The sequence below is a fragment of the Rhipicephalus microplus genome, chromosome 9, assembly GCF_043290135.1.
Source record: "Rhipicephalus microplus isolate Deutch F79 chromosome 9, USDA_Rmic, whole genome shotgun sequence".
NCBI lineage: Eukaryota > Metazoa > Arthropoda > Arachnida > Ixodida > Ixodidae > Rhipicephalus > Rhipicephalus microplus.
The window spans coordinates 85,450,157-85,522,245 of record NC_134708.1 but is presented as its reverse complement, the minus strand read 5'-3'; positions in this window follow the sequence as shown (position 1 = coordinate 85,522,245).

The window sequence follows — 72,089 nt, the reverse complement described above, 5'->3', positions numbered from 1 at the left end:
CACTCGTGCCATGACTTTAGCCACCAATCAGATAACCTCCTTTTAGTTAAGTCTACCCGCTTAAAGTCTATTTTGCCCTCCCGGTCCCTAAACCCCAGTGCCTAAACCCAAACGCAGAGGGCGCGCCCGCGCCATCTAGTGGCGGGATCTTGTACTAGTAATTTGATCTCCATCTAGTGAACACATCGCGTACTAGTAGTGGCTACGATAGACACCACAGTGGTCACGGAGGAAGCAAAGCTAGGAGAGGCCTGACGTCACTCGTGGTGAAGCCGCGAGGAAGCCGGAAGTCAGCCATATTGACCGGCCAAATTCTCCTCTCTTGTTTACATCCGAATGTAAAGCAGAAGGCGCGACTCTCTCTCTGGTTCGAAAAGCACGTGGGCTGCGCAGCGCGTGTGTCGTGACGATCCGAAACTAAGAAAACGGGGCTCATCACTCTGAGCTAGCGGGACACCTTCGGCGAATTCCTTTCGTCCGAGTAATAACAGGGAGTAACGGCTCGCCGACAACGAAGCAACTACAAGAGAACACGCGCTAGATGCACTGACAATGGCGAGTGTTTTCACGTCATGTATTCAGCAACTGTACAGACAACACGATCGGTCGTGCGCCTTCTACGGTTGCATTCCGCCACGCGACCGACGCAGCGTTCGGCCACTGTGTCCGTGTTCCACGTGAAACTCACCGGCGTCAGCATTCCGCGACCATGGTAACTTTGAGCATGGTGCAAGTGGCACTTGAACGCGGTTGCTGTTACGTTGAGACTACATGCAATGCTGGTGGAGAGTGTACGAAGCGGAACAGAAACGGTGTTTTAATACGCACATGCAAGTTGTTACTGCACACAAACACAAAACTACGTATGTGCGCAAGGTCCTCATTACGTCTTGCTGGGCTCAACAGCGTCGTCTGTTGTCGCAAGCAGGAGTAGTGCTCAACCGTCACTGACCTGCAAGGCGTTCGTCGTCGTTCAGGTTCGTCATGGTGCCCAACGCGATTTCGCTGATCACTAACTGCTTCATCCGCGTCATCCGCCGCACGACACATGAATATGCACTCGTTCTACGCACTGTTGAAACTCCGTGATGGACAAAGAGTTTGTAGACGTTGCTAAGAGTACAGTAACTGCGAGGAGAACACTGCGTAACCAATAACTGGCGCAGAGTACGGATATTGTCCACCACTGCTCAAAACGAAACCTGAAGAGGCACACATGCCGCCGCCAGCCGTGGCCGCTCACTGCTAGACCAGCTCCACTGCGCAACACATAACCATAGCAACGCCGCCATTGTGCCCAGTGAATATGGGCGCCGTGATGTCAATTCTGCCACACTTTGCACGCCGCGCGCCGGCTGGGCATGCCCTCTTCTACCTTTCCTTCCTCCGTGACAGTGGTAGACAAGCTTGTGCCTTAAAGAGCTTCGTCCTTAAAAAACAAGCCATTGTTGAAGTCACCTATTACGTCACCTCGCCATGACGTAATAGACATTAGGGCTCTCTCGAGGCGTACATAATTATTGCATGGTGAAAATGAAGCTTATTTATCCTCTTCTTTGAATAGACACTGCCGAGATTAAAGAAATCTTGTGGGGCTGTAGTTCGGATCAGTCGTTCTCAGCCATGGATGCGTCGGGGACCCCTTATCGACTGGTGAAAGTGATGGGGGACACCTTGCAGCAGAGAAGTGGAAGGAGGGTAGGAAGGTAAATTAACACACCTGGAGCGTAAACAGGTACCTTTTATGCTTTCAAAAACATAAATCAAATGTGCCACATCACTTCATTTTGGGCAGTTCAGTACGTGATTCAGTCGGCGTTAAACAAAGTTTAAGCACGACATAATAAAAAAAAAAGCGGGTGAGGATTTCACGTAACCTCTATAGTCAGCGGACCCTCAACAGAATTACCGGTCAGGAAAAACCACAAAAAAACTCTTCTAATAAAAAAATTCACTGTAAGCCCTCCATTTTTCTTTCGCACAGATCCTATAGTTGTAAAATTAACGAGAATAAAGCGCTCAAGAACAATGTATCACTCAAAAGCAGGGGTCGACAACTTTCGCAGCCAGAGGTCCACTTCGCATAAAAGACGATTCAGCGGAGGCTGGACGGAAAAGCGGGCGGTGTTGGAGGTGCGCTCGCGTCTAAGGACAAAAAAAAGTATTGTCAGCAGCCCACAGACTCGGAATAAAAGTTATGTTTATTTTCTCACGCATTTAACAAGATTGCAATGTACAAACATAGGTTAAACGTGCAAACCTCATTTCTGATGAAACATTTGTTTGGGGCAGTGATGAGGCGGGTGTGGTGCAGGTGTCCTGGCGCGGGGGGGGGGGGGGGAAGGTGAATATATACCGCATTTATACACATTCTGCGGCACCTTTTTTTTTGGGGGGGGGGGGTGTTGGGGGGGTCATCTCAGCAAGGACTCGCGTTATAGTCAGGGGCGCGTTGAAATTGGGTAAATACAGTAATACCATAGGCTGTGACCCCTGCTATGTGGTGTTTCATTGATTAGTGACTGTTTCAAGCTCACTCTACGCCGGTGGCCAAAGAGCGTGCTCCACGTTATAATTGCGAAGCATACTTCTTAGCGAGCTTCGGCCACTATGAGCGTATCTATCTATCTATCTATCTATCTATCTATCTATCTATCTATCTATCTATCTATCTATCTATCTATCTATCTATCTATCTATCTATCTATCTATCTATTTAGCCGCTTACGGTTGGGTGCTCTCGTGGTCACCCCCATAAGTTGGCGTTACACGTTAGGGGGCTACCAGTTTTTACTTCGGCGAACTCTTCTTGACATGCTGTTCAGACTAGGAAAAGCGCCATTGTGATGTTTTCATCAGCTTTCCTATTTATATTCACTATCATTTGAAAGAGATAGTGAAGAATGTTTCGCCCACCGTGATTTCCAGCCAAAACTAAAGATTGAGTGCCGCATTCACTGGACGTATACAAAGCCTTCTTTTCAGGCCTACGCTATACAGGAGAATGAAGAGAGCAGACTGCTGCGCGTGTGCTATTGCGGGGATGACTAAAGTTCCCAGATATTTCCCTGTTGTTTCTTAAGTATCCACAGCCATTCAAGCTCCATTGTCGAATCTCATTAGGTATCGCTCGTTTTCAGCAGCCGTGTTCTTCTTAACGATTGGCCAGCACCCGATGAAACTAGATCGCTCACTAACGAGAGTGCTCTGACCGGAGGAGAAAGGCACGTCACGTCTGCTGAAAGATGTGTGGATAATGTGCTTAGACATGCGTGGCGTTGTTTCTTTTTCAATTTGAAAAAAAAAACAGTGGCACATGCCATTCACTTCTCAAAGAGGGCCGGAGAAAAGGCCGTCGCTGGTACCTAGGTAAAAAGAAAAAAAAAATCTAGAGGCTTTAGGGTGACATTTGGCAGAATTCCAGGGTTCTGGACAGAAGCATCCCCGAAAGAAATGTTTCCAGAAATTACGCGCCCTTCATAAATGTACACAAAAATTGTCCCCATTCGCGTTCTCAAAAAAGAAAACGTCTTCTTAAAAAAGCCTTGCAACAGTTTTTGAGCATAGTCAGAAAACGCTGCCTCTCGGTAGTAGAGGCTTCAGACAATTCGCGAGCCAAATATTATAGCACAGACCGCGGCCTGTAATTCACAATAAATTATCAAAATCAGCTAAAAATTGCTTTGTATTTTCTCGACGAATGGCGGAATATGGCGAAAAATTATAAGTGAATTACCCATTTATGAGCTATTGCCTGATTTGAACATGGCGCGCTCGCTCATTACAGAGATCACCGCGGGAGGCCGTGACTTGTTCACGCGTTCGCGCGTGATCACTCGGACACAGCGGCGCATTTGAAAAAAAAAAGAAAAAAAGTGCTCAAGGCCACGAGGCGCGTGTGACGTTTTTCTGTGGTCTTGCCGTCCCTCCCTGCTTAGCCTCCAGCGCCTTCGTCGGGACGAGAGAAGACAGAATGCAGTTGCAGCATGCGACAAACCATTGTAACTCTACTCGCACTGGACGGATACTTAAATTTTTTTTTGGTGTTGAATTCATGAGGCAATAAATTTTTCCAGTGAATTCATTCCGTTGTTACTTGAAAAACCGTTTCAGGGCCCCTTTAACAAGGGGCACCACCTCACGTTGCGCCTTCAAGTCACTAATTCTTTATATCTGAATTAAAAAAAAAAGATGTTCGCAAAGAAAGTGGTTTACTGAAAGGTTCTAGACGAAGCGCCACAATGAAATACCAACTTTCCCTACTAATCTGTACAAGTGTAAATTCAGATGGAATATCACATACAATGCGCATGTCAAATACATGTCATCCAGCTATGCACACGCATGAAAAAGACACAAAGGGGGCGGAAGTTCCGCGCCCATACATTCCATCTGAAGGCAGCAGCTTGGTCACTCCAGCACTGTGCAGTTAGGTGGACGCTTTCGGGAGCTCAATCGATGCTTGCCGTGTGGTTGAGTGAACGGTACTTGTTTGCGGAACTGAGATAATGCATGAAATCGAGTAAAGGAGGCAAAATCTGTGCCTGGGTGGTCATGTAAAAACAAAAACGTACTGCCTCGGGTATCTGCTGGCATTGTGCTAAACGTAAAGAATGCAAAGCCCTTTTGAGTACGGAGATGTTCTCAATCCACGGACTGCCACTTGAACATTCACCCCAAGCATCCTGAAGGTAATTTGATTATTATCGTAAGAGCGAGGGAGAAAATTGAAGGGACTGCACTTGTCTCGAGAGAAAAAATGCGCTACTATTGTCACAGTTGCTCTCAGAAACTGCAATAGCGAAAAAAAAAAGAAATGCCGCATAGGCAGCGAGCAGAGCCTCAAGCGCTGCACTCGCCAGAAGCGGAGCAGGAGCACCCACCGAGTACAGTCAGCCTCGGGGACCTTGTTAATTCTGCACCTCGAACTATCGCTGTGGGCGACCGTCAAGAGCGCTTCATGTGCTGCCGTACTGAGCCCAAAACACTAAAAAAGACTACTTGTATTTGCCAGCGCAACGTGATTAAAGTTATTATCAGAGAGCAGCACTTGGTTTATGGACAGAAGCTTCTACCTCGCTGAAGGCTGTTGGACACACAATCTTATTTTAACTTCTTTCGTTTTCCAGCGCACTTTGAAAGTTCGCGAAGTGTCGAATAAAGGCAGCATGTTTATTCCTCTCGCAGTTAAATTTCACCTGGCGACCTTTGCATCTAGACAGCCATGCCAAAGGGTCCGTTTTTTCCGGGGACGTTCTTTTCTGCACACGTTTTAAATTAAGGTAATTTATTAGATCGGCATTTGGTTTCCGGCATTTTTAATGCCACCCAGGCACCACAGTACTCATTATAAGGTTCTCGGAACGCGTGTTTCTGTTTCGGGCAACAATTCAAAATACTGTAAAAGTGTGTCAGTACTTCTTGAAATCATGTCTGGAGAACAGGGATATATCAGTGAGGATGTTTCAATCTAGCAAGCACGCGTAATGGATGTAATGTACCATACCATAATATTAGGCCGGGTTTCACGTGACAAAATCATCATATGATTATGAGAGATGCCGTGGCGGAAAGCTCCGGAAATTCGGATCATCTTGTGTTCTTCGACGTACACTGACATGGCACAGTACACGTGCCTCTACCATTTCACCTCCATCGAAATTTGACTTAAACGACCAGTATCGAATTGACCGAGGCGGACGAGCGTGGGTGTTCTGTGTTCAGTTTGTGTTTTCTAGGGTGTGAGCACCTGCACTGTGGCTCAGATCTGCTGACAGTTTATCACGGAACGCTAGACTGTGCATATTGCTCTGGAAGAAACGGGACGTCTTTTTGTCGAGAAACCTGTTTTGTGCACTGCAAGGCAAACAAAAGCCTCCCCCCCTCCCACCCGTTTCAAGGGTGCGTGTTGGCAGGGCCGGCACAATAGGCACTTGTATCTGAATTGACCGAGCTAGGCTACCATGTGCGGACGCTGCATGGAATGTGGAGATGTGCGCCCAGCTGCACCTTTGGGCCTGAGCATACATCAGGCCTTGAGTTTTAGGGAGAACTACGCAAGGAAAAAAAACACGCCTGGGAAAAAAAAGGAATGATAAAAGTATCCGTGGCAAAAAAAATCCTAGAGAGAAATGACAAAGTTAGTGAGAAAAATAAGCGCAGAACGCCTTGAGTGCCAATAAACTAACCCTGAACTTACATTTTTTAAATATATAGCAAGAGTAATTTATTTGACGTGGACAGGGCATTAGGCCGACTTAAAAAAAAGAACAGAAGTTTTTTTTTTCTCCAGCACGTCATCGAGCCACTATGAAGGAACGTTTGCTGGTGATGGCATCGATAAATCCTCTGCAAATAATAAACCTCAAAAGTGGTGCACACTTCTACCGCTAAAGAGGAAGTGCTTCCTTTCTGTACCCTTCCGTGTAAAACCACGAGGGAAGCAGCTGTGCAGTGCTGTCTATGGAAGTCCGGGAAAGAGGGGGAGTGCGCAGGAAATCTTCAGTAGTTTTTCCCCTTTGAATTAGCACGATGCCTTTCAAACACGTTTAACGGCCGGCCAGCCATGGAGACGACTAAGCGAGCATTCCTTCATCACATTACAATTTACAGCATTCTGACATGCGCCCGGTTATCTATTGTAACCGGATTAGGAAGCGCGTTTCGTCTTGGAGATCAATTCGTTGCGGTTAGCACCTCGTGCCTTGGATAGCCACTGCAGATTCACCTTTCATAGTTCACCTCGCTCTGCAGAAAAAAAGAACCTTTCTCTTTTTGGCGTCTTGTCCCACTCATCAAAGAAGGGAAAAAGACACCAGATATACCGCAGTGTGCTGAAGCCCTACGTCAGTTAATCTTGTGCGTGAACTCACATTCGTCGTTGGCAACGGCGTCGGAGGTGTCAACCCTGAAAGCCCCGAACAAACCTGCGATGACGCGACGTGCTATTTGACAGAGGTTTTTCTGTGCCGGTGTGTTACCGCTTCCCGAACATGAACCGTGGTCCAAGACGAGACTTCGACTGGGACTATATGGATCAGCTCTTCCCTCCCCGTCTGAGGTGAGGTTTTTCATTTATTGCAATCGCCCATGCTATGTCAGTTCACGAACTGTAACAGGTTTTTAAAGTAATAACGTCGGCCGGCGGTTAATTATCGATCTTATTGGCAATGCATTTCAACTATTCTAAGGTAAATGGTGCTTTTAAGATTTCTTCCAGAAAGAGGTAATGAACGTGTTATTTTCTCGATGGCCACTTCTATTGGCGCTGTTATTGCCACGCTGCTCACTCAGACACTGCCACGTACGTTAACTCTTGCTACGAGTTTTTTTTTTTTTTAACGATGGCGCGAGCCATGAGGGCTGGCCTCTTCAGGTCGGCACACCCAGAAACAAGGTGCCGAAATTAACTATAACGTTTGATGTTTAACTTGTGAAAACCACGATATAATTACGACAGACACGGTGGCTGGACTCTATCAATTTGCACATTCTGGCGTTCTTTAACGTGCACTGTAATCGCAATGGCTTCTGAATATTCTCCTCCATTAAAATGCGACCGCCGCCGCGGCGATCGAACCCGCGACCTTCAACTAGCGGCCAAGAACCATTATCACTGCTCCATAATGGCTGACGAGTAACTGCGCCGCACAATGGTTCACGGCGTGAGTTCCTCGACTCGCATCTTCGTGAAATGTCGGCCTAACGCAGTCCTTGCGCAAGGTCCGTGTATCAAAACTCGATGCTGCATCTTATAGTTCTGTAGGTTTTCGTCTCTTGCTTTTGAACGAGCATGTACTATAGAGTTTACCCTTGAAAAAAAAAAACTAGACAATTTCTCTGGGTTTACATGACAAAAATGGGATTACATCATGCGGCCCGCCGTACGGGGGCTTCGGATTCAAGTCGGCGACGGCCTCACTCTGGTGGCACGAACAGACAGTTTTTGATACCTTTACAACTGATGGGTCAGCTGTTGTCCTTCTTCTACATAGTTAACTTATATTGGCCTCGAGGACATGCCGTGGCGCTTCCAACGTGATGACGTCTCTCATAGAATACCGGGTTGACTTTGTCCGCTAGAACTGTGCATTTTCTGCGCTTTTGCTGTGGGCACCATGCGTGCTTCTCTGTGTTTTGAAGCTCAGTGCCTCAAACAACGTTAAGACCTGATATTACGGGCGAGCAAATTATGAATCAGTGCTCCCGGTGCCTCTCCCTTGTCTAACTTGTATCGTAAAATGGCGACTAAGAACCACTGCAACCATGGGGGACGATCTAAGTGGTGTCGCCACAGCAAAGCTGCATGCCGTATTCCACAACTACGAATACTATCTGTGACGCCAAAACGATTGCAGCGCTGGCCTCTCAAGGGAGGCCCTCGCGGCCTATATAAGCTTGATCTAAAAACATTATCTCTGTATATTTGCAATATGTCTAATAAAAAAACTCAGCCATAGCTATTTGGGATGGACAGGTTAGAATAGGTGCTAGTTACACGGTTTACGCTGACGGTTCCTCAGCTGTGACCATGTTCTTCAAAATCTGCCACAGTTACAACTGTTTTTCTGACTGCACATTACACATATTTGATTTTTGCTAAACGTGGCAACTAGGACTTTTACTTATTGTAGCTCATCTTTCAGAAAACAGCCAACTTCAGCTATTTTATTTCTATACTGTGCTCTTACTAATCCAACGAGCCAGTTCAGTTTCGGAGACCATATAGAAGATGACCCCTTCGGAGTGCTTCATTTCATCAATTCTATGCCTCGTGCTGATTTTATATGGTGGTTGCAATTGGCCGATGTCCTGAATAATGGATCCACAGTGGTCCATTTTTGTGGAAAACTGCTCAAATTCTGGGGCTGGCTTTGCACATTGTCGAGCTACAGCGTCCGATATATTTTCTCATCGTAACGATTTTTTAATAAAGCGAGACAAAGTGCGATACGAAGCTCGCAAATGGTGTTGACTTATCATGCTCCAAACACTAAAGAAACTACTGTAGTCTTCAAACTGCGTGGATATGTCAGCATGCATAACTCGATATAGAATAGTTGCGGTGTGCTGATATAACTTACACATCACCCACATATTCTGCAGGACCATAGAGAATTTTACATTACAAACTAACAAAACTAATGTGGTGAGGGGGAGAGCTCTTATTCTCCCAGAAGGTGGCGGGGAAAAAATTACCTTAAATTTACTGTATGTGCTACGTTTAGGTAGCGTATCGACTATTTTATAGACGGGATTCAGTTCCCTTTTAGAGAGTGGTTGAGTTTTGTGTGTTGCAACAACTAAACAAAGAGTGTTACGGCCGGCACACGCCCTTGAAAATTGTTGCATTGCGGCGTACCATACTTCACGAATTTATTCGTTGACTTAACAGTCCAACACGGCGGCACCCAGAGGTCTTACTCAAGACAGTTTATACAGTACATTTACTACCGCAATATAGTGAGCGCCCTTATGCGTAGAGTGGCTCAGATTTCATGTGTGCGCTTTAAAAACACGTTTGAATGTCTCTCCTTTGTAAATCTTTTCAAACCAGAACACTTGTTCCCAGAATGCTTTTCCAGTTGTACCCCTCCACATTCCCGTGAGGGTAGAGGAGCGCCACAAATGCTTTTCAAAGCAGACCTGAGAAATGTCACACCTCACTTCATGTTGATCCCGCGAAACAAAGAAATAGGAAAAGCGGGATAAAGAAAAAAATGTTTGAAAAAAAAAAGCTTGCGGGCTAGCGTGTGTGAGAAGCTAAGGTTCCTAGATTTTCCCTTTTATCTAAATACCGAAATAAAAGTTTTTCATCAATCAAACAAAAGCTTTTCATCCATCCATCTGAATACCGACAAACTGCCTTCTCTCTCCGCCCTCTCTACACACAGTGTACGTCTGCCGCCATTTTCTTCCCTACTTCGAAGATTTAGAAAGCTACGTATATTTAAGTAAAATAGCCCCGCCTCTTTCAGAAGACGCGAAGCGCCGTTCTCCACCGCAAAGTGTCCCGCCGCTAGTCAGCGGGGGACTCGATTCACCTGATGCTGGCAAAGCATTAGGAAGAACACTGCTGCCGAAAACAAGCGTTAGCAAATGAGGTTCGTCAATGAGACTTCCATGGTTGTAAACACTTAAGAAAGAACGGGGAAGAACTGGGGACTTTAGGTAGCGCCACAGTGTCGATGCATAGTTTGCATTCAAATCACCATGCCCGCCATCTAGGGAATCAGCTTGTTGAAATTCTGCATGAGCTTGAACGGTGAATTTAGATTGGCGCATGCTGATTCTTGCGTTCCTTTGGATGCTCCCGTGCCGTGGAATGAGAAAAGACTAAAATGGGAGAGCATGAAAAAAAAAAAAACACCTGCACCGATTGAATCCGTGTCCTCCTCTGAACCGACATGCTGTAACGAGATAAAAAAGACACGTTTACCGCCATTCTACGGCGCCCACCAAAGGGAAGATGTCTGTGACATTACGTTAACAATGTATACAGAGACAGGTGTCACTACACGCCGTTTCATATATAAGGTGGAACGCGATAGAAGCTAACGGGGCTTTTTGCAGCATATGTTCTCGCCTAAAGAAATAGTTTAGCGAGTTCCAGAAAAGCGATACGGGGGGGGGGGAAGCATTTGTTACCTCATACTCTCCGCTTGCACCGACCCTGCTCCTTCCCATACTGGTTTTTTTTTAGCTAAAAGTACGTTCACCACTCCACATTCTAGTGAAGGTGTGGACGAAACAGAAAGCCGTTTGAAATCACACTAAAGCATTGGGATGCCTAGTTGTCTCTTCGTCCTCGTGCAAAAAAAAAAAACCAAATGATGAAAACAGAAGTGTCAATGGCGAACGAAAAAAAAAATTGCAGTCTAGCTTATGGTGAAGCCTATCTGGTGGAAAGATCTTGCATTCGCACTGGCTATTTTGCAAACGGTCCACTAGAAACAGTATACTAAGAAAGTGTTAACCTATAGCTAGCGAGCGTGTTTTTGCTGTCTGTGACTAGTTCGTACTTTTTGTTTTTTTTGTGTACCGTGCTTTCCAAAATTACTTAATATCAGCCCTATCGATGCGGCATAGGTTTGCTGACCGATTCTCACATCAGAATCTAAATATTTTAGCGATGTTTCATAATCCCTCGCCGCACACAGTCACACATGATTCCATTGAAGAAACACATATCAGACACAGTGCTCACAACCAACTGTGTAATATGCGTGACTGGCCATCTCGTACAGATAGCTTGCACTTACGTCACTGAGAGCGCATGCGGGAGCCCCTTTGTGTGTGGATGCCACACTTTCAATGTGACATTATTGTCGTCAGAACATAACATGCGCATTATTTCATTGTTGAAGCGAAGAGACGTCATCTTCACACAAACAAAACGCTTTTCTAATCCAAGCTGCTTTTGTGGAGTCTTACTTCCTTTCATAAGCCGCATCCATGACCTCACGTGCAAGCCATTAATACGCGCGATTGTTTTGAGAAATTACCAAGGTGCAGCAAACTACTTTCCTTATGATGAGCCACTAAACCCAACTTTTGATAGGTTACCACAGATCGCACCACCCTTCCTATTTTGTTAAAAGAACTTCGCCACATTCCTAGGGCAATCATGAGGAAATGCCAAAGCATTTGTTTGGAGTCCCTAATGTCGTTTCGTACGTGAGAATCCAGCGTTAGAAGAATAGTGTTTTTTTTTCTTACATCATGCAGGCAATAGTGCCATTTCCCTCACGGGGAGTTGTCATCTTGTGAAAAACGCAGTATGCTTTCCTGGACCGTTGCCGTCACCCATGCGCAAATAATCAGGAGAGTGCTGCCTACAGTGGTCAGGGAATGGGGAAGCGGGTTCGAAAAATCTCCTGTACTTTTTTTTTTCTTTCAGTAAACACAATGCCACTGAAACATGTTTAACGCGCTCCCATTGGAAAAGCGTGGGGACGAAAACACCAGCATTCCCTTGTAGTTTAACTGCTGGGTACATGCTTCACAAAATTTGCTGACGCACCCCATTATTCATTGTAACCGGTTTCAGAAGCCCGTTCCGTCTTAGAGATCGATTCGTTGCGGTTAGCACCACGTGCCGTGGATGGTCACTGTAGATTCACTGGTCATAGTTAACTTGGCTTGGCAGAGAAAAGTACCTTGTTTTCTTCAGCGTCTTGCCCCCAAGCATCAAGGAAGGAGGAAAGATACCAGATATACCGTAGTGTCCCGAAGTCCTACTTCGGTCTATCTTGTCCGTAAACTCACACTCGTCGTTAGCAATGTAGTCGGAGGTGTGCACCCCGAAAGCCCTGTAAACTAACGAAGACGTGACGTGGTACATGACAGAGGTTTTCTTCACCGTTGTGTCACCGCTTTCCGAACATGAACCGTGGTCCAAGACGAGACTTCGACTGGGACTATATAAATCAGCTCTTCCCTCCCCGTCTGAGGTGAGATTTTTCATAGATTGCCGTCACCCATGCTATATGAGTTCACAAACTGTAACAGATTTTAAAAATAAGAACAGTGGCCGGCGGGTAATTATCGACCTTTTTGGCAAAACATTTGGATTCTCCCGAGGTGAAAGGTACTTTGAATTGCATATAAATTTCTTTTTGCATTTGCCTTCCGGTTTCTTCCAGCAAGAGGTACTGCGCATGCGCAAGATGTTTTCTCAACGGCCAGTGCAACGAAGTGTGGCCGCCTTACGTCAGCGCATCTAGAAACAACGTGCCGAAATTACCGATACTGCTTGGTATCTAACGTTCCAAAAATACAGTATAATTATGAGAGCTGCTATGTGGTGGGTGGCAGAGGCAGTTTTGTTTCGCCGGTTTTTTTTTTTTTTTTGAGGTGCATTGAAAATGCACATAGCCAAAATGTGACCATTGCAGCCACGATGAAACCGCCGACGTCCGGGTCAGCAGCCGAGAAGCATGGCCACTGCTCCACCACGGCGGACGACTAACTGCGCAGCAAAAGTGGTTGCCTGGGGAGTGTGTCAGATTGTATTTTAGTGAAGATTTTGTCCCACGAGTGAGGCTAAGCTGAGAGAGATCACAAGGCGAGACGCTTGCCGTCGTTGAGTGAGGCGCCTCGTGTTCTTTGCTACTGAAAATATTAGGTAACGCATGTCCTTGCAAAATGTGCGTGCATTTAAACTTGGTGCTCGTTATTATTGTTATAGTTTGATAGCTCTTGCCTTTGAAATAGCTCGTAGTGTCGCCTTTTGCGCTTAGAGACTTTTTGCACTCGAGGAAGGGAAGTCGGCTGAACTAAGGCAAGTTGTTGTACATGCATAGGCGAGGTTAAGGTAATATTACTCGTTACACTGGTATTTCTGTGGTTCTCACTGACGAGCTCCATACGGCACGCCGTATAGAGGGTTCGGATGAAGTTCCATGACGTGGGTTATTAACGTACGCTTAAGAAGAACTTTTAGCAAGTTATGGCACTTCGCACCACCCGTAGAAATTCGCACCACACAGCGGATAGAGAGGGAAATGTTTCGAGCAGAACAGAGGACGACGCAGCGCTTTCAAGTGGCTGATGCAGCCCCTGCCATGCAAGCACAAAGTTTTTTCTTAGCATTTTGCACGATCGAATGGCATGTACCGGGGCAGAAACCAGGCTATTCGTTAAAATATTCTCCCATTTATCCAAAAGTAGAATGCGTGATGATTAGATGTGTGAGAATTTATAGGCAAGTCTTCACGGATTCAATACGGTTAATTTTGTGTTATTCACAGAAGCGGGAAAGAGAGAAAAAGAAAGCAGGAACTGTAATCGTGCACATAGAAAACTAAGGAACATGCGCTACATTAAACCATTTTAGTGCCATCTCTGGATTCTTAGCACCGTTCAGTTAATAGCTTTACAATATTTCGAGGTCAATTAGGTTGAGTATTGCGAGATTTAGGATTAAAGCCACCATGCGTTTACAATCACGCGCGTCATCCTTAATCAAATAAACATCTATGTTTCCCTAAACAAACTGCAACATTTAGAAAACCACCGACACCGGTGCATGGTATGTTTCAAAACCTTAATGCTTAGTAAAAGTTATTTAAACCTTGGCATTTCTTTCACGTGGTTGCAATTACTTCATTCAGAAATTCCTCCAATTACCGAGAGATCTTGCTCCCTCATATAACTGGTTGAATCAATTTGTTTTGTTGAGTGACAACGCATCATGTAAGGCAGCTTAGATGATGCATTTCTACAGCTTCACCTTCTGTAAACTGCTCATGCCACCTTTTAAGACACCAAGTGCCTGAGGTGGGTCACATTATTGCCACCGCTGCTCAACTGGTAGAGAGAACTATGTCAGCTGCAAGTGGTGTCTATAGCTGAACATTTATTCATGTTAGATCGATGCGATTAACATCTGCTGACACAAGAGGTTCACTGCAGCGGAAAATGAAGAGACGCCACATGATGGAACATTGGGAGGAGGCTTCTTATTCGTCTTCGCCATTATATGAAGGTTGTTTCCTATTTTTGTTCTCATTCCCACTTGATTGCGGGTGCAAATGTAGTCTTTTTCAATTTGTAACATGAGGACAGGTGATCAAAGTGGTTTGTCGTTATTTGATTTGTCAAAAAATCTACAGCCCACTTCCATACTCTCTTACTTGCTCATATCCTGCTTCGCACAGTAATTTTAGTTTACTTCGCGTGCCCCCTATACTTATTTTCCAAAATGGCTTTTTGTGCAGCTTCATAATCATTTCTGGATGGCGCAATGGGTGTCAACGCCCTGAAATCTGTTGTTGAGGCTATGCCTTTACCCTTTAAAGACCCACAAGCAGGCCATCATGGCGGCGTTTTTTTTTTCTTTCTCTGAAAAGGTGTATAGGCAATGGACACAGCAAGAAGGGTTTGCATACATGTACCACGTTTTTTTTCCCGGTCATTGTCATTTTTCCAGTACGCTCTTTCTGAAACAAGAAAACCTATTACAAAAAACAAGTTGTCGCGCAGAAACGACACGTGAGCCTGTTTGGAATATTTATAGCCAAAGTCAGTGAGTGACTGCCTGTGAAAACTTGCAATTTGTGTTGCCATTCAGCGTACTCATCTTATAAAGACATGCCCAAAACGTCGGCTCATGCTGGTCTTCACACAGTACCTCACTGCCGCTTTTTTTTGACAGATTCATTGTCATTGTTACGTGGAACCTTGCGTGAAAACAAAAACTTGCCCATAGATACACTAGAATAAACTTCTACGCTAGCGTCTGTGAGAGCTGCAATACACGCCGCTTCTGCCAGCATGGACATGATGGGCAGTTTACGCACCTGTCTAATCTCCGTTCTTCCGGCTCCGTTTAGCTTTGCGTGGCCTGGAACTTGTTCAACCGTAAATGTTCAACAGTTACGCTGTCCACGTAAAGTTTATGACAGAGAACGTCGAGAGGTTGTCAAATAAAAAATAATAAAGATTTCTGGGTCCAAGTAAGGACCGAACAAAGGCCTCTCACATGACAATCAGATGTTCTACCACAAAGCTAAGCGCCTGCTTGGGAACATACTTAAGGTATCTTCCTCTGCTCGGAAAATCTGTGAGAATTTACTAGCCATTCAACACAATGAAGCCACATGCAAAAGTTTCACTTATACAAGCTGCTTAGTAATTTAGCAGTTGCATTGTTGTAACCCGTGATTCAGTGTACTCAATTACCATCATACAATCAAAAGTATGCGCTAAGCGTTATGAAGTATGCACTAGGCACACAATGGTGCAATCATGTTAAGCTCTCAACTGTGAAGCTAGTCTTCGGATTTATATCTCGTACACAGAGAAGTTATACCACTTCAGATTAGCTAAACCATGAAGCCTCGCCCCGAGACGAGGCTTGGTAAACCTAAAGCAAAAAAAAAAAAAACCACAGCATGTCCACCGACTTCTAATGATGGGTGGGGCAGAGAGCCTGTGCATCCATCTGTTTGGCTGTCACACTAGAGAACGCATCCTAAACGGATGGATTGATATGGCTGTACCCTTTAGATCGGGCGGTGGCTAGCGCCACCAAGCCGTAATACTTAATGAACCAAAAACTAGATTTATTTTTTTTTAAGTGAGTTTGAGGATTCGTACTTTGTAGTGAAGAGTTTAATTTTCACTCGTGCCATGACTTTAGCCACCAATCAGATAACCTCCTTCTAGTTAAGTCTACCCGCTTAAAGTCTATTTTGCCCTCCCGGTCCCTAAACCCCAGTGCCTAAACCCAAACGCAGAGGGCGCGCCCGCGCCATCTAGTGGCGGAATCTTGTACTAGTAATTTGATCTCCATCTAGTGAACACATCGCGTACTAGTAGTGGCTACGATAGATACCACAGTGGTCACGGAGGAAGCAAAGCTAGGAGAATCCTGACGTCACTCGTTGTGAAGCCGCGATGAAGCCGGAAGTCAGCCATATTGACCGGCCAAATTCTCCTCTCTTGTTGACATCCGAATGCAAAGCAGAAGGCGCGACTCTCTCTCTGGCTCGAAAAGCACGGGGGCTGCGCAGCGCGTGTGTCGTGACGATCCGAAACTAAGGGAACGGGGCTCATCATTCTGAGCTAGCGGGACACCTTCGGCGAATTCATTTCGTCCGAGTAATAACAGGGCGTAACGGCTCGCCGACAACGAAGCAACTACAAGAGAACGCGCGCTAGATGCACTGACAATGGCGAGTGTTTTCACGTCATGTATTCAGCAACTGTACAGACACACGATCGGTCCTGCGCCTTCTACGGTTGCATTCCGCCACGCGGCCGACGCAGCGTCCGGCCACTGTGTCCGTGTTCCACGTGAAACTCACCGACGTCAGCATTCCGCGACCATGGTAACTTTGAGCACGGTGCAAGTGGCACTTGAACGTGGTTGCTGTTACGTTGAGACTACATGCAATGCTGGTGGAGAGTGTACGAAGCGGAACAGAAAAGGTGTTTTAATACGCACATGCAAGTTGTTACTGCACACACACACACAAAACTACGTATGTGCGCATGGTCCTCATGACGTCTTGCTGGGCTCAACAGCGTCGTCCGTTGTCGCAAGCAGGAGTAGTGCTCAACCGTCACTGACCTGCAAGGCGTTCGTCGTCGTTCAGGTTCGTCATGGTGCCCAACGCGATTCCGCTGAACACTAACTGCTTCATCCGCGTCATCCGCCACACGACACATGAATATGCACTCGTTCTACGCACTGTTAAAACTCCGTGATGGACAAAGAGTTTGTAAACGTTGCTAAGAGTACAGTAACTGCGAGGAGAACACTGCGTAACCAATAACTGGCGCAGAGTACGGATATTGTCCACCACTGCTCAGAACGAAACCTGAAGAGGCACACATGCCCCCGCCAGCCGTGGCCGCTCACTGCTAGACCAGCTCCCCTGCGCAACACGTAACCTTAGCAACGCCGCCATTGTGCCCAGTGAATAAGGGCGCCGTGATGTCAATTCCGCCACACTTTGCACGCCGCGCGCCGGCTGGGCATGCCCTCTTCTACCTTTCCTTCCTCCGTGACAGTGGTAGACAAGCTTGTGCCTTAAAGAGCTTCGTCCTTAAAAAACAAGCCATTGTTGAAGTCACCTATTACGTCACCTCGCCATGACGTAATAGACATTAGGGCTCTCTCGAGGCGTACATAATTATTGGATGGTGAAAATGAAGCTTATTTATCCTCTTCTTTGAATAGACACTGCCGAGATTAAAGAAATCTTGTGGGGCTGTAGTTCGGATCAGTCGTTCTCAGCCATGGATGCGTCGGGGACCCCTTATCGACTGGTGAAAGTGATGGGGGACACCTTGCAGCAGAGAAGTGGAAGGAGGGTAGGTAGGTAAACTAACACACCTGGAGCGTAAACAGGTACCTTCTATGCTTTCAAAAACATAAATCAAATGTGCCACATCACTTCATTTTGGGCAGTTCAGTACGTGATTCAGTCGGCGTTAAACAAAGTTTAAGCACGACTTTAAAAAAAAGCGGGTGAGGATTTCACGTAACCTCTATAGTCAGCGGACCCTCAACAGAATTACCGGTCAGGAAAATTCACAAAAAAACTCTTCTAATTGAAAAATTCACTGTAAACCCTCCATTTGTCTTTCGCAAAGATCCTATAGTTGTAAAATTAACCAGAATAAAGCGCTCAAGAACAATGTATCACTCAAAAGCAGGGGTCGACAACTTTCGCAGCCAGAGGTCCACTTCGCATAAAAGCCGATTCAGCGGAGGCTGGACGGAAAAGCGGGCGGTGTTGGAGGTGTGGTCGCCTCTAAGGACAAAAAAAAGTATTGTCAGCAGCCCACAGACTCGGAATAAAAGTTATGTTTATTTTCTCACGCATTTAACAAGATTGCAATGTAGAAACATAGGTTAAACGTGCAAACCTCATTTCTGATGAAACATTTGTTTGGGGCAGTGATGAGGCGGGTGTGGTGCAGGTGTCCTGGCGCGGTGGGGAGGGGGGGGGGGGCAGGTGAATAAATACCGCATTTATACACATTCTGCGGCACCTTTTTTTTGGGGGGGGGAGGGGGGTTGGGGGGTAATCTCAGCAAGGACTCGCGTTATAGTCAGGGGCGCGTTGGAATTGGGTAAATACAGTAATACCATAGGCTGTGACCCCTGCTATATGGTGTTTCATTGATTAGCGACTGTTTCAAGCTCACTCTACGCCGGTGGCCAAAGAGCGTGCTCCACGTTATAATTGCGAAGCATACTTCTTAGCAAGCTTCGGCCACTATGAGCGTATCTATCTATCTATCTATCTATCTATCTATCTATCTATCTATCTATCTATCTATCTATCTATCTATCTATCTATCTATCTATCTATCTATCTATCTATCTATCTATCTATCTATCTATCTATCTATCTATCTATCTATCTATCTATCTATTTAGCCGCTTACGGTTGGGTGCTCTCGTGGTCACCCCCATAAGTTGGCGTTACACGTTAGGGGGCTACCAATTTTTACTTCGGCGAACTCTTCTTGACATGCTGTTCAGACTAGGAAAAGCGCCATTGTGATGTTTTCATCAGCTTTCCTATTTATATTCACTATCATTTGAAAGAGAGAGTGAAGAATGTTTCGCCCACCGTGATTTCCAGCCAAAACGAAAGATTGAGTGCCGCATTCACTGGACGTATACAAAGCCTTCTTTTCAGTCCTACGCCATACAGGAGAATGAAGAGAGCAGATTGCTGCGCCGTGTGCTATTGCGGGGATGACTAAAGTTCCCAGATATTTCCCTGTTGTTTCTTAAGTATCCACAGCCATTCAAGCTCCATTGTCGAATCTCATTAGGTTTCGCTCGTTTTCAGCAGCCGTGTTCTTCTTAACGATTGGCCAGCACCCAATGAAACTAGATCGCTCACTAACGAGAGTGCTCTGACCGGAGGAGAAAGGCACGTCACGTCTGCTGAAAGATGTGTGGATAATGTGCTTAGACATGCGTGGCGTTGTTTCTTTTTCAATTAGAAAAAAAAAACAGTGGCACATGCCATTCACTTCTCAAAGAGGGCCGGAGAAAAGGCCGTCGCTGGTACCTAGGTAAAAAGAAAAAAAAATCTAGAGGCTTTAGAGTGACATTGGGGCGAATTCCAGGGTTCTGCACAGAAGCATCCCCGAAAGAAATGTTTCCAGAAATTGCGTGCCCTTCATAAATGTGCACAAAAAAGGTCCCAATTCTTCTTAAAAGTCTTCTTAAAAAAGCCTTGCAATAGTTTTTGAGCATGGTCAGAAAACGCTGCCTATCGGTAGTAGAGGCTCCCGACAACACGCGATCCAAATATTATACCACAGACCGCGGCCTGGAATTCACAATAAATTATCAAAATCAGCTAAAAATGGCTTTGTCTTTTGTCGACAAATGGCGGAATATGGCGAAAAATCATAAGTGAATTACCCATTTATGAGCTATTGCCTGATTTGAACATGGCGCGCTTGCTCATTACAGAGATCACCGCGGGAGGCCGTGACTTGTTCGCGCGTGATCACTCGGACACAGCGGCGCAATTGAAAAAAAAAAAGAAAAAAAGTGCTCAAGGCCACGAATCGCGTATGACGTTTTTCTGTGGTCTTGCCGTCCCTTCCTGCTTAGCCTCCAGCGCTTTCGTCGGGACGAGAGAAGACAGAATGCAGTTGCAGCATGCGACAAACCATTGTAACTCTACTCGCACTGGACGGATACCTAAGTTTTTTTTCGGTGTTGAATTCATGCGGCAATAAATTTTTCCAGTGAATTCATTCCGTTGTTACTTGAAAAACCGTTTCAGGAACCCTTTAACAAGGGGCACCACCTCACGTTGCGCCTTCAAGTCACTAATTCTTTATATCTGAATTAAAAAAAAAGATGTTCGCAAAGAGAGTGGTTTACTGAAAGGTTCTAGACGAAGCGCCACAATGAAATACCAACTTTCCCTACTAATCTGTACAAGTGTAAATTCAGATGGAATATCACATACAATGCGCATGTCAAATACATGTCATCCAGCTATGCACACGCATGAAAAAGACACAAAGGGGGCGGAAGTTCCGCGCCCATACATTCCATCTGAAGGCAGCAGCTTGGTCACTGTGCAGTTAGGTGGACGCTTTCGGGAGCTCAATCGATGCTTGCCGTGTGGTTGAGTGAACGGTACTTGTTTGCGGAACTGAGATAATGCATGAAATCGAGTAAAGGAGGCAAAATCTGTGCCTGGGTGGTCATGTAAAAACAAAAACGTACTGCCTCGGGTATCTGCTGGCATTGTGCTAAACGTAAAGAATGCAAAGCCCTTTTGAGTACGGAGATGTTCTCAAGCCACGGACTGCCACTTAAACATTCACCCCAAGCATCCTGCAGGTAATTTGATTATTATCGTAAGAGCAAGGCAGAAAATTGAAGAGACTGCACTTGTCTTGAGAGAAAAAATCCGCTACTATTGTCACAGTTGCTGTCAGAAACTGCAATAGCGAAAAAAAAAAAAGAAATGCCGCATAGGCAGCGAGCAGAGCCTCAAGCGCTGCACTTGCCAGAAGCGGAGCAGGAGCACCCACCGAGTCCAGTCAGCTTCGGGGACCTTGTTAATTCTGCACCTCGAACTATCGCTGTGGGCGACCGTCAAGAGCGCTTCCTGTGCTGCCGTACTGACCCCAAAACACTAAAAAAGACTACTTGTATTTGCCAGCGCAACGTGATTAAAGTTATTATCAGAGAGCAGCACTTGGTTTATGGACAGAAGCTTCTACCTCGCTGAAGGCTGTTGGACACGCGATCTTATTTTAACTTCTTTCGTTTTCCAGCGCACTTTGAAAGTTCGCGAAGTGTCGAATAAAGGCAGCATATTTATTCCTCTCGCAGTTAAATTTCACCTGGCGACCTTTGCATCTAGACAGCCATGCCAAAGGGTCCGTTTTTTCCGAGGACGTTCTTTTCTGCACCCGTTTTAAATTACGGTAATTTATTAGATCGGCATTTGGTTTCCGGCATTTTTAATGCCACCCAGGCACCACAGTACTCATTATAAGGTTCTCGGAACGCGTGTTTCTGTTTCGAGCAACAATCCAAAATACTGTAAAAGTGTGTCAGTACTTCTTGAAATCATGTCTGGAGAACAGGGATATATCAGTGAGGATGTTTCAATCTAGCAAGCACGTGTAATGGATGTAATGTACCATACCATAATATTAGGCCGGGTTTCACGTCACAAAATCATCATATGATTATGAGAGATGCCGTGGCGGAAAGCTCCGGAAATTCGGATCATCTTGTGTTCTTCGACGTACACTGACATGGCACAGTACACGTGCCTCTACCATTTCACCTCCATCGAAATTTGACTTAAACGACCAGTATCGAATTGACCGAGGCGGACGAGCGTGGGTGTTCTGTGTTCAGTTTGTGTTTTCTAGGGTGTGAGCACCTGCACTGTGGCTCAGATCTGCTGACAGTTTATCACGGAACGCTAGACTGTGCATATTGCTCTGGAAGAAACAGGACGTCTTTTTGTCGAGAAACCTGTTTTGTGCACTGCAAGGCAAACAAAAGCCTCCCGCCCCCCCCCCCCCCCCACCCGTTTCAAGGGTGCGTGTTGGCAGGGCCCCTCACAATAGGCACTTGTATCTGTATTGACCGAGCTACGCTACCATGTGCGGACGCTGCATGGAATGTGGAGATGTGCGCCCAGCTGCACCTTTGGGCCTGAGCATACATCAGGCCTTGAGTTTTAAGGAGAACTACGTAAGGAAAAAAACACGCCTGGGAAAAAAAGGAATGATAACAGTATCCGTGGCAAAAAAAATCCTAGAGAGAAATGACAAAGTTAGTGCGAAAAATAAGCGCAGAACGCCTTGAGTGCCAATAAACTAACCCTGAACTTACATTTTTTAAATATATAGCAAGGGTAATTTATTTGACGTGGACAGGGCATTAGGCCGACTTAAAAAAAAAGAAAAGAAGTTTTTTTTTCTCCAGCACGCCATCAAGCCATTATGAAGGAACGTTTGCTGGTGATGGCATCGATAAATCCTCTGCAAATAATAAACCTCAAAAGTGGTGCACACTTCTACCGCTAAAGAGGAAGTGCTTCCTTTCTGTACCCTTCCGTGTAAAACCACGAGGGAAGCAGCTGTGCAGTGCTGTCTATGGAAGTCCGGGAAAGAGGGGGAGTGCGCAGGAAATCTTCAGTAGTTTTTCCCCTTTCAATTAGCACGATGCCTTTCAAGCACGTTTAACGGCCGGCCAGCCATGGAGACGACTAAGCGAGCATTCCTTCATCGCATTACAATTTACAGCATTCTGACAAGCGCCCGGTTATCTATTGTAACCGGATTAGGAAGCCCGTTTCGTCTTGGAGATCAATTCGTTGCGGTTAGCACCTCGTGCCTTGGATAGCCACTGCAGATTCACCTTTCATAGTTCACCTCGCTCTGCAGAGAAAAGAACCTTTCTCTCTTTAGCGTCTTGTCCCACTCATCGAAGAAGGGAAAAAGACACCAGATATACCGCAGTGTGCTGAAGCCCTACGTCAGTTAATCTTGTGCGTGAACTCACATTCGTCGTTGGCAACGGCGTCGGAGGTGTCAACCCTGAAAGCCCCGAACAAACCTGCGATGACGCGACGTGGTATTTGACAGAGGTTTTTCTGTGCCGGTGTGTTACCGCTTCCCGAACATGAACCGTGGTCCAAGACGAGACTTCGACTGGGACTATATGGATCAGCTCTTCCCTCCCCGTCTGAGGTGAGGTTTTTCATTTATTGCAATCGCCCATGCTATGTCAGTTCACGAACTGTAACAGGTTTTTAAAGTAATAACGTCGGCCGGCGGTTAATTATCGATCTTATTGGCAATGCATTTCAACTATTCTAAGGTAAATGGTGTTTTTAAGATTTCTTCCAGAAAGAGGTAATGAACGTGTTATTTTCTCGATGGCCACTTCTATTGGCGCTGTTATTGCCACGCTGCTCACTCAGACACTGCCACGTACGTTAACTCTTGCTACGAGTTTTTTTTTATTTAACGATGGCGCGAGCCATGAGGGCTGGCCTCTTCAGGTCGGCACACCCAGAAACAAGGTGCCGAAATTAACTATAACGTTTGATGTTTAACTTGTGAAAACCACGATATAATTACGACAGACACGGTGGCTGGACTCTATCAATTTGCACATTCTGGCGTTCTTTAACGTGCACTGTAATCGCAATGGCTTCTGAATATTCTCCTCCATTAAAATGCGACCGCCGCCGCGGCGATCGAACCCGCGACCTTCAACTAGCGGCCAAGCACCATTATCACTGCTCCGTAATGGCTGACGAGTAACTGCGCCGCACAATGGTTCACGGCGTGAGTTCCTCGACTCGCATCTTCGTGAAATGTCGGCCTAACGCAGTCCTTGCGCAAGGTCCGTGTATCAAAACTCGATGCTGCATCTTATCGTTCTGTAGGTTTTCGTCTCTTGCTTTTGAATGCGCATGTACTATAGAGTTTAACCTTGAAAAAAAAAACTAGACAATTTCTCTGGTTTTATATGACAGAATGGGATTACATTGTGCGGCCCGCCGTACGGGGGCTTCGGATTCAAGTCGGCGACGGCCTCACTCTGGTGGCACGAACAGACAGTTTTTGATACCTTTACAACTGATGGGTCAGCTGTTGTCCTTGTTCTACATAGTTAACTTATATTGGCCTCGAGGACATGCCGTGGCGCTTCCTACGTGATGACGTCTCTCATAGAATACCGGGTTGACTTTGTCCGCTAGAACTGTGCATTTCCTGCGCTTTTGCTGTGGGCACCATGCGTGCTTCTCTGTGTTTTGAAGCTCAGTGCCTCAAACAACGTTAAGACCTGATATTACGGGCGAGCAAATTATGAATCAGTGCTCTCGGTGCCTCTCCCTTGTCTAACTTGTATCGTAAAATGACGACTAAGAACCACTGCAACCATGAAGGACGATCTAAGTGGTGTCGCCACAGCAAAGCTTCATGCCGTATTCCACAACTGCGAATACTATCTGTGACGCCAAAAGGATTGCAGCGCTGGCCTCTCAAGGGAGGCCCTCGCGACCAATATAAGCTTGATCTTAAAGCATTATCTCTGTACATTTGAAATATGTCTAATAAAAAAACTCAGCCATAGCTATTTTGGGATGGACAGGTTAGAATAGGTGCTAGTTACACGGTTTACGCTGACTGTGCCTCAGCTGTGACCATTTTCTTCAAAATCTGCCGCATTTACAACTGTTTTTTCTGACAGCACATTACACATATTTGATTTTTGCTAAACGTAGCAACTAGGACTCTTACTTATTGTAGCTCATCTTTCAGAAAACAGCCAACTTCAGCTATTTTATTTGTATACTGTGCTCTTACTAGTCCAACGAGCCAGTTCAGTTTCGGAGACCATATAGAAGATGACCCCTTCGGAGTGCTTCATTTCATCAATTCTATGCGTCGTGCTGATTTTATATGGTGGTTGCAATTGGCCGATGTCCTGAATAATGGATCAACAGTGGTCCATTTTTGTGGAAAACTGCTCAAATATGGGGCTGGCTTTGCACATTGTCGAGCTACAGCGTCCGATATATTTTCTCATCGTAACGATTTTTTAATAAAGCGAGACAAAGTGCGATACGAAGCTCGCAAATGGTCTTGACTTATCGTGCTCCAAACACTAAAGAAACTACTGTAGTCTTCAAACTGCGTGGATATGTCAGCATGCATAACTCGATATAGAATAGTTGCGGTGTGCTGATATAACTTACACATCACCCACATATTCTTAAGGACCATAGAGAATTTTACATTACAAACTAACAAAACTAATGTGGTGAGGGGGAGAGCTCTTATTCTCCCAGAAGGTGGCGGGGAAAAAATTACCTTAAAGTTACTGTATGTGCTACGTTTAGGTAGCGTATCGACTATTTTATAGACGGGATTCAGTTCCCTTTTAGAGAGTGGTTGAGTTTTGTGTGTTGCAACAACTAAACAACAACTAAACAAAGAGTGTTACGGCCGGCACACGCGCTTGAAAATTGTTTCATTGCGGCGTACCATACTTCACGAATTTATTCGTTGACTTAACAGTCCAACACGGCGGCACCCAGAGGTCTTACTCAAAACAGTCTATACAGTACATTTACTACAACAATATAGTGAGCGCCCTTATGCGTAGAGTGACCCAGATTTCATGTGTGCGCTTTATTAACACGTTTGAATGTCTTTTCTTAGTAAATCTTTTCAAACCAGAACACTTGTTCCCAGAATGCTTTTCCAGTTGTACCCCTCCACATTCCCGTGAGGGTAGAGGAGCACCACAAATGCTTTTAAAAGCAGACCTGAGAAATGTCACACCTCACTTCATGTTGATCCCGCCAAACAACGAAATAGGAAAAGCGGGATAAAGAAAAAAAAATGTTTGAAAAAAAAAAAGCTTGCGGGCTAGCGTGTGTGAGAAGCTAAGGTTCCTAGATTTTTCCCTTTTATCTAAATACCGAAATAAAAGTTTTTCATCAATCAAACAAAAGCTTTTCATCCATTCATCTAAATACCGACAAACTGCCTTCTCTCTCCGCCCTCTCTACACACAGTGTACCTTTTCTATTTTGTTAAAAAACCTTCACCAATTCCTAGGGTAATCATGACGAAATGCGAATGCATTTGTGTGGAGTCCTTAACGGCGTTTCGTACGTGAGAATCCAGCGTTAGAAGAATAGTGTTCTTTTTTCTTACATCATGCAGGCAATAGCGCCATTCCCCTCACGGGGAAATGTCATCTAGTGAAAACCGCAGTATGCTTTCCTGGACCGTTGCCGTCACCCATGCGCCAATAATTAGGAGAGTGCTGCCTACAGTGGTCAGGGAATGGGGAAGAGGGTTCGAAAAATCTCCTGTACTTTTTTTTTTTCTTTCAGTAAACACAATGCCACTGAAACATGTTTAACGCGGTCCCATTGGAAAAGCGTGGGGACGAAAACACCAGCATTCCCTTGTAGTTAGGCTGCTGGGTACATGCTTCACAAAATTTGCTGACGCGCCCCGTTATTCATTGTAACCGGTTTCAGAAGCCCGTTTCGTCTTAGAGATCGATTCGCGTCGGTTAGTACCACGTGCCTTGGATGGTCACTGTAGATTTACCTGTCATAGTTAACCTGGCTTGGCAGAGCAAAGAACCTTGTTTTCTTCAGCGTCTCTCCCCCGTGCATCAAGGAAGGAGGAAATATACCAGATATACCGTAGTGACCGAAGTCCAACTTCGGTCTATCTTGTCCGTAAACTCACACTCGTCGTTAGCAATGTAGTCGGAGGTGTGCACCCCGAAAGCCCTGTAAACTAACGAAGACGCGACGTGGTACATGACAGAGATCTTCTTCGCCGTTGTGTCACCGCTTTCCGAACATGAACCGTGGTCCAAGACGAGACTCAGACTGGGACTATATAAATCAGCTCTTCCCTCCCCGTCTGAGGTGAGATTTTTCATAGAATCCGTCTCCCATGCTATACGAGTTCACAAACTGTAACAGATTTTAAAAATAAGAAAAGTGGCCGGCGGGTAATTATCGACCTTTTTGGCAACACATTTGGATTCTTCAGAGGTGAAAGGTACTTTGAATTGCATATAAATTTGTTTTTGTGTTTGCCTTCCGGTTTCCTCCAGCAAGAGCTAATACGCATGCGCAAGTTGTTTTCCCAACGGCCAGCGCAACAAAGTGTGGCCGCCGCACGTCAGCACATCTAGAAACAACGTGCCGAAATTACCGATACTGTCTGGTGTCTAACGTTCCAAAAATACAGTATAATTATGAGAGCTGCTATGTGGTGGGTGGCTGAGGCAGTTTTGTTTCGCCGTTTTTTTTTTTTTGAGTTGCATTGAAAGTGCACATAGCCAAAATGTGACCATTGCAGCCACGATGAAACCGGCGCCGTCCGGGTCAGCAGCCGAGAAGCATGGCCACTGCTCCACCATGGCAGACGACTAACTGCGCAGCAAAAGTGGTTGCCTGGGGAGTGTGTCAGATTGCATTTTAGTGAAGATTTTGTCCCACGAGTGAGGCTAAGCTGAGAGAGATCACAAGGCGAGACGCTTGCCGTCGTTGAGTGAGGCGCCTCGTGTTCTTTGCTACTGAAAATATTAGGTAACGCATGTCCTTGCAAAATGTGCGTGCATTTAAACTTGGTGCTCGTTATTATTGTTATAGTTTGATAGCTCTTGCCTTTGAAATAGCTCGTAGTGTCGCCTTTTGCGCTTAGGGACTTTTTGCACTCGAGGAAGGGAAGTCGGCTGAACTAAGGCAAGTTGTTGTACATGCATAGGCGAGGTTAAGGTAATATTACTCGTTACACTGGTATTTCTGTGGTTCTCACTGACGAGCTCCATACGGCACGCCGTATAGAGGGTTCAGATGAAGTTCCATGACGTGGGTTATTAACGTACGCTTAAGAAGAACTTTTAGCAAGTTATGGCACTTCGCACCACCCGTAGAAATTCGCACCACACAGCGGATAGAGAGAGAAATGTTTCGAGCAGAACAGAGGACGACGCGGCGCTTTCAAGTGGCTGATGCAGCCCCTGCCATGCAAGCACAAAGTTTTTTCTTAGCATTTTGCACGATCGAATGGCATGTACCGGAGCAGAAACCAGGCTATTCGTTAAAATATTCTCCCATTTATCCGAAAGTAGAATGCGAGATGATTAGATGTGTGAGAATTTATAGGCAAGTCTTCACGGATTGAATAGGGTTAATTTTGTGTTATTCACAGAAACGGGAGAGAGAGAAAATGAAAGCAGGAACTGTAATCGTGCACATAGAAAACTAAGGAACATGCGCTACATTAAACCATTTTAGTGCCATCTCTTGATTCTTAGCACCGTTCTGTTAATAGCTTTACAATATTTCGAGGTCAATTAGGTTGAGTATTGTGAGATTTAGGATTAAAGCCACCATCCGTTTACAATCACGCGCGTCATCCTTAATCAAATAAACATCTATGTTTCCCTAAACAAACTGCAACATTTAGAAAACCACCGACAACGGTGCATGGTATGTTTCACAACCTTAATGCTTAATAAAAGTTATTTAAACCTTGGCATTTTTTTCACGTGGTTGCAATTATTTCATTTAGAAATTCCTCCAATTACCGAGAGATCTTGCTCCCTCATATAACAGGTTGAATCAATTTGTTTTGTTGAGTGACAACGCATAATGTAAGGCCGCATAGATGACGCATTTCTACAGCTTCACCATCTGTAAACTGCTCATGCCATCTTTTAAGACACCAAGTGCGTGAGGTGGGTCACATTATTGCCACCGCTGCTCAACTGGTAGAGAGAACTATGTCAGCCGCAAATGGTGTCTATCGCTGAACATTTATTCATGTTAGATCGATGAAATTATTATCTGCTGACACAAGAGGTTCACTGCAGCAGAAAATGAAGAGACGCCACATGATGGAACATTGAGCGGAGGCTTCTTATTCGTCTTCGCCATTATATGAAGGTTGTTTCCTATTTTTGTTCTCATTCCCGCTTGATTTCGGGTGCAAATGTAGTCTTTTTCAATTTGTAACATGAGGACACGTGATCAAAGTGGTTTGTCGTAATTAGATTTGTCAAAAAATCTACAGCCCACTTCCATACTCTCTTACTTGCTCATATCCTGCTTCGCACAGTAATCTTAATTTACTTCGCGTGCCCCCTATACTTATTTTCCAAAATGGCTTTTTGTGCAGCTTCATAATCATTTCTGGATGGCGCAATGGGTGTCAACGCCCTGAAATCTGTTGTTGAGGCTATGCCTTTACCCTTTAAAGACCCACAAGCAGGCCATTATGGCGGCGTTTTTTTTCTTTCTCTGAAAAGATGTATAGGCAATGGGCACAGCAAGAAGGGTTTGCATACATGTACCACGTCTCTTTTCCCGGTCATTGTCATTTTTCCAGTACGCTCTTTCTGAAACAAGAAAACCTATTACAAAAAACGAGTTGTCGCGCAGAAACGACACGTGAGCCTGTTTGAAATACTTATAGCCAAAGTCAGTGAGTGACTGCCTGTGAAAACTTGCACTTTGTGTTGCCATTCAGCGTATTCATCTTATAAAGACATGCCCAAAATGTCGGCTCATGATGGTCTTCAGACAGTACCTCACTGCCGCTTTTTTTTACAGATTCATTGTCATTGTTACGTGGAACCTTGCATGAAAACAAAAACTTGCCCATAGATACACTAGAATAAACTTCTACGCTAGCGTCTGTGAGAGCTGCAATACACGCCGCTTCTGCCAGCATGGACATGATGGGCAGTTTACGCACCTGTCTAATCTCCGTTCTTCTGGCTCCGTTTAGCTTTGCGTGGCCTGGAACTTGTTCAACCGTAAATGTTCAACAGTTACGCTGTTCACGTAAAGTTTATGACAGAGAACGCCGAGAGGTTGTCAAATAAAAAATAATAAAGATTTCTGGGTCCAAGTAAGGACCGAACAAAGGCCTCTCACATGACAATCAGATGTTCTACCACAAAGCTAAGCGCCTGCTTGGGAACATACTTAAGGTATCTTCCTCTGCTCGGAAATTCTGTGAGAATTTACAAGCCATTCAACAGAATGAAGCCACATGCAAAAGTTTCACTGACACAAGCTGCTTTGTAATTTAGCAGTTACATTGTTGTAGCCCGTGATTCAGTGTACTCAATTACCATCATACAATCAAAAGTATGCGCTAAGCGTTATGAAGTATGCACTAGGCACACAATGGTGCAATCATGTTAAGCTCTCAACTGTGAAGCTAATGAGTCTTCGGATTTATTTCTCGTACACAGAGAAGTTATACCACTTCAGATTAGCTAAACCATGAAGCCTCGCCCCGAGACGAGGCTTGGTAAACCTAAAGCAAGAAAAAAAAAACCACAGCATGTCTGCCGATTTGTAATGATGGGTGGGGCAGAGAGCCTGTGCATGCATCTGTTTGGCTGTCACAATAGAGAACGCATCCTAAACGGATGGATGGATATGGCTGTACCCTTTAGATCGGGCGGTGGCTAGCGCCACCAAGCCGTAATACTTAATGAACCAAAAACTAGATTTATTTTTTTTAAAGTGAGTTTGAGGATTCGTACTTTGGAGTGAAGAGTTTATTTTTAACTCGTGCCATGACTTTAGCCACCAATCAGATAACCTCCTTCTAGTTAAGTCTACCCGCTTAAAGTCTATTTTGCCCTCCCGGTCCCTAAACCCCAGTGCCTAAACCCAAACGCAAAGGGCGCGCCCACGCCATCTAGTGGCGGAATCTTGTACTAGTAATTTGATCTCCATCTAGTGAACACATCGCGTACTAGTAGTGGCTACGATAGACACCACAGTGGTCACGGAGGAAGCAAAGCTAGGAGAGGCCTGACGTCACTCGTTGTGAAGCCGCGATGAAGCCGCAAGTCAGCCATATTGACCGGGCAAATTCTCCTCTCTTGTTTACATCCGAATGTAAAACAGAAGGCGCGACTCTCTCTCTGGCTCGAAAAGCACGTGGGCTGCGCAGCGCGTGTGTCGTGACGATCCGAAACTAAGGAAACGGGGCTCATCACTCTGAGCTAGCGGGACACCTTCGGCGAATTCATTTCGTCCGAGTAATAACAGGGAGTAACGGCTCGCCTACAACGAAGCAACTACAAGAGAACGCGCGCTAGATGCACTGAGAATGGCGAGTGTTTTCACGTAATTATTTCAGCAACTGCACAGACAACACGTTCGAACGTGCGCCTTCTACGGTTACAATCCGCCACGCGGCCGACGCAGCGTCCGGCCACTGTGTCCGTGTTCCACGTGAAACTCACCGGCGTCAGCATTCCGCGACCATGGTAACTTTGAGCACGGTGCAATTGGCACTTGAACGCGGTTGCTGTTACGTTGAGACTACATGCAATGCTGGTGGAGAGTGTACGAAGCGGAACAGAAAAGGTGTTTTAATACGCACATGCAAGTTGTTACCACATACACACACACAAAACTACGTATGTGCGCATGGTCCTCATGACGTCTTGCTGGGCTCAACAGCGTCGTCTGTTGTCGCAAGCAGGAGTAGTGCTCAACCGTCACTGACCTTCAAGGCGTTCGTCGTCGTTCAGGTTCGTCATGGTGCCCAACGCGATTTCGCTGAACACTAACTGCTTCATCCGCGTCATCCGCCGCACGACACATGAATATGCACTCGTTCTACGCACTGTTGAAACTCCGTGATGGACAAAGAGTTTGTAAACGTTGCTAAGAGTAAAGTAACGGCGAGGAGAACACTGCATAACCAATGACTGGCGCAGAGTACGGATATTGTCCACCACTGCTCAGAATGAAACCTGAAGAGGCACACATGCCGCCGCCAGCCGTGGCCGCTCACTGCTAGACCAGCTCCACTGCGCAACACGTAACCATAGCAACGCCGCCATTGTGCCCAGTGAATATGGGTGCCGTGATGTCAATTCCGCCACACTTTGAACGCCGCGCGCCGGCTGGGCGTGCCCTCTTCTACCTTTCCTTCCTCCGTGACAGTGGTAGACAAGCTTGTGCCTTAAAGAGCTTCGTCCTTAAAGAACAAGCCATTGTTGAAGTCACCTATTACGTCACCTCGCCATGACGTAATAGACATTAGGGCTCTCTCGAGGCCTACATAATTATTGGATGGTGAAAATGAAGCTTATTTATTCTCTTCTTTGAATAGACACTGCCGAGATTAAAGAAATCTTGTGGGGCTGTAGTTCGGATCAGTCGTTCTCAGCCATGGATGTGTCGGGGACCCCTTATCGACTGGTGAAAGTGATGGGGGACACCTTGCAGCAGAGAAGTGGAAGGAGGGTAGGTAGGTAAATTAACACACCTGGAGCGTAAACAGGTACCTTCTATGCTTTCAAAAACATAAATCAAATGTGTCACATCACTTCATTTTGGGCAGTTCAGTACGTGATTCAGTCGGCGTTAAACAAGGTTTAAGCACGACGAAAACAAAAAGCGGGTGAGGATTTCACGTAACCTCTATAGTCAGCGGACCCTCAACAGAATTACCGGTCAGTAAAAACCACAAAAAAACTCTTCTAATTGAAAAATTCACTGTAAGCCCTCCATTTGTCTTTCGCAAAGATCCTATAGTTGTAAAATTAACGAGAATAAAGCGCTCAAGAACAATGTATCACTCAAAAGCAGGGGTCGACAACTTTCGCAGCCAGAGGTCCACTTCGCATAAAAGCCGATTCAGCGGAGGCTGGACGGAAAAGCGGGCGGTGTTGGAGGTGCGGTCGCCTCTAAGGACAAAAAAAGTATTGTCAGCAGCCCACAGACTCGGAATAAAAGTTATGTTTATTTTCTCACGCATTTAACAAGATTGCAATGTACAAACATAGGTTAAACGTGCAAACCTCATTTCTGATGAAACATTTGTTTGGGGCAGTGATGAGGCGGGTGTGGTGCAGGTGTCCTGGCGAGGTGGGGGGGGGGGGATAGGTGAATATATGCCGCATTTATACACATTCTGCGGCACCTTTTTTTTGGGGGGGGGGTTGGGGGGGTCATCTCGGCAAGGACTCGCGTTATAGTCAGGGGCGCGTTGGAATTGGGTAAATACAGTAATACCATAGGCTGTGACCCCTGCTATATGGTGTTTCATTGATTAGCGACTGTTTCAAGCTCACTCTACGCCGGTGGCCAAAGAGCGTGCTCCACGTTATAATTGCGAAGCATACTTCTTAGCAAGCTTCGGCCACTATGAGCGTATCTATCTATCTATATGTCTATCTATCTATCTATCTATCTATCTATCTATCTATCTATCTATCTATCTATCTATCTATCTATCTATCTATCTATCTATCTATCTATCTATCTATCTATCTATTTAGCCGCTTACGGTTGGGTGCTCTCGTGGTCACCCCCATAAGTTGGCGTTACACGTTACGGGGCTACCAATTTTTACTTCGGCGAACTCTTCTTGACATGCTGTTCAGACTAGGAAAAGCGCCGATGTGATGTTTTCATCAGCTTTCCTATTTATATTCACTATCATTTGAAAGAGATAGTGAAGAATGTTTCGCCCACCGTGATTTCCAGCCAAAACGAAAGATTGAGTGCCGCATTTACTGGACGTATACAAAGCCTTCTTTTCAGGCCTACGCTATACAGGAGAATGAAGAGAGCAGACTGCTGCGCCGTGTGCTATTGCGGGGATGACTAAAGTTCCCAGATATTTCCCTGTTGTTTCTTAAGTATCCACAGCCATTCAAGCTCCATTGTCGAATCTCATTAGGTTTCGCTCGTTTTCAGCAGCCGTGTTCTTCTTAACGATTGGCCAGCACCCGATGAAACTAGATCGCTCACTAACGAGAGTGCTCTGACCGGAGGAGAAAGGCACGTCACGTCTGCTGAGAGATATGTGGATAATGTGCTTAGACATGCGTGGCGTTGCTTCTTTTTCAATTTGAAAAAAAAAACAGTGGCACATGCCATTCACTTCTCAAAGAGGGCCGGAGAAAAGGCCGTCGCTGGTACCTAGGTAAAAAGAAAAAAAAATCTAGAGGCTTTAGGGTGACATTTGGCAGAATTCCAGGGTTCTGCACAGAAGCATCCCCGAAAGAAATGTTTCCAGAAATTGCGTGCCCTTCATAAATGTACACGAAAAAGGTCCCCATTCGCGTTCTCAAAAAAGAAAACGTCTTCTTAAAAAAGCCTTGCAATAGTTTTTGAGCATGGTCAGAAAACGCTGCCTATCGGTAGTAGAGGCTCCCGACAACACGCGAGCCAAATATTATACCACAGACCGCGGCCTGGAATTCACAATAAATTATCAAAATCAGCTAAAAATTGCTTTGTCTTTTCTCGACAAATGGCGGAATATGGCGAAAAATCATAAGTGAATTACCAATTTATGAACTATTGCCTGATTTGAACATGGCGCGCTCGCTCATTACAGAGATCACCGCGGGAGGCCGTGACTTGTTCAGGGCGTTCGCGCGTGATCACTCGGACACAGCGGCGCATTTGAAAAAAAAAAAAAGAAAAAAGTGCTCAAGGCCACGAGGCGCGTGTGACGTTTTTCTGTGGTCTTGCCGTCCCTCCCTGCTTAGCCTCCAGCGCTTTCGTCGGGACGAGAGAAGACAGAATGCAGTTGCAGCATGCGACAAACCATTGTAACTCTACTCGCACTGGATGGATACTTAAATTTTTTTTTCGGTGTTGAATTCATGAGGCAATAAATTTTTCCAGTGAATTCATTCCGTTGTTACTTGAAAAACCGTTTCAGGGCCCCTTTAACAAGGGGCACCACCTCATTGCGCCTCCAAGTCACTAATTCTTTATATCTGAATTAAAAAAAAAAAGATGTTCGCAAAGAAAGTGGTTTACTGAAAGGTTCGAGACGAAGCGCCACAATGAAATACCAACTTTTCCTACTAATCTGTACAAGTGTAAATTTAGATGCAATATCACATACAATGCGCATGTCAAATACATGTCATCCAGCTATGCACACGCCTGAAAAAGACACAAAGGGGGCGGAAGTTCCGCGCCCATACATTCCATCTGAAGGCAGCAGCTTGGTCACTCCAGCACTCTGCAGTTAGGTGGACGCTTTCGGGAGCTCAATCGATGCTTGCCGTGTGGTTGAGTGAACGGTACTTGTTTGCGGAACTGAGATAATGCATGAAATCGAGTAAAGGAGGCAAAATCTGTGCCTGGGTGGTCATGTAAAAACAAAAACGTACTGCCTCGGGTATCTGCTGGCATTGTGCTAAACGTAAAGAATGCAAAGCCCTTTTGAGTACGGAGATGTTCTCAAGCCACGGACTGCCACTTAAACATTCACCCCAAGCATGCTGCAGGTAATTTGATTATTATCGTAAGAGCGAGGCAGAAAATTGAAGAGACTGCACTTGTCTCGAGAGAAAAAATCCGCTACTATTGTCACAGTTGCTGTCAGAAACTGCAATAGCGAAAAAAAAAAAGAAATGCCGCATAGGCAGCGAGCAGAGCCTCAAGCGCTGCACTTGCCAGAAGCGGAGCAGGAGCACCCACCGAGTACAGTCAGCCTCGGGGACCTTGTTAATTCTGCACCTCGAACTATCGCTGTGGGCGACCGTCAAGAGCGCTTCCTGTGCTGCCGTACTGACCCCAAAACACTAAAAAAGACTACAGGTATTTGCCAGTGCAACGTGATTAAAGTTATTATCAGAGAGCAGCACTTGGTTTATGGACAGAAGCTTCTACCTCGCTGAAGGCTGTTGGACACACGATCTTATTTTAACTTCTTTCGTTTTCTAGCGCACTTTGAAAGTTCGCGAAGTGTCGAATAAAGGCAGCATGTTTATTCCTCTCGCAGTTAAGTTTCACCTGGCGACCTTTGCATCTAGACAGCCATGCCAAAGGGTCCGTTTTTTCCGGGGACGCTCTTTTCTGCACGCGTTTTAAATTACGGTAATTTAATAGATCGGCATTTAGTTTCCGGCATTTTTAATGCCACCCAGGCACCATAGTACTCATTTTAAGGTTCTCGGAACGCGTGTTTCTGTTTCGGGCAACAATCCAAAATACTGTAAAAGTGTGTCAGTACTTCTTGAAATCATGTCTGGAGAACAGAGATATGTCAATGAGGATAATTCAATCTAGCAAGCACGTGTAATGGATGTATAGTACCATACCATAATATTAGGCCGGGTTTCACGTCACAAAATCATCATATGATTATGAGAGATGCCGTGGCGGAAAGCTCCGGAAATTCGGATCATCTTGTGTTCTTCGACGTACACTGACATGGCACAGTACACGTGCCTCTACCATTTCACCTCCATCGAAATTTGACTGAAACGACCAGTATCGAATTGACCGAGGCGGACGAGCGTGGGTGTTCTGTGTTCAGTTTGTGTTTTCTAGGGCGTGAGCACCTGCACTGTGGCTCAGATCTGCTGACAGTTTATCACGGAACGCTAGACTGTGCATATTGCTCTGGAAGAAACGGGACGTCTTTTTGTCGAGAAACCTGTTTTATGCACTGCAAGGCAAACAAAAGCCTCCCCCCCCCCCACCCGTTTCAAGGGTGCGGGTTGGCAGGGCCCGCACAATAGGCACTTGTATCTGTATTGACCGAGCTAAGCTACCATGTGGGGACGCTGCAAGGAATGTGGAGATGTGCGCCCAGCTGCACCTTTGGGCCTGAGCATACATCAGGCCTTGAGTTTTAGGGAGAACTACGAAAGGAAAAATACACGCCTGGGAAAAAAAGGAATGATAACAGTATCCGTGGCAAAAAAAAATTAGACAGAAATGACAAAGATAGTGCGAAAAATAAGCGCAGAACGCCTTGAGTGCCAATAAACTAACCCTGAACTTACATTTTTTTAAATATATAGCAAGAGTAATTTATTTGACGTGGACAGGGCATTAGGCCGACTTAAAAAAAAAGAACAGAAGTTTTTTTTTCTCCAGCACGTCATCGAGCCATTATGAAGAAACATTTGCTGGTGATGACATCGATAGATCCTCTGCAAATAATAAACCTCAAAAGTGGTGCACACTTCTACCGCTAAAGAGGAAGTGCTTCCTTTCTGTACCCTTCCGTGTAAAACCACGAGGGAAGCAGCTGTGCAGTGCTGTCTATGGAAGTCCGGGAAAGAGGGGGAGTGCGCAGGAAATCTTCAGTAGTTTTTCCCCTTTGAATTAGCACGATGCCTTTCAAACACGTTTAACGGCCGGCCAGCCATGGAGACGACTAAGCGAGCATTCCTTCATCGCATTACAATTTACATCATTCTGACATGCGCCCGGTTATCTATTGTAACCGGATTAGGAAGCCCGTTTCGTCTTGGAGATCAATTCGTTGCGGTCAGCACCTCGTGCCTTGGATAGCCACTGCAGTTTCACCTTTCATAGTTCACCTCGCTCTGCAGAGAAAAGAACCTTTCTCTCTTTAGCGTCTTGTCCCACGCATCGAAGAAGTGAAAAAGACACCAGATATACCGCAGTGTGCTGAAGCCCTACGTCAGTTAATCTTGTGCGTGAACTCACATTCGTCGTTGGCAACGGCGTCGGAGGTGTCAACCCTGAAAGCTCCGAACAAGCCTGCGACGACGCGACGTGGTATTTGACAGAGGTTTTCTTTGCCGGTGTGTCACCGCTTCCCGAACATGAACCGTGGTCCAAGACGAGACTTCGACTGGGACTATATGGATCAGCTCTTCCCTCCCCGTCTGAGGTGAGGTTTTTTATTTATTGCAATCACCCATGCTTTGTCAGTTCACGAACTGTAACAGGTTTTCAAAGTAATAACGTCGGCCGGCGGTTAATTATCGATCTTATTGGCAACGCATTTCAACTATTCTAAGGTAAATGGTGTTTTCAGATTTCTTCCAGAAAGAGGTAATGAACGTGTTATTTTCTCGATGGCCACTTCTATTGGCGCTGTTATTGCCACGCTGCTCACTCAGACACTGCCACGTACGTTAACTCTTACTACGAGTTTTTTTTTTTTAACGATGGCGCGAGCCATGAGGGCTGGCCTCTTCAGGTCGGCACACCCAGAAACAAGGTGCCGAAATTAACTATAACGTTTGATGTTTAACTTGTGAAAACCACGATATAATTACGACAGACACGGTGGCTGGACTCTATCAATTTGCACATTCTGGCGTTCTTTAACGTGCACTGTAATCGCAATGGCTTCTGAATATTCTCCTCCATTAAAATGCGACCGCCGCGGCGGCGATCGAACCCGTGACCTTCAAGTAGCGGCCAAGCACCATTATCACTGCTCCATAATGGCTGACGAGTAACTGCGCCGCACAATGGTTCACGGCGTGAGTTCCTCGACTCGCATCTTCGTGAAATGTCGGCCTAACGCAGTCCTTGCGCAAGGTCCGTGTATCAAAACTCCATGCTGCATCTTATCGTTCTGTAGGTTTTCGTCTCTTGCTTTTGAATGCGCATGTACTATAGAGTTTACCCTTGAAAAAAAAAACTAGACAATTTCTCTGGTTTTACATGACAGAATGGGATTACATCGTGCGGCCCGCCGTACGGGGGCTTCGGATTCAAGTCGGCGACGGCCTCACTCTGGTGGCACGAACAGACAGTTTTTTGATACCTTTACAACTGATGGGTCAGCTGTTGTCCTTGTTCTACATAGTTAACTTATATTGGCCTCGAGGACATGCCGTGGCGCTTCCTACGTGATGACGTCTCTCATAGAATACCGGGTTGACTTTGTCCGCTAAAACTTTGCATTTCCTGCGCTTTTGCTGTGGGCACCATGCGTGCTTCTCTGTGTTTTGAAGCTCAGTGCCTCAAACAACGTTAAGACCTGATATTACGGGCGAGCAAATTATGAATCAGTGCTCCCGGTGCCTCTCCCTTCGCTAACTTGTATCGTAAAATGGCGACTAAGAACCACTGCAACCATGGGGGACGATCTGAGTGGTGTCGCCACAGCAAAGCTGCATGCCGTATTCCACAACTACGAATACTATCTGTGACGCCAAAAGGATTGCAGCTCTGGCCTCTCAAGGGAGGCCCTCGCGACCAATATAAGCTTGATCTTAAAGCATTATCTCTGTACATTTGAAATATGTCTAATAAAAAACCTCAGCAATAGCTATTTTGGGATGGACAGGTTAGAATAGGTGCTAGTTACACGGTTTACGCTGACTGTGCCTCAGCTGTGACCATTTTCTTCAAAATCTGCCGCATTTACAACTTTTTCTGACAGCACGTTACACATATTTGATTTTTGCTAAACGTAGCAACTAGGACTTTTACTTATTGTAGCTCACCTTTCAGAAAACAGCCAACGTCAGCTATTTTATTTGTATACTGTGCTCTTACTAATCCAACGAGCCAGTTCAGTTTCGGAGACCATATAGAAGATGACCCCTTCGGAGTGCTTCATTTCATCAATTCTATGCGTCGTGCTGATTTTATATGGTGGTTGCAATTGGCCGATGTCCTGAATAATGGATCCACAGTGGTCCACTTTTGTGGAAAACTGCTCAAATTCTGGGGCTGGCTTTGCACATTGTCGAGCTACAGCGTCCGATATATTTTCTCATCGTAACAATTTTTTAATAAAGCGAGACGAAGTGCGATACCAAGCTCGCAACTGGTGTTGACTTATCGTGCTCCAAACACTAAAGAAACTACTGTAGTCTTCAAACTGCGTGGATATGTCAGCATGCATAACTCGATATAAAATAGTTGTGGTGTGCTGATATAACTTACACATCACCCACATATTCTGCAGGACCATAGAGAATTTTACATTACAAACCAACAAAACTAATGTGGTGAGGGGGAGAGCTCTTATTCTCCCAGAAGGTGGCGGGGAAAAAATTACCTTAAAGTTACTGTATGTGCTACGTTTAGGTAGCGTATCGACTATTTTATAGACGGGATTCAGTTCCCCTTTAGAGAGTGGTTGAGTTTTGTATGTTGCAAGAACTAAGCAAAGAGTGTTACGGCCGCCACACGCGCTTGAAAATTGTTGCATTGCGGCGTACCATACTTCACGAATTTATTCGTTGGCTTAACAGTCCAACACGGCGGCGCCCAGTGTTGGAGTGTTCGTTGGCTTAACAGTTCAACACGGCGGCACCCAGGGCGTCTCTTATAATCATATGGTGGTTTTGGGACGTTAAACCCCACAAATCAATCAACGGCGGCACCCAGAGGTCTTACTCAAAACAGTCTATACAGTACATTTACTACAGCAATATAGTGAGCGCCCTTATGCGTAGAGTGGCCCAGATTTCATGTGTGCGCTTTAAAAACACGTTTGAATGCCTTTCCTTAGTAAATCTTTTCAAACCAGAACACTTGTTCCCAGACTGCTTTTCCAGTTGTACCCCTCCACATTCCCGTGAGGGTAGAGGAGCGCCACAAATGCTTTTCAAAGCAGACCTGAGAAATGTCACACCTCACTTCATGTTGATCCCGCCAAACAACGAAATAGGAAAAGCGGGATAAAGAAAAAAAATGTATGAAAAAAAAAGCTTGCGGGCTAGCGTGTGTGAGAAGCTAAGGTTCCTAGATTTTTCCCTTTTATCTAAATACCGAAATAAAAGTTTTTCATCAATCAAACAAAAGCTTTTCATCCATTCATCTAAATACCGACAAACTGCCTTCTCTCTCCGCCCTCTCTACACACAGTGTACGTCTGCCGCCATTTTCTTCCCTACTTCGAAGATTTAGAAAGCTACGTATATTTAAGTAAAATAGCCCCGCCTCTTTCAGAAGACGCGAAGCGCCGTTCTCCACCGGAAAGTGTCCCGCCGCTAGTCAGCGGGGGACTCTATTCACCTGATGCTGGCAAAGCATTAGGAAGAATACTGCTGCTGAAAACAAGCGTTAGCAAATGAGGTTCGTCAATGAGACTTCCATGGTTGTAAACACTTAAAAAAAAATGGGGAAAAACTGAGGACTTTAGGTAGCGCCACACTGCCGATGCATAGTTTGCATTCAAGTTACCATGCCCGCAATCTAGGGCATCCAGCTCGTTGAAATTCTGCGTGAGCTTGAACGCTGATTTTAGATTATCGCATGGTGATTCTTGCGTTCCTTTGGATGCTCCCGTGCCGTGGAATGAGAAAAGACTAAAATGAGAGAGCATGAAAAAAAAAATAAACAACGCCTGGACCGATTGAATCCGTGTCCTCCTCTGAACCGACATGCTGTAACGAGATAAAAAAGACACGTTTACCGCCATTCTACGGCGCCCACCATAGGGAAGATGTCTGTGACATTACGTTAACAATGTATACAGAGACAGGTGTCACTACACGCCGTTTCATATATAAGGTGGAACGCGATCGAAGCTAACGGGGCTTTTTGCAGCATATATTCTCGCCTAAAGAAATAGTTTAGCGAGTTGCAGAAAAGCGATACGGGGGGGGGGGGAAGCATTTGTTACCTCATGCTCTCCGCTTTCGCCGACCCTGCTCCTTCCCATACTGTTTTTTTTAGCTAAAAGCACGTTCACCGCTCCACATTCTAGTGAAGGTGTGGACGAAACAAAAAGCCGTTTGAAGTCACAATAAAGCATTGGGATGCCTAGTTGTCTCTTCGTCCTCGTGCAAAAAAAAAAAAAAACAAAACAAAATGATGAAAACAGAAGTGTCAATGGCGAACGAAAAAAAATTGCAGTCTAGCTTATGGTGAAGCCTATTTGGTGGAAAGATCTTGCATTCGCAATAGCTATTTTGCAAACGGTCCACTAGAAAGAGTATACTAAGAAAGTGTTAACCTATAGCTAGCGAGCGTGTTTTTGCTGTCTGTGACTAGTTCGTACTTTTTGTTTTTTTGTGTGTGTGTGTGCCGTGCTTTCCAAAATTACTTAATATCAGCCCTATCGATGCGGCATAGGTTTGCTGACCGATTATCACATCAGAATCTAAATATTTTAGCGATGTTTCATAATCCCTCGCCGCACACAGTCACACATGCTTCCATTGAAGAAACACATATCAGACACAGTGCTCACAACCAACTGTGTAATATGCGTGACTGGCCATCTCATACGGATAGCTTGCACTTACGTCACTGAGAGCGCATGCGGGAGCCCCTTTGTGTGTGGAAGCCAGACTTTCAATGTGACATTATTGTCGTCAGAACATAACATGCGCATTATTTCATTGTTGAAGCGAAGAGACGTCATCTTCACACAAACAAAACGCTTTTCTAATCCAAGCTGCTTTTGTGGAGTCTTAGTTCCTTTCATAAGCCGCATCCATGACCTCACGTGCAAGCCATTAATACGCGCGATTGTTTTGAGAAATTACCAAGGTGCAGCAAACTACTTTCCTTATGATGAGCCACTAAACCCAACTTTTGATAGGTTACCACAGATCGCACCACCTTTTCTATTTTGTTAAAAAAACTTCACCAATTCCTAGGGTAATCATGACGAAATGCGAATGCATTTGTGTGGAGTCCTTAACGGCGTTTCGTACGTGAGAATCCAGCGTTAGAAGAATAGTGTTCTTTTTTCTTACATCATGCAGGCAATAGCGCCATTCCCCTCACGGGGAGTTGTCATCTAGTGAAAAACGCAGTATGCTTTCCTGGACCGTTGCCGTCACCCATGCGCCAATAATTAGGAGAGTGCTGCCTACAGTGGTCAGGGAATGGGGAAGAGGGTTCGAAAAATCTCCTGTACTTTTTTTTTCTTTCAGTAAACACAATGCCACTGAAACATGTTTAACGCGGTCCCATTGGAAAAGCGTGGGGACGAAAACACCAGCATTCCCTTGTAGTTAGGCTGCTGGGTACATGCTTCACAAAATTTGCTGACGCGCCCCGTTATTCATTGTAACCGGTTTCAGAAGCCCGTTTCGTCTTAGAGATCGATTCGCGTCGGTTAGCACCACGTGCCTTGGATGGTCACTGTAGATTTACCTGTCATAGTTAACCTGGCTTGGCAGAGCAAAGAACCTTGTTTTCTTCAGCGTCTCTCCCCCGTGCATCAAGGAAGGAGGAAAGATACCAGATATACCGTAGTGACCGAAGTCCAACTTCGGTCTATCTTGTCCGTAAACTCACACTCGTCGTTAGCAATGTAGTCGGAGGTGTGCACCCCGAAAGCCCTGTAAACTAACGAAGACGCGACGTGGTACATGACAGAGATCTTCTTCGCCGTTGTGTCACCGCTTTCCGAACATGAACCGTGGTCCAAGACGAGACTCAGACTGGGACTATATAAATCAGCTCTTCCCTCCCCGTCTGAGGTGAGATTTTTCATAGATTGCCGTCACCCATGCTATATGAGTTCACAAACTGTAACAGATTTTAAAAATAAGAACAGTGGCCGGCGGGTAATTATCGATCTTTTTGGCAACACATTTGGATTCTTCCGAGGTGAAAGGTACTTTGAATTGCATATAAATTTGTTTTTGTGTTTGCCTTCCGGTTTCCTCCAGCATGAGGTAGTACGCATGCGCAAGTTGTTTTCTCAACGGCCAGCGCAACAAAGTGTGGCCGCCGCACGTCAGCACATCTAGAAACAACGTGCCGAAATTACCGATACTGTCTGGTGTCTAACGTTCCAAAAATACAGTATAATTATGAGAGCTGCTATGTGGTGGGTGGCTGAGGCAGTTTTGTTTTGCCGGTTTTTTTTTTTTTGAGTTGCATTGAAAATGCACATAGCCAAAATGTGACCATTGCAGCCACGATGAAACCGGCGACGTCCGGGTCAGCAGCCGAGAAGCATGGCCACTGCTCCACCACGGCGGACGACTAACTGCGCAGCAAAAGTGGTTGCCTGGGGAGTGTGTCAGATTGTATTTTAGTGAAGATTTTGTCCCACGAGTGAGGCTAAGCTGAGAGAGATCACAAGGCGAGACGCTTGCCGTCGTTGAGTGAGGCGCCTCGTGTTCTTTGCTACTGAAAATATTAGGTAACGCATGTCCTTGCAAAATGTGCGTGCATTTAAACTTGGTGCTCGTTATTATTGTTATAGTTTGATAGCTCTTGCCTTTGAAATAGCTCGTAGTGTCGCCTTTTGCGCTTAGGGACTTTTTGCACTCGAGGAAGGGAAATCGGCTGAACTAAGGCAAGTTGTTGTACATGCATAGGCGAGGTTAAGGTAATATTACTCGTTACACTGGTATTTCTGTGGTTATCACTGACGAGCTCCATACGGCACGCCGTATAGAGGGTTCGGATGAAGTTCCATGACGTGGGTTTTTAACGTACGCTTAAGAAGAACTTTTAGCAAGATATGGCACTTCGCACCACCCGTAGAAAATCGCACCACACAGCGGATAGAGAGAGAAATGTTTCGAGCAAAACAGAGGACGACGCGGCGCTTTCAAGTGGCTGATGCAGCCCCTGCCATGCAAGCACAAAGTTTTTCTTAGCATTTTGCACTATCGAATGGCATGTACCGGGGCAGAAACCAGGCTATTCGTTAAAATATTCTCCCATTTATCCGAAAGTAGAATGCGTGATGATCAGATGTGCGATAATCTATAGGCAAGTCTTCACAGATTCAATACGGTTAATTTTGTGTTATTCACAGAAGCGGGAAAGAGAAAAAGAAAGCAGAAACTGTAATCGTGCACATAGAAAACTATGAAACATGCGCTACATTCAACCGTTTTAGTGCCATCTCTGGATTCTTAGCACCGTTCAGTTAATAGCTTTACAATATTTCGAGGTCAATTAGGTTGAGTATTGCGAGATTGAGGATTAAAGCCACCATGCGTTTACAATCACGCGCGTCATCCTTAATCAAATAAACATCTATGTTTCCCTAAACAAACTGCAACATTTAGAAAACCACCGACACCGGTGCATGGTATGTTTCACAACCTTAATGCTTAATAAAAGTTATTTAAACCTTGGCATTTCTTTCACGTTGTTGCAATTATTTCATTCAGAAATTCCTCCAATTACCGAGAGATCTTGCTCCCTCAGATAACAGGTTGAATCAATTTGTTTTGTTGAGTGACAACGCATCATGTAAGGCAGCATAGATGACGCATTTCTACAGCTTCACCTTCTGTCAACTGCTCATGCCACCTTTTAAGACACCAAGTGCGTGAGGTGGGTCACATTATTGCCACCGCTGCTCAACTGGTAGAGAGAACTATGTCAGCCGCAAATGGTGTCTATCGCTGAACATTTATTCATTTAGATTGATGCAATTAACATCTGCTGACACAAGAGGTTCACTGCAGCGGAAAATGAAGAGACGCCACATGATGGAACATTGGGCGGAGGCTTCTTATTCGTCTTCGCCATTATATGAAGGTTGTTTCCTATTTTTGTTCTCATTCCCACTTGATTTCGGGTGCAAATGTAGTCTTTTTCAATTTGTAACATGAGGACACGTGATCAAAGTGGTTTGTCGTTATTAGATTTGTCAAAAAATCTACAGCCCACTTCCATACTCTCTTACTTGCTCATATCCTGCTTCGCACAGTAATGTTAGTTTACTTCGCGTGCCCCCTATACTTATTTTCCAAAATGGCTATTTGTGCAGCTTCATAATCATTTCTGGATCGCGCAATGGGTGTCAACGCCCTGAAATCTGTTGTTGAGGCTATGTCTTTACCCTTTAAAGACCCACAAGCAGGCCATCATAGCGGCGTTTTTTTTTCTTTCTCTGAAAAGGAGTATAGGCAATGGACACAGCAAGAAGGCTTTGCATACATGTACCACGTCTCTTTTCCCGGTTGGTTGGTTGCGAAACTTTATTGAGGTCCTGCAAGGCGCGTGTCAGCGCGCAGCGGGCGACTCCCACGTCGGGACCGTTAGGCCAAGCCTATCGGCCGCTCCGCGGGCCTGCTGGACGGCCCAAAGTTGGTCGGCCAGGAGGGAGCTGCGTAGGGCCGCCTCCCACCTGACCGATGTAGTGTTGGGGTTAGTGCACATTGCCTTGCACTCCCAGAGCATGTGCGCCAGCGTGGATACATCCCCACATGCGGGGCAAGCGTCATTTGGAAACACGTCAGGATATATAGCGTGAAGGGATTTCAGGTTAGGGTACGTGTCGGTTTGCAGTAGTCTGAGCGTAAGGGCCTGTGGCCTATTAAGATTTGGATGAGGGAGTGGATATAGTCTCCGCGCGAGGTAAAAATATTTTGTTATTTCGTTGTACGTGGCAGGCGCGTCCCTGTTTTCCGCAACCCCGTTGGCCCCGAATCGTTGCCCGGAACCCGCGCGGTCGGTAAGTGCGCGCGCGGCCTCGTGGGCAGACTCGTTGAGGTTGGGGGGAGCGCCTTGGACCTGTCCAACATGTGCAGGAAACCAAATCACTACGTGGTGCTTGATGCCGTCGCGGCCACCACTTTGGAGCACGCGCAGGGCTTTCTTGGAGATTACACCGCGCTCGAAAGCGCGAATAGCTGACCTAGAGTCACTATAGATGACCTCCCTCTCACCTTCCAGGATGGCCAGGGCGATGGCCACTTGCTCGGCAACCGCCGGATCGTCAGTGTGAACCGATGCGCAGTTGGTGATTTGTTGTTTGGAGTCGACGACGACTGCGGAGAAGGCGCGGCTCCCACGGTACGCGGCCGCATCGACAAAGCTGACGCCGTGCTCCTCACTGTGAATCTGCTTGAGAAGAGTGGCAGCTCTAGCCCGTCGCCTACCACGATTGTGCTCGGGATGGACATTCCTCGGTATCGGTGCCACGGTGATGAGGTCACGAATCTCACGGGGCACCTGTCTCATCTTCTCGTCCACTTCAGCCGGAGAGTGACCGAGCTCTCGGAGTATATGTCTGCCGGTCTGGGAGCTCGAAAGGCGCGCGAGCTGGGCCCGCTCCTGCGCTTCGGCAATCTCCTCCAACGTATTGTGTACTCCGAGCTGGAGCAGGCGCTCGGTGCGCGTCCTGATCGGGATACCGAGGGCCCGCTTGGTAATCTTTCTGAGCAAGACGTTGATCTTGTCACGCTCGGCACGCTGCCAATTGTGCATGGCCGCGACATATGAAAAGTGGCAGAGCACAAAGGCATTGACCAGGCGGATTAGGTTGTCTTCCTTGAGGCCTTGGTAGCGGTTGGCCACCCGCCGAACCAGCCGAACCGCGTTATCCGTCTTGGCGGCGAGCTTGAGTATAGTCTTGCCGTTGGAACCATTGGACTCGATGGTCATGCCGAGGACCCGAATGGAGTCAACTCTGGGTATCGCACTGCCATCTCCGGTGTAGAGCTTGATATCACTCTTCGAGATCGGCTGCCAGTTTTTGGGCTTGGGCCCTCGCCTAGTGGGTTGGTAAAGGAGAAGCTCGGACTTGCTTGGGGAACACCTCAGGCCTGTGGGACGGAGGTAATCTTCCGTGGTGTCTATGGCCTCCTGCAGGGAGCGCTCGACTTGCCCGTCGCTGCCACCTGTGCACCAAATGGTAATATCGTCCGCGTAAATTGTGTGGTTAATGCCTTCGATACATGAGAGCCTCTTGGACAACCCGACCATGACAAGATTGAACAGGGTGGGCGATAGCACTGACCCTTGTGGCGTTCCGCGCGATCCCAGCTCGATCTCCTCGGAGACAAGGTCTCCCACACTGAGGGTGGCTCTCCTACGGGTCAAGAACGAGTTGACATATTTGTAGAATCTGACTCCAAGGCCGAGCTCAGCAATCGACCGCAACACGAAAGAGTGAGCAACATTGTCGAAGGCTTTCTCTAAATCGAGGCCGAGAATGGCCCGCATGTCTCGAGTGTTGCAGTCGATGACTTGGTGCTTGAGCAGCTTCATAGCGTCTTGCGTCGAAAGCTTGGCCCGAAAGCCAATCATAGTGTACGGGTAGAGCCCATTGTCTTCCAGGTACCGAGTGAACCTATTGAGGACCACATGCTCGGCTACCTTTCCCACGCAGGATGTGAGCGAAATGGGGCGCATGTTGTCCAAGTTGGGTGACCTCCCCGGCTTAGGAATGAGCACGGTGCGCGCGACCTTCCACGGGTCGGGGACCTCGCCGCTCTTCCATGCCTCGTTGATGATCTCGGTGAGGTAGTCGATTGATCGGTCGTCCAGGTTGCGCAGGGTCTTATTAGTTATGCCATCGGGGCCCGCGGCAGACCTCCCATTGAGCGCGTAAAGCGCCTGCCGAACCTCTTCGTGGCATATCTCGGCGTCCAGTTCAGTGTTGGCCGGTCCTGAGTACTCGGGGTACGTTGTTGCGGGGTTCGAGTCGACAGGGAGGTACTTTTGCACCAGCTGCTTGAAAACCTCCTCTTCTGAAGAGGACTGCTTGGCTTCGTGCATGGCTCGCGCTAGTACGTTCCGCTGGTTAGTTTTGGTGTTAGTCTCGCTGAGCAGGTGCTTGAGCAGGTTCCATGTCTTGCCATTACGCATCTGGCCATCTACCGAGTTGCACACCTCGTCCCACTGCTGCTTGGAGAGCACGCGACAGTGCTCCTCGATGGTCTTGTTTAGGTCGGAGATTTTCTTGCGCAACCTGCGATTGAGGCGCTGGCCTTTCCAGCGGGCGAGAAGTGACTGCTTGGCCTCTAGCAGGTGGGCAAGGCGGCTATCCATTTTTTCAACCGGAAGGTCAGTACTAATAATCTTGGTGGTACTTATGACGTCCTCTCTGAGCTGGCTAATCCACTCCTGTAGGCTTGGCCTGGTTGCAGGTAGGGGTCGGTCGTTGCGGACTTTGCGAAACTGGTCCCAGTTTGTCCAAGAAAACTCCCGTGCCCTCTTTCGGACCATTAAAAACTGCGTCACCAGGACGTAATGGTCGCTACCTAAGTCAATGTTTGAGTTGGCCCACTGTACATCGGGGAGATTCTTGACGAAGGTCAGGTCGGGAGTGGAGTCTCTGCAGGATGAGGTGCCCAACCGAGTTGGAAAGACCTTGTCGGTGATTAGAGTCAGGTCCATGTCCGTCGCGTTCTGCCACAGTTCCGCGCCCTTGCTGGTATTGTACGGGTAGCCCCAAGTGTGGTGCGGAGCATTAAAATCGCCCGCCACAACCAGGGGGTTGGGACCTGCCAAGTTGACGGCCTTCTTTATGAGGGCCCTGAAGCGCTGCCGTCGGTCCTTAGGACTACTGTACACGTTGAGAAAAAAGATGCTGCTTCGGTCCGAGCTGCGCGGCAGAATCTCGGTCATGACATATTCGGCGCTGCTGGTGGCCATTTTGAGGTCGTGAGAGATGTGTGTGAGCTTGTTACTGACCAAGGTGCAGACGCCCCGGCCATCGGATTAACGTGAGGCGGGCTTGTAACCAGTCAGTGTGACGTTTGGAGTTAATGTTTCCTGAAGCAGAATGACGAGGGGTTTTTCGCTAGAGCATCGAATGTACTGCTGCAAGGACGCCTTTTTACTAGGGAAGCCCCTGCAGTTCCATTGCCAAATAAGAAACGTCTCACTTGGCTTGGCCATCTTGGTGCTTTTGTGGGCTGGTGCTGCCTTCAGATTGGCTAAGAATAGCGTGGACGATGGGGCCCGTAGCGCCGGGCTGGGGTTGTACGACGGCGGTTGAGGTCAGAGCTGGTTTCACTACGCTTTCGAGAAACAACTCTACTTTGGATACTCGGTCGTTTTGCGCGGCCAGGGTGATCTGCAGTTGGGCGAAATTCTCCCCGAGCTTATTGATGCTTTCACTGAGCGCGGATAGCGTGTCTCGAAGCTCAGACCTGACTCGAATCGCTACACCTTCCTGCTCGTGGGCGACGGCCCTCTTCTTGGGAGCACTTTGACCCTCACTGCTGCTGTCGCCGGCTTTAGTGCTGTGCACCTCCATGGGTAAGGGCATTGTATCGGCGACGCATGCGACGGCGGGTTGCGGTGGTGGGTTTCTCGCGTTCTTAATATCAGCAATTTCGGACAAAAGCCTGTTTATGGTTTCCTTCATCTCTGCGTTCTCGCGTTTCAGCTGGGAAATCTCGCGTGCGCTCTCCGCATGCTCTGGGAGTGACCCCGACAGTACCTCAGCTGGCCCTCCTCGGACCGTGTCGGCCCAGGTTACAGAGCCCGACTTCTTGCTTCTCGCTGACACCCCGCTAGGCTGCTGTTGACGCCCGGTAGACCTGGATCGAGACCTGGAGCGGCTCCCAGACTTGTAGCGCCGGGCTCTTCCTCGGGACCGGGAGCGGCTCCTGGACCGGGAACGGCCCCTGGAATGGGACCGAGAACGTCGCCTGGAACGGCCCCCGGAACCACGTGACTGCTGGAAGTCCTGCCCATCCGTGGGGGGTGATGGTGGTGCCGTGGCTTGGTCTTGATCGGTGGCGCGAGACTTTTCCCAGCGCCTTCGTCGCACGACATACGGGATCTGGAATCTTTGCCTACAGTCCTTGTCAGCCGTGAGGTGTTGCCCACCACACAGTCTGCACTTGGGGGTACACTTGTGTTGTGCGTCAGGATTTGAAGCTCCACAGCCCCGACATACGACGTCGCCTGGGCTGGGACACACATCAGCACGGTGACCGAGCCGACCACAAGCGTAGCAAATGTCTATTTTCTTGCGATAAAGCGAACATTGCACAAGGGTGGGGCCGTAGCGTACAAAGTTTGGGACTCTATGACCGTCGAAGGCGACGATTACCGTACCGGTGCTGCCTATGCGCTTGGCTGCCAGGGCGAGCGGATTTCTTTCATTTACGATCTTGTTGTCAATATCATTCGGGCCGTCTACGAGTGGAATACCTCGGATCACGCCCTTGCACGTGGAATGAGGGGCGGCCTCGTAGGCACTGACCTCGTATGTTCGGCCCATGACGACGATCTGCCGAACTTTGACGTAGTGGTTGGCATTTTCCCTTCTAGGTGTGCTGACAACCATAATATTCTGCTGCACGTTGGGGCATAGCGTGTCGCCCCGCAAATCTTCGGCGCAGAGGCTTGTGGCTGCCAGGATTGCATCAGCCACCACGGTGCAGCCGGTCTTGACAATATTGAGGCCTCCGCGGGGCCGAATCACGATCTTCGTATCCTCCTTGGGGAGGTGGGGCATCCGGCCAGCGCGGATGATTCTAGCCTTGATGTTATTGCCACTGTTGCGGCCTCGCGGGGCCTCGGCCGTTGTCGACTTCGTCTCGTTGAGAGTAACACCATTAGGATTAGCGCCTGCCGAGCGCGCGCCAGCTCTTCTGGCGCCTGCAGACTGCCAACCACGGTCTTCTGTCACCTCTTCGGGGGTTATGTCCTCCCCCACCACCTGATATTCCATTATTTTCTGAAAATAAGCCCTGGGAAGAGCGAAAACGGCACCCGGGAACGGCGACGCGGCTGGCGTCGCGCCGGCGTGGGCTTACCTCGTTAGGCTTAGCCCAGGCGGTGGCCGGCTTCGGAGAAAAAACGTTCCAAAACGTGAAAATAGTCCACTCACGCAGCAGGTTTTGGCATCAAAATAGTCCTGGCACTTTCACTGATGCGACACAAACAAAGCTGAACGCGCACTCGAAAAATTCACTTGAATATCATTGTAGGAAGCAGGAGCCACTCGAAGGTCGTATGAACAACACAGACGCCGCGCCGCGTCCGCCTCTTTTCCCGGTCATTGTCATTTTTCCAGTACGCTCTTTCTGAAACAAGAAAACCTATTACAAAAAACAACTTGTCGCGCAGAAACGACACGTGAGCCTGTTTGAAATACTTATAGCCAAAGTCAGTGAGTGACTGCCCGTGAAAACTTGCAATTTGTGTTGCCATTCAGCGTACTCATCTTATAAAGACATGCCCAAAATGTCGGCTCATGCTGGTCTTCACACAGTACCTCACTGCCGCTTTTTTTTTGACAGATTCATTGTCATTGTTACGTGGAACCTTGCGTGAAAACAAAAACTTGCCCATAGATACACTAGAATAAACTTCTACGCTAGCGTCTGTGAGAGCTGCAATACACGCCGCTTCTGCCAGCATGGACATGATGGGCAGTTTACGCACCTGTCTAATCTCCGTTCTTCTGGCTCCGTTTAGCTTTGCGTGGCCTGGAACTTGTTCAACCGCAAATGTTCAACAGTTACGCTGTCCACGTAAAGTTTATGACAGAGAACGTCGAGAGGTTGTCAAATAAAAAATAATAAAGATTTCTGGGTCCAAGTAAGGACCGAACAAAGGCCTCTCACTTGACAATCAGATGTTCTACCACAAAGCTAAGCGCCTGCTTGGGAACATACTTAAGGTATCTTCCTCTGCTCGGAAATTCTGTGAGAATTTAATAGCCATTCAACAGAATGAAACCACATGCAAAAGTTTCACTGACACAAGCTGCTTAGTAATTTAGCAGTTACATTGTTGTAACCCGTGATTCAGTGTACTCAATTACCATCATACAATCAAAAGTATGCGCTAAGCGGTATGAAGTTTGCACTAGGCACACAATGGTGCAATCATGTTAAGCTCTCAACTGTGAGGCTAATGAGTCTTCAGATTAATTTCTCGTACACAGACAAGTTATACCACTCAATATTAGCTAAACCCTGAAGCCTCGCCCCGAGACGAGGCTTGGTAAACGTAAAGCAAGAAAAAAAACCACAGCATGTCCACCGACTTGCAATGATAGGTGGGGCAGAGAGCCTGTGCATGCATCTGTTTGGCTGTCACACTAGAGAACGCATCTTAAACGTATGGATGGATATGGCTGTACACTTTACATCGGGCGGTGGCTAGCGCCACCAAGCCGTAATACTTAACTAACCAAAAACTAGATTTATTTTTTTTTAAGTGAGTTTGAGGATTCGTACTTTGTAGTGAAGATTTTAATTTTCACTCGTGCCATGACTTTAGCCACCAATCAGATAACCTCCTTCTAGTTAAGTCTACCCGCTTAAAGTCTATTTTGCCCTCCTGGTCCCTAAACCCATACGCAGAGGGCGCGCCCGCGCCATCTAGTGGCTAAATCGAGTACTAGTAATTTGATCTCCATCTAGTGAACACATCGCGTACTAGTAGTGGCTACGATAGACACCACATTGGTCACGGAGAAAGCAAAGGTAGGAGAGGCCCTGACGTCACTCGTTGTGAAGCCGCGATGGAGCCGGAAGTCAGCCATATTGACCGGCCAAATTCTCCTCTCTTGTTTACATCCGAATGTAAAGCAGAAGGCGCGACTTTCTCTCCGGCTCGAAAAGCACGTGGGCTGCGCAGCGCGTGTGTCGTGACGATCCGAAACTAAGGGAACGGGGCTCATCACTCTGAGCCAGCGGGACACCTTCGGCGAATTCACTTCGTCCGAGTAATAACAGGGAGTAACGGCTCGCCGACAACGAAGCAACTACAAGAGAACGCGCGCTAAATGCACTGAGAATTGCGAGTGTTTTCACGTAATTATTTCAGCAACTGAACAGACAACACGTTCGAACGTGCGCCTTCTACGGTTACAATCCGCCACGCGGCCGACGCAGCGTCCGGCCAATGTGTCCGTGTTCCACGTGAAACTCACCGGCGTCAGCATTCCGCGACCATGGTAACTTTGAGCACGGTGCAAGTGGCAATTGAACGTGGTTGCTGTTACGTTGAGACTACATGCAATGCTGGTGGAGAGTGTACGAAGCGGAACAGAAAAGGTGTTTTAATACGCACATGCAAGTTGTTACTACATACACACACACAAAACTACGTATGTGCGCATGGTCCTCATGACGTCTTGCTGGGCTCAACAGCGCCGTCCGTTGTCGCAAGCAGGAGTAGTGCTCACCCGTCACTGACCTGCAAGGCGTTCGTCGTCGTTCAGGTTCGTCATGGTGCCCAACGCGATTTCGCTGAACACTAACTGCTTCATCCGCGTCATCCGCCGCACGACACATGAATATGCACTCGTTCTACGCACTGTTGAAACTCCGTGATGGACAAAGAGTTTGTAAACGTTGCTAAGAGTACAGTAACTGCGAGGAGAACACTGCGTAACCAATAACTGGCGCAGAGTACGGATATTGTCCACCACTGCTCAGAATGAAACCTGAAGAGGCACACATGCCGCCGCCAGCCGTGGCCGCTCACTGCTAGACCAGCTCCACTGCGCAACACGTAACCATAGCAACGCCGCCATTGTGCCCAGTGAATATGGGCGCCGTGATGTCAATTCCGCCACACTTTGCACGCCGCGCGCCGGCTGGGCATGCCCTCTTCTACCTTTCCTTCCTCCGTGACAGTGGTAGACAAGCTTGTGCCTTAAAGAGCTTCGTCCTTAAAGAACAAGCCATTGTTGAAGTCACCTATTACGTCACCTCGCCATGACGTAATAGACATTAGGGCTCTCTCGAGGCCTACATAATTATTGGATGGTGAAAATGAAGCTTATTTATTCTCTTCTTTGAATAGACACTGCCGAGATTAAAGAAATCTTGTGGGGCTGTAGTTCGGATCAGTCGTTCTCAGCCATGGATGTGTCGGGGACCCCTTATCGACTGGTGAAAGTGATGGGGGACACCTTGCAGCAGAGAAGTGGAAGGAGGGTAGGTAGGTAAATTAACACACCTGGAGCATAAACAGGTACCTCCTATGCTTTCAAAAACATAAATCAAATGTGCCACATCACTTCATTTTGGGCAGTTCAGTACGTGATTCAGTCGGCGTTAAACAAAGTTTAAGCATGACTTAAAAAAAAAAGCGGGTGAGGATTTCACGTAACCTCTATAGTCAGCGGACCCTCAACAGAATTACCGGTCAGGAAAAACCACAAAAATACTCTTCTAATTGAAAAATTCACTGTAAGTCCTCCATTTGTCTTTCGCAAAGATCCTATAGTTGTAAAATTAACGAGAATAAAGCGCCCAAGAACAATGTATCACTCAAAAGCAGGGGTCGACAACTTTCGCAGCCAGAGGTCCACTTCGCATAAAAGCCGATTCAGCGGAGGCTGGACGGAAAAGCGGGCGGTGTTGGAGGTGCGGTCGCCTCTAAGGACAAAAAAAGTATTGTCAGCAGCCCACAGACTCGGAATAAAAGTTATGTTTATTTTCTCACGCATTTCACATTATTGCAATGTACAAACATAGATAGGTTAAACGTGCAAACCTCATTTCTTATAAAACATTTGTTTGCGGCAGTGATAAGGCGGGTGTAGTGCAGGTGTCCTGGCGCGGTGGGGGGAGTGCATATGCCGTATTTATCCACATTCTGCGGCACCTTCTTTTTAGGGGCGAAGCTCCTTAGGGCGTGGGCTGTGCGTCCCCTGTAGCCTGTATGTAGCCACCTCTAGTTTAGTTCTTGCAGTGTTCACGAGATGGCGGTACCATCCCCTGTATGTAGCCACCTCTAGTTTAGTTTTTGCAGTGTTCACTAGATGGCGGTACCATCTCCTGTATGTAGCCACCTCTCGTTTAGTTCTTGTAGTGTTTACTAGATGGTGGTACTTGTAGCTGATGATGAAAAGATGCAAGATGTTATAAACTAGAAAGCGGTACTTGTAGTTGATGAAAGACGCGAGATCTTATAAAATAGGAATGATGTCACATATGGCGCGTGTCATTGGTTGAAGGCAATCGTTCGATTTAGTGCGGCGACGTACGCTAGGGGGAGCATTGTAATAAAATCCGTTCGCTGTTGGCGCGCGCTCGGAGTCGCCGGATGGATAAGGCTGCACAGCGGAGAGAGCGCAAGGCGGCAGCAGCGCGCGCTCACAGACAGAATCCCGATGTGCGAGCGCGCGAGACAAGGGACATCGCAAGCCATCCATCGTCTAAGAACAAATAAAAGTTGATTTGTGTATATACACACACAGCGTTTCTCACGTCTTTACATGATGATCGACTGGGCGAATTACACGGAAGATCCACAGTTTACCGATGAATCCCTCCGGAGCTTCGCCCATTCATCATCATTCACCCCGTGAATATGCCGTGATTTTTTTTATTTGGGGGGGGGGGGGGTCATCTCAGCCAGGATTCGCGTTATGGTCAGGGGCGCGTTGGAAATGGTAAATACAGTAATACCATAAGTTGGGACCCCTGCTATATGATGTTTCAGTTATTAGCGACTGTTTACAGCTCACTGCATGCTGGTGACCAAAGAGCGTGATCCACGTTATAATTGTGAAGCATATTTCTTAGCGAACTTCGGCTACTATGAGCGTATCTATCTATCTATCTATCTATCTATCTATCTATCTATCTTTCTATCTATCTATCTATTTAGCCGCTTACGGTTCGGTGCTCTCGTGGTCACCCCCATAAGTTGGCGTGAACCAAAATTAGCATGGGAGGGCAAGATGTTTAGATAAATATGACGCGCTGACATGAATAAGTTCACAATCTCGTTGCGTACGTCGTCAAACACTTCCCGCCAGACAGCGGCACATACCCGCGCGCGGTAGGTGCCACTGGTATGCGTGTATGTGCCGCATGTGTTTGACACTTAGTATCTATTCAGGAACGATGAGAATCAGACTCGGTCCATTTTAACGCGCGAGCATTAAGCAATACACGCCATAGGGAACGTCAAGCCAACAAAAACATGGAATAAATGTCAAGGTTCCAGCTGGTATCGAACCCGAGCATTTTGCGCGGCAATGAAGCATTCTACCCCAGAGCTACGCCAGGTGTCCGAACTGCTTTTCAAATAGACGCTAGTCTTCGTGAAACGTCAAGAAGGTTGCACTGCTGCCTACCTAATTTTATAAACATTACATATGTACTCCTTTCATACAGCCATCATGTCGGGTTAAGGCCAATTGTGAGAACTTGCCATGCGCTGAAGTTGATTTATGTAGAAGTGTCCAGGGTCCGATCCTCGCGAGCATCAGTGCTTCATATCAGCTTCTGGTGATGCAATTACGCATGTTCCAGTTGGCATCGTTGCACAAGTGCAAACAACTGGTTCTATAAACATCTGCAACTCTTTGACATATGTCTGTGCGTTCAACAGTTATACATATATTTAGCGTCATTTCATGACGTTTCGCTAAAAAAATTGCAACATGGTTACATTCCTTTCGTATACTTCGCATAACGTCGATTTTCAGGTACGTGGGATCTGCCGAATTTTTTTTCGTGGGGGGGGGGAGGGGGGAGCTTTTTCGGTATTGCTGCTTCACGAATATGCAGAATGAAGTAATAAATCGTTAGAATGAACTTTGCATAGTTTTGTTTGCTTCGCAACTTTGTGCTTGAATAGTTCGTGGGTTAAATTTTTAAATAATGGCTACGAAGCACCAGAAAGGGGGGTAGTAATAAGGTTCTTTTGAATGGCATTGCAACATTCCAGCTTCTGGGATAATTTATCCATTGTGGCGACAAGTTATGCGTAGACCTAAACAATTTTCTCATTCGTGCAGTGGGTATTTACCGTTTTTTGTTTTCTGATATTTCGCTACATCTTTCCCAATGTCCCGTAGCAGATGAAGAATACTGCACAATTATCGCAAGTAATCTACGTTCAGTCTTGAACAGCGTACGCCTTTTCATCGTTTGCGCCCCGCCGCGGTGGTCTAGTGGCTAAGGTACTCGGCTGCTGACCTGAAAGTCGCGGGATCGAATCCTGGCTTCGGCAGCTGCATTTTCGATGGAGGCGGAAGTGTTGTAGGCCCGTGTGCTCAGGTTTGGGTGCATGCTAAAAAACTCCAAGTAGTCAAAATTTTCGAAGCCCTCCACTACGGCGTCTCTCATAATCATACGGTGGTTTTGGGACGTTAAACCCCACATATCAATCAATCAATTTTTCATTGTTGTGAGCGTGCGTCACGTTGAATTCATGTATGCGCTGGGGAAAGTATAAATGAACCCTTACCGCATCTTAAAACTGCCACTCGAAGCAGTAAGGCAGCGAATGTCTTAGAAAAAAAATTAAATGATGGAGCTCGAAAGGGAAACATGCGACTCTGCATGCGGTGGCTGCATTTGTGTGCACGACGTTTTACCTGTAGAGCAACTACAAAATGCGATATGGAGTAAGAATCCGGTGATGAGACCATTTTCATGTTCTAGTGGCGCGAGCTGACATGTGGTCAGACGTATCGGTGTCGATGCCACGTTGAAGAATGTCGTCGACACTATACTGTGTGGCGCTCATGCCAATGCATTCATAGGTCTTGCTTTGGGCGATACGGGCGCCGTGTTCGAAGTAATTGAAATCAGCCTATTGCTAGCCTGTACAAATAGTTTTCTACCATTTCTTCTATTTTATTAGTCCATGCATTTTCGAATCATATGAGGTACTTCAATCCTAAACGGTGCTGTACAAGCCAACACAGAGATGAATGTGGTCGCCGAAGCTATCAGATTTCTTAAATGAATGGTCTATTTCATTTCAACTCATTGTCGGAAGTAAGGAAGAAAATCGTAGCAGTGCAAAGGATGTTGGTTCGGCTGCTTTCGTTCTAAAATCATTTGAGTATTGCGTGAGATGCTAGAAGCTCACCTGAGAAATTCGTGCGACAGGGCTTCCACATATTGATGTGTTTCCGGAAACGATCGAGTCTGGCTACAGGCTGAAAGCACGTAATGGCTCACAATCGCGGCTTCCGACCATCCTTCTGTCCGTGCTCTCGAATGACTCCAGTCATGGCCTTTTTCTTCAGAAGACCAATGGAAAAATCCTAACGAATGTTCCTGCCGATTTTCGCACATGCACGCATACATGCTTATTCACTCCCTGTCTCTCTCACTCACTCACTCACTCACCTGTCACTCGTATATACTTGAACCACGACGTGGCACCGTGTTCATGTGTCCGGCAGACGGTGCTTGGTGTGGTCTCCAGAATTCGTCGATGAAAAGCGCACGGATTTCTATGTTAGCGGTTTTTTATTGTTGACTCAGATCAGCTGGTTTGAGCATACCGCCTACGCTGACAGTTGTAAAGCTATTCGTACGCCTTTTTGATTCCAAGGCTGATTTTGGTGCTTGAAAATTAGGGCGCCTAGCGACAGATATGGTTTCTCATTGCGGAAAGCGGTGACGGCACGCTACTAATGCAGCTTCCGTCACGCTTTGTACGGGTTTTCAATCAACATAATTTATAGAGCCCATCTCTATATCGGCGTCGTGATGCCGAAAGTGCTGAAAAAGAACTTTTTTGGAGGTTGCAGAACACATTCTTTGCATACCTGATATTTTTGTAAACTCCGATAACCTGGTCGTCAATGTAAGCTTCTGTAATGCGTGCGTTGTCTTCTATCTGCTCCCTCCGAAAGGGTTCTTGGGGAGAAACAAGTGGTCTATATGTGACGTGACCTAAAGTAATATGGCACTTGGCTGCTTATTGACACTTGGTAGCCACTGGTTTTCAAGTTGAGCTTCTTTTCTTAATATTACGCGGTGGCCACCGCTGCTTCGTGATCTGATAGCGCCGCTGACAGGCACAGTAAGGCTGAGCGTTTCGGAACAGCATCTCCAACAGTGTTATATTCTTCCTCTTTGCGCAGCGAGGAGTATGGTGCCTTTCAACAGCCGAATCGGGAAGGTGCGGGCCGCGATGAAGGAGATTCGGGAAGACATCCCCTCTTCAAGGCCCCTGTCAAGGTAGGTTACGTATAGAACGACCAAACATGGTTGTGGTCGGTACCACTGTACGAATGAACGGTGACTGTGCGAGGAGACTCAGTAAGTTTTCCAAGAGTGCACGAGCATAATTTTATTTGGGAGACAGTCTTTCTAGTAATTGGTAGGTCCTAGAACTTCTGGGTTCATGAAGAGTTGGGAATCAAAATCTGAAGATGCATGAGTTCTAGTTGTGCATACTGAGAAGGGTCAGCTTTAGCTGCTGCTTTGTCACAAAAAATATTAAAATCAATAATACTAAATAACGGGGAAAGTGTGTTGAAACCAAAAAAAGGCAGCGATGTCACAAATCTACGCCACATTAGTATAAACACAGTACATATATGATAGGATCATGAAAACGACATGGCAGTACCGTTTTACGATGTGTTGGGCTGGCGGAACTCCTGAAAGCTTGACATGGCCAGCATCGGTAAAGCTTTCGAGTTGAAGGGGGATGTTGCGTGTGACATCAAAAGAAAATGGTAGCTTGCATTTAGTCCCTTATGGGAAGACATGATAAAAGAGTCTGCAACCAGTTTTTGATAATTCATTTTCAAGAAAACTAGCTGAATAAAAATGTATGGTTTGAAAAATATCACTAGGGAAGAAAAAATATCGTGTATAGAAGTTTACATTAAAAAAACAAAAGAAAAAGTGCTATAAGGAAAAGTTGAGGCTGGATATGATGAGGGCTCCTCGGACAAGCTAAGCACTGACTACCTTGTCGAAGGCCGGTTAGCTTATGACTAGGTTTTTTTCACTTGTTACCATTAGGCACATAAAACATTTACAAGGCTGATAAAACAACAGGGTATGGCATTTTTTTAACATTGCTGTTCACAGTGACACATTTTTTTTGTTTTATTTCCCATAGTTTTGGTAGCATTTTTTGCACCTGTTTGGCGCAGCAGCAGTTGTATGAGCGATGTTTTAGTGGCTTCTACTCGTAATTGCTGTAGTATATTGTGCTTGGGGGCCGGTATGTGACCACCTTGAGACGTCTTCCTTCAAAAACTACCAATGATACTCGTGTAAGCAGTAGGCAGAAAGATGGAAAACGAATACAAAATAAGCGTTGTAGCTATAAAATTTATTATCGGTTTCCCTAAAATGAGCAACTTTAGTTTCGTTTTCTAGGCAACGAGTTAGCCAGGTACGAAGTAGTTTAGGTTACTTGCTCAAGTCCTCACACGAACATGTGACGCACGTCATGCTGAGCAGAGTCTGCTCTCGCACACACGTTCCACAGAAGTATTAGCAAAACACAACACGTCGGCAGTTGCCATCACTAGGGATCACTGGTGATACTTTGCCAGTATGTTCGTGACTGAGCTCCGGAGGTCACTTACGTCACTACATATTTGGTATGGCGTCGGTACACTTTTCGCTGCCATTTTTATGGAACTACATCAGTGTCGGGCGTCCTAGCGATAATTCTTGATCGGAAGAATGAGCACGCCCCGTGGCAGAGGTGTAGTGGGTAAGGTATTCGGCTGCCGACCTGCTGGTCGCGGGATCGCATCCCGGCTGCGGCGGCTGCCGTTCCCATGGAGTTGAAAATGCTATAAGCCTGTGTGATCAGATTTGGGTGCACGTTAAAGAACCCCAGGTGGTCAAAATTTGCGGAGCTCTCCACTACAGTGCCTCTCATAATCACAAAATGATTTTGGAACATTAAACCCCATATATCCATCCATCAAGAATGAGCACTCAATTACACTTTGAAAGGGAAGAAAAAAAAACCTATTCTTAGCGTTTGCCGTGTCTGACATTTTGTATGGGGGCTCTTTTATCGCAAGTAAATCTACAAGGCGCTTGCTATAGCCTCAAATTTGTATGGCATAACCCCTTATTTTGGTTTGTGCTTGCAGGTGGCCCCAGACCGGGAAGACGATGTATCCCGACGCCTCAAGGAAACGCTGGGTGAAGTCGACAAGGCGCTGTGGATCTTCTCGTACTACCCCGACCACGTGTATGGCATCGCGGGTACCAAGGTAGCCCCGCCGACTCCGACCCCACCTTCTGTTAGCGAACCCGCCAATGGTAGTAGCAACACATCTTCCGTGCAAAATGACAGCGCCACAGGTGGGTGTAGCTTGCCACTTTTCAAAACTTGCCTGCAAAAGGGGACAGGGCTAGAAGAGGGGCAGCAGCTTGCTGTCATATTGTACTTTTTAATGAATCCAGCATTGTGCAAACGAATATATAAATGGAGCTAAATCATGAAAGATGTATTATTTCTTGTACCTGAGATTTACTGGCCACAGCCTGATGCTGTGCGAACGAGAGAATTCTCCACAGGGCACCCACCCGAACCTCAAGTGTGAACCCGCAAGAAATGCTGGTTGGATGGAATGTAGAAGCTTAGCTAAGATTTCTCGGAACCATCGTCAAATTTAACCTTAGGATTATTGGCCCCAGCAGACGTTCATCGCATTGATCTTCTGGGGGGGGGCAGAATTTAAACTTGAAATTAATTTTACGAAGACTCTGTTTGACCGGTAGTATGGTCAGCGTCGTGTAGCAGCGCTATTGAAGAATACCAGGAAAGCACTTCACCTAAAAGTCGCAGCCGTTTGTTATCATTAACCATCCCATCCTAACTTGAAGCCTTGGTGACCAACAATCTCTTGACATGTTTCTGTTGAACTTCACATTGCAATTTAGCAAAATATGATATGCAAATTTAGAACACAGCTCAAAACACTCCGACGAGTTTCCTCGAAGAATTCGACGTGTGAATGAAATCTGCATGAGTTTTCTCACATTTAAATGAATCTTCAGGCTGTGTGACCTTGCCGATTGATGTAGCGTCGTGTGGGCCTTTTCGTTCTAGCATTGCAGACTCGCATGAGCAATATGAGTGCACAGTGACTATGTGCAAAAAATCTACCAAAGCATGTTGCTGTATGATTAAAAGGCATGTTGAATTGTTGTGACAAACGGTGGTAAGGCCGTTCGTGACTTTTAAATATTTAGGTTCGTTTTCTTTCTCGAGAAACCTTCTTGTGTTTCATTATCTTTAGTGAAATGTATGTACTATAAATCAAAGAGAAGAAAATTTTCTGAGCTATACTGGTAGTAAATGTGAAGTCGACTTTTCATCGATCTTGAAAGTTGTGTTTGTGCAACTTAATCCTATGTGTCTCAGGAAGCGTGGTGTCATTAGGATACAAGACCGTCACGTTCCTTTATTTATTGCTCTAAAGGTTTTGAGACCTTTTTCAATTGTTTTATGCCTTGCTAACGCTTCCAGGGTGCCAAGAAGATCCAATACCAAATCCCAAGCCAACGTGTTTGCCAGCTTTGCGTGTGGCTTCGAGCACAGCGTCCACCACGAACCCCCTCTTGGAACCATCAAGCCAAGAACTTCCGAATGGTCTTGACGTTCGACATCCCAGTTCTCATGCACCCTCCAAAGATGTCAACAATGAGAACAGTTCCGTCTCAGCACAGAAGCAGTCGTCTGTCGATTCTTCATTCCTAGCAATGCACACAGATACCAAGGACCCAGAAGCAGAAAGCACCAAGTTTTCATTGGCGCCAAAGAGCCAAGGACTTCCAAAAGGTCTTGTCGCTCGACAACCCGCTGCCCATGCACCCTCCGAAGATGTAAACAAAGACAACAGTTCCATCTCAGCACAGAAGCAGTCTTCTGTCGATTCTTTGTCACTGACGGTGCAAACAGAAACCAAGGACGTAGAAACAGGCATCACCAAGTTTTCTTTGGTGCCAAAGAGCCAAGGACTTACGAGTGGTCGTGTCGCTCGACCATCTACTTCCCGTGCACCTTCCAATGATGCAAACAAAGAAAACATTTCCGGCTCAGCGCAACAGGAGACGTCTCCCAGTTCTTCATCACTGACGGTGCATGAGGAAACCAAGAGCCCAAAAGCAGGCGTGTCCATTCTTTCAGTGGTGCCAGAGAGCCAAGGACTTCCGAGTGGTCTTGTCGTTCGACCACCTACTGCCCGTGCACCCTTCAAAGATGTAAGCAAAGAGAACAGTTCCGTCTTAACACAGAAGCAGTGGTCTGCCCATTATTCATCAGTGGGGAAGCACACAGAAACCAAGGACTCAGAAGCAGACAGGACCAGGTTTTCTTCAGTGCCAAAGGGCCAAGGACTTCCGAGTGGTCTTGTCGTTCGACCACCTACTGGCCGTGCACCCTTCAAACATGTCAGCAAACAGAACAGTTCCGTCTTAGCACAGAAGCAGTCGTCTGCCGATTTTTCGGCACCGATGGTGCACACAGAAACCAACGACCCAATAGCAGACAGGACGAAAATTTCTTTGGTGCCAAAGAGCCAAGGACTTTCGAGTATACTTGTCACTCCAGCACCCACTGCCGGTGCTCCCTTCATGAATGCGAACAAAGAAAACCCTTCCGCCTCAGCACAGCACGAGTCGTACACCAGAAAATCATCACCTACAATGCACTCAGAACGCAAAAGCCCAGAACCAGGCAGCACAGAATGTTCTTCGATGTCAACCAGCTCTGCATCATTTGGACAGAGTGGAGTAAGGTAAGGTTTTATCGTGAAGTTTCTAAAAGCGATCCTTTCTGCTCAGGTGTGTCTCCAGTGCCACTCGCTATCTCGTCTGCTTTTTTTCCATTCATTTACACTTCCAGTTAACTAACTCTTGAGAAAAGCAATATTCGTTTGATTCACTGTGTTATTGCTGCTTGTGGACCTTTGCATTAACGACGTTAGCTAGGGGAGGAGGCTTGCTAAAAACAGAGGAATTATTTATCTTCTGCTAATTTCTGCCCCAGAACCATATTGTATTGTGCTCGCACTTAGGCTCAATGTCAGCAGCATATTTTTTCTTCAGACACTGAACTGCCGCTCTTCAAGTTTCATTTCGGAAGCGTTCGCTTACACGAGGAGGCAAGTTTTGTCAGTGACTATATTTGCTGACGGATGTCGTCAAAAGCTCTTTGCACATCAGGGATTCTCATAGAATGCAGTGCGCTCTCTCTGGGTTAACCGGGATGCACGTCGGCTGACATGCTTTACCTGAGTGCAAATTGAGAACTTCTTGGCAACGGCGCAGGAAGTGGCACACATGCCAAGCTCTGTCGTTAACGTCTTCGTAGCCTTATTACGCCGTTTATTTTGTTCCTCTTCTTGTATCTTCGACGCGCTGCTTGCATTATAACGGGAGCGTATCGAGAAATTTCATGATGCACCATAATCTTATGTAGCTTTCAGTCTCTGCACTGTGCACTCACTAACTAATTCACAAAAATCAACATTGGCTTTTGTTAACGTTTGCTGCGAAACACGAGGACGAAGAAATGCAGTCGACCAGAGGAGCGCTCAACATAAAACTGCATTTTAGGGCTCAAACCATGCTGCATTTAGAGTCTAACCTGCCATGTAAGAATGCCATCTAAAGTTTGAAAGAAAGACATGACATGTATTTCAAAACTACAAGTGTGGCACTCGGACACTTAAGCAGAAGGCAAAGAAGCAGAAACGGATTATGACAATCTGTACAGCAGCAGCAAAAATTTAATGAGCCAAACTTCATGAATCTTCGGAAGAGAAACTGGCGAACACGCCACAACACACTCTGTTACCGCGATAACAAGTCATGTTGGTAAATCAATGAAAAAATTTCGAAGAATCATAATGGTGAAAGGACGCTTAAATGAAACCACTGAGGTATTGTAGCTTCGTGTCAGTTAGCAAAATAGATGGCTTGCAAGTGCCACTGTTTCCCGCGGTTATGATTATTTTATTGATTTATTCAATACTGCAGACTCAAGGTCCACGCAAGGTGGTTAATACAGATACAACTAAAATAAAAAACAGGTTTAAATGAATTAGCAATAGCAAGAGTGAAGCAATAAAGGGCGAAGAAGATTGTCTGGTAAGGCGAGTCTTTCATCGCGAGTATTAAGGCAGAGACATTTACAAATGCTTCGAATATTTGAAGTTCTGTCTTCTACCCTGTCTATTTGAAATTTTGGAGTTTTGTAAAACGGGAAAATGTTCACATTGTTCGCTGTGATTTGTCAGGAAGCTTACCACTGCCTTTCGCACATCTAAATCTTGTTTCAATCCCCGTTGCGTCAGCTAGCGATCTATTTCGCTCACTGACACTGAGGACTTACACCGGAAGGAATTTATTTAACGCCTTCTTTTACTGTGTTTATTCTTGGTCACTTGTTTATTGACTCACTCATTTGAATTATTTTTGCAATGTCACTGCCTGCTTTGCATTGTTGGCTAGTTTCCTTTGTTGAGTTTCATGAACGTTGGCCTATTGAAGCTTAACTGTTATTGTCATATTTGTCAGCATCCGTTGTGTTAACCAGTGGTGTAACCTGTCAATGTTTTAACCAGTCGCTCGTACCTGATAAACAATGTCGCAACATTCGTATGTGTCCTGCGGTACGGCCAGTGCGTTGTCCCTCGCATACTTTCGATATAACGTGAGGCAGCTTGCCAGTGTAGGGTTATTCCCTGCTGCGACATTGTAGTAGGAATTCGTCTAAGATTTCGTTGTGAAGCTCCTGGCATTACTTTTGCCTTCGAACACTGACATTGGTGCTGAGCAGTCGGGGCGTCCAGCGAGCAAGTGGTATCTCTTGGTCCAAAAAGGTAATAACGTACTCTTGGAGCGCCTTTCGTACTGATTCAAGCGTGTTTGGCATTACGTGATTTGAGGCGCGCATTTTTATATAGGTCTGTGTCGTGATGCCGACGGTGTTGACAAGTAACACTTTTCAAGGTTATCGAACGCGTTCTTTTCCACATGCTGTTTTATTTTTTTTTGTAAAACCTCATGGCCATCGAAATATGTAAGCTTTTGTATTGTGCGCGCTCATATGCACATTCTCGCTGAAAAGGTTCTTAGAGAGAAAAAGATGGCGACGTGGCCCAAAATGTTGTGACACTTCAGTCTTGACTGAAACTTGGTAGTCACTCGTTTTCACATTAAACCGCATGCGGGCAAAAACTGCGGAGTCCACGACTGGCTTGGGATCTGATAGTGTCATTGACAAGCAAAACCGAAGGCTCAGCATATCAGAGCAGTGTCCCTAACAGTAGTATCTTCTTGCTCTTCGCGTAGCGCCGAGCGTGCAGCCCTTCGAGAGCAGGCGCGAAAGGCTCGGGCCCTTCGCGTGCGTGGTCTGGGTGGAGGAGATCCAGGAGAATGTCCCCCCCTCATGAGCCCCGTCAAGGTAAGATACACTCCGGTCAACTAAGCACACGTGGAGGGGGGGGGGTGGCGTTACTGTTGTGGACAATACGCAATGTCATGCTGTGTTTCTCTTATTTCTCATTGCTTTGACGCGATACTGTGCGTTGAGCTCAGATAATTCATCGCTAGAAATAAACGAGCGATAATTTCATCGGCAATGACGCGACTGTGTTTTTCGACCTCTACATCAGAGCACCATCTTGGCCATCCAGCAAATCGAAATCGTTACCATGTGCAAGAACGACCTTTATCACCTAACTTATATGAACAACTATGAAGGCAGGTAAAAGCTTGAGACAATGATAGCAAACTGCGCCGCAGAGGACAAACATCTCAGAACGGCGTACTGAATGCACTAGGCATTGGACAGGTAGAGGAGAAGTAGCATGTGAAACGTCACGAAGTTCTGAGAGAGCACTTTATTGGACATTGTTGATGGTGCTGCAGTTATAAAATATCGAGATAGTTTGTACACATGGGAACAATTCCTTCCCAAACGGCGTGGCTCAAAACAGCACAGCTGAGATTTAAATACTTCTTGCCGGTTCAATAATTAGCGTACCAAGTTTACTTAATATAATTTCAACCTGTTCTCAATGAACCCAGCCATGTATATTAGCGCCAGATATACAAGAGAACACCACGATGCGAAAAGAAGTATTAACAACGTGCAATTTGGCACAACTCGTGTATGACTTGCAGCAGCTCTTCTGCCGTAATATTGATGGTGAGCGCACCCAGTATTGCATAGAGAAAATCAACGCAGAAGGATCATTACTTAACGCCGTATGCGAAGAATGGCACACGGCCACGGTTGTACAGGAGCGGCTGTAACTAAGCAGCAGCGGCGGCGCGGCACCCGCTCGAAAGCAAACTGCAAGCTCGTGGCGCGTTACAGGGGCGTCACTGTCGAGAGCGAAGGGAAGAAGAAAGTACGCACCGAAGAAGAGGCGGGAAGGGAGAGAGCAGATGGCAGTACTATTACGAAGTATAGGGGCTTCAGACTTTAGTGCTGAATATTTTTAGCGAAACGTTACGAAGTGACTCTAAATATATGGAAAAAGGTAAACACACAAACATGATTGTTGAACAGTTGCATGTACTTTATGCACCCAGTTTTTTTTTACATTTTAGTTAGGATGGCAAGAAAAACAAGAGTATTATCAAAAGCTGAAGTGGTAAACCAAAATGTAGCTTCAGTGAGTCCGAAGATGGTAACCCTTGTAGCACCGAAAGGCGGGCGAGTTGGAACTTATCCATAGTGGGCAGCGCACAGCGTTTGCTAAAGAAAGTAAATAGTAACGCGCAGCCCACCAACCAACCAGCAACCCCTCAACGCGAGCAAAAGCGTTTTGCAGTGATTCCCTATGTACATTCCATTTCACATAGATTAAAAAAAGTTGGGGGGCAGTACGGGGTTGACGTTGTTTTTTCAAGTGGGAATAAATTGGGTAGCTTATGTGGCAAGATTCATAGACGCGTTAAGGGAATTACGAGGGCGGTTGATAGCACTTGTTCAATCAAGCACGTTAAGAAGTATACCGCATGTTCGACAGGGGTAGTCTATAAAATTCCTTGCTCGTGCGGGAGTGTCTGCATAGGACAGACTGGTAGATGTATTAATATTAGGCTACGGGAGCATGAAAATTCTTTAAAGGGTGGGGTTCTGTCTCACCTCGCCAGCCATTGCCGCGATTGCGGTTGTATTCCTTCTTTTGAGCAAACCGCAATCATCGACCGCCATCATAGTCAAAGGACACGTGAGATTGCTGAGGCTTACCACATGGCGAAGAGTGTTGGCATTTGCGTTAGCCAGCCATCTGTTTCTTTATCTGAACAGGAGATTGGTTTCATTGATCGGATGTAATCTTGCGTAGCACTTGATTTTCTGTGTACACATGTATATATATGCTTTCTTTCAAATAAAACTTTCAGTTGTTAGACCAGCGCTTGTCCTGATTCCTTCTCTTGTGTGTTTCCTTTTGTGCGCTGCCCACTATGGATGGTAACCCTGCTCCTACGTAGACAAACAGCAGTGGTCAGTACTTAAGTATGATGGTCGCTGCCATGACGTTAATGCTGTATCAAGTGTATTTTAGAAAAGTTAGATGGGTGGCAGTGGAAAGAGAATTGACGTTTCATCAATCTTATGCCTGCACGGGGTGTTTTTCCGAAACAGTTCTGAGACCTGGCGTGGTTTTGTGGGAGAATACATACTGCCAGGTACAATACTTGAATCACAATACTGCTGGCACCGTAAAATAAATTCTTTGCAATCGTCGAGCCTGCGGTGCCAACGCCGTCTTCTCTTAATGCTATCGCACTGAATTACCAATATGGGTACTCGCTGTTCCTCGCTGGGTATATACTGTCATAAACCGGTGGCATGGATGGCTGGATGGATGCATGGATGGATGGATGGATGGATGGACTGATGGATGGATGGATGGATGGATGGATGGATGGATGGATGGATGGATATGGCTGTACCCTATAGAACGGGCGGTGGCGAGCGGCACCAAGCCGTCATTCAACGCAGATCAATCAGATGAAGCACATAGCCGCATACAGTGCTCCGTGGTGGCGAATATGTCCCAAACATGTCAGGAGCAAAGGGTTTGACATTGTATGCGACCAGATTTTCAAATTGTTCATGTCATGTCCAGAAAGTGAGAATCGCCAAGGCCCTATAAGTTCCCATACCTATCTTGGTCTACCCTAAGTCATTAGGTGATCATTGTGAGCACTAAGACGTTGGCATCTAGATAGATAGATAGATAACTAAATAAATATTTAAAAAGATAGATAGATAGATCGACAGATAGATCGACAGATAGAAATATAGATAGATAGATAGATAGATAGATAGATAAATAGATAGATAGATAGATAGATCGGTAGATCGATAGATCGATAGATCGATAGATAGATAGATAGATAGATAGATAGATAGATAGATAGATAGATAGATAGATAGATAGATAGTAACTTTGCAGCAGAAGATGTCCGCACGGTGCCCACCTCACTATAGTTACGGGGTGCCATTACACTTTTTGCGGTCCTTCATATGGAGCTACGTGAATGCTGGTTGCGCTAAAGTAATTGGCCTCGCTTGGTGAATTTATTATTGACGTGCACTTCGGAAGTGACTATTTTAAACGTTTCCCGTGTCCCACTATTCGTGTGTTGTCGTTGTGTACAGAAAAATTCACACGAGGCTTGCCATACCTTGAAATTTGATGGCACCATCCGTTTCGTTGTTTTGTGGTTACAGGTACTTCCTGAGCACCCCTCGTCTACCATTTATTCATCACTGATGGTGCACAAGGAAACCAGGGACGCAGAAGCAGGCAGCACCAAGTTTTCTTCGGTACCAAAGAGCCAAAGGCTTCCGAGTGGTCTTGCCTTTCGACCACCTATTGCCCGTTCACCTTCCAAAAATGCGAACAAAGAAAGCATTTCTGGCTCAGCACAGCACCACTCGTCTATCAATTATTCATCACCAATGGTGCACAAGGAAACCATAAGCACAGAAGCGGGCATGACCAAATTTTCATCAGTGCCAAAGAGCCAAGGACTTCCGAGTGGTCTTGTCGTTCGACCACCCACTGCCCGTGCACCTTGCGAAGATGTGAACAAAGAAAACAGTTCCGTCTCAGCACAGAAGCAGTTGTCTGCCGATTATTCATCAGTGGGGAAGCACACAGAAACCGAGGACTTAGAAGCAGACAGGACCTGGTTTTCTTCAGTGCCAAAGGACCAAGGACTACCGAGTGGTCTTGTCGTTCGACCACCTACTGGACGTGCACCCTTCAAAGATGTGAGCAAAGAGAACAGTTCCGTCTTAGCACAGAAGCAGTCGTCTGCCAATTCTTCGTCACCGATGGTGCACACAGAAACCAACGACCCAAAAGCAGACAGGATGAAAATTTCTTTGGTGCCAAAGAGCCAAGGAGTTTCGAGTATACTTGTCACTCCAGCACCCACTGCCGGCGCACCCTTCATGAATTCGAACAAAGAAAACCATTCCGCCTCAGCACAGCACGAGTCGTACACCAGCAAATCATCACCTATGGTGCACTCAGAACGCAAAAGCCCGGAACCAGGCAGCACAGAATGTTCTTCGATGTCAACTAGCTCTGCATCGTTTGGACAGAGTGGAGTAAGGTAAAGTTTTATTGTGAAGTTTCTAGAAACGATCCTTTCTGCTCGGGTGTGTCTCCAGTGCCACTCGCTGTCTCGTCTGTTCTTTTTCCATTCATTTACACTTCCAGTTAACTAACTCTTGAGAAAAGCAATATTCGTTTGATGCACAGCGTTATTGCTGCTTGTGAACCCTTGCACTAACGACGTTAGCTAGGGGAGTAGGCTTGCTAAAGAGAAACAGGGGAATTATTTATCTTCCGCTGATTTCTGCCCTAGAACCATATAGTATTGTGCTCGTACTTAGACTCAGAATGTCAGCAGCATATCTTTTTTTCAGCCACTGAACTGCCGGTATTTTAGTTTCATTTCCGAAGGGTTCGCTTAGACGAGGAGGCAAGTTTGGTCAGTGACTATATATGCTGACGGATGTCGTCAAAGCTCTGTGCACATCAGGGATTCTCACAGAATGCAGTGCGCTCTCTCTGGGTTGACCGGGCTGCACGTCGGCTGACATGCTTTACCTGAGTGCAAATTGAGAACTTATCGGCAATGGCTCAGAAAGCTCTGTCGTTAACGTCTTCGTGGCCTTATCATGCCGTTTCTTTTGTTCCTCTTCTTGTGTCATCGACGCGCTGCTGGAGCGTAACTGGAGCATATCGAGAAATTTCTTGATGCCCCATCATCATAAGTAGCTCTCAGTCTCTGCACTCTGCACTCACGCATACACAATATTCAATATTGGCTTTTGTTAACGTTAGCTGGGAAACACAGCGAAACACGAGGACGAAGAAAGGCAGTCGACCAGAGGAGCACTCAACCTAAAACTGAATTTCGCGGCTTAAACCATGCTGCGTTTAGAGCAAAACCTGCCATGTCAGAATGCCATCTAAAGTTTCAAAGAATGACCTGACGTCTATTTCGAAACTCTAGGTGTGGCACTCGGACACTTAAGCAGAAGGCAAAGAAGCCGAAACGGTTTATGACAAGGTGTACAGCAGCAGCAAGAATTCATTAAGCCAAACTTCATGAATCTTAAGAAGCGAAACTGGCGAACAAGGCACAACACACTGGGTCACCGCAATAAAAATTCATGTTGGTAAATCAACGAAAAAATTACCTAGAATAATAATGGTAAAAAGATGCAAATAATGAAACCACTGAGGTATTGCAGCTTCGTGTCAGTTAGCAAAATAGATGGCTTGCAAGTGCCACTGTTTCCCGTGGCTATTATTATTTCATTTATTTATTCAATACTGCAGATTCAAGGTCCCAGCAAGGTGGTTAATACAGATACACACAAAATAAAAAAAAACAAATTTAAATGAATCAGCAATAGCAAAACTGAAGCAATTAAAAGCGA